Here is a 63,171-nt window from a genome sequence, read left to right on the forward strand (position 1 = left end):
TCCAAATGGCAGAGGTGTTCGATCTAAACGAAGAATCCAAAACCAATCCTGATTTCAGTGCTCTGATTTTATATTTTTTAAAGCTAAACAACCGACAAGCAAAACCTCCTTAACTATTTTAATTAATGTGATTAGTACTGTGGTGTAGAGTATTTGTTTTTAATAGTGTTTTTAATAGTGTTTTTTTTTTAATATATTTTATATAATTTGTCAAAGGGTAATTTCATAGTAACTTCCACAAAATACTACACCTCTTCTTCTTCTTCTTCTTCTTCTTTAAAAGCTAACTGTTTTGAGGGTTCGTATTCAATCCGAAAGGTCAAATTGAATAATTGAGTAAGGTCATATATATATATATGAAGTTGCCATTTATAAGGATAGAAGATACACACGTGTACATGTACATGTACACCAGCTGGAGCTTGAAAGTTGATCATTGACTAGAGAGGAGACGTGGAGAGTGCATATCTCGGGGAGGCACGTCTAAGACGGGTCAAAGCTGGGGAGAAGCATTTAGACTCGGTGGATTTTCCTATATATGGTGTGGAGTGTGCAGATAGAACGCCTCCTTGCCATTTGGAGAAGCACTTTTGGCCAGAGTGTTCTCCTAGTATTATTGAGGCTATTAAACGAATCCAAAACCAATCCTGATTTCAGTGCTCTGATTTTATATTTTTCAAAGCTAAACAAAATACTTCTTCATTCTTCTTCTAAATCCAAGTGTTTTGAGGGCTCATATTCGATCCAAAAGGTCAAATTGAATAATTGAGTATGTCCCTTCACCTTATAATTTATCTCAAGAAATTATACCCTTAAGCAATAAAAATAATTACTCTTGGCCTTTAAAAAGAACTTTATCATTGGTTCATATGACACCGCGGGTTTAATTAAAATTATTATTATTATTGAATAAAAACATATAAAGATATTATTTATGTGTTTTTTTAGTAAAAAATATTAAACCATACGAGAGTTAATTTAATATAACTTTGTTGATTTGACAGGTCTAAAAGCAACACAAACTACTGATAAACTCAAAAAAATAAAATTCAGACATCTTTTTTTATCTAAATTTCAAGACGATGTCTATTTTTTTAAAATATTGAGACGACAAATATTGGAACAATCCAGATAAATTTGGGTTAACTTGTCAAACCACAATCTTAATCATAAGACCATGATAATCTCATAGAAAACAAATTAAAATAAATTATGAAGCTCAATTCCTAATCAATCTAATATTGAAGGATGAGATTTAAAAAAAATCTATTAAAAAATGACTTGAATCTACTCGTGTTAACATATCGATTAAACTCACAACTCAGGTCATGAGATCGGGATAACCCTATTGAAAGCATATCAAAATAAGTTATGAAACTCAATTCTCAATTAACCTAATGTTGATGCATGAAATAAAAAAAATCAATTAAAAAAAATAAAAAATAACTTGAGTCAATCTAAGCTAACTTGTCAAACCTACGACTTGGGTCACGAGACAAGAATAACCCAATAGAAAAAAAAAATTAAATTAAGTTATGAAATTCAATTTCTAATCAACCCAATGTTAAAGGATGACAATGAAAAAAAACAAAAAAAAACTGAGTCAACATGAGTTAACCTACCAAACTCGTAACTCATGTTATGATACTGAGATGACCTCTCATAAAAAGCAAATCAAAATAAGTTATGCAGTTCAAATCTTAATGTAATCCAATGTTAAATGATGAAATTAAAAACAAAATAAATTTTAAAAAAGACCCAAAAAAATCTTAAGTTAACCCAGGTTGACCAGTTAAACTCATGAACTGGATCATGAGACTGAAATAATTCATGAAAGTAAATTAAAATAAATTATGAAATTTAATACTCATTAAATATAATATTGATAAAAAATAAAATAAATCATTGTTATAGTAAACAATGCAGAAGATGAATAGTGAACTTAATTTTTGTTAATTGATAAGGAGAGAGAGAGAGAGAGTACATAGCTATATACATTGTAGACGAACCATATTTGACAATATAATTGAATTTGGAAAAGCCATTAGGAAGGCTAAAGTTGGTTCTGGCATAGAAAAGGAAAATTTGAAAGGCTCTGGATTTTTTTTAAAATAAAAATAAAACAAGACGCTTTAAAATATTTTATTTTAGGAATTAAGATAGTTCCAAAGTTTATTAAAAATATATGATTAAATCTATCTTAATTTGAAAAATAAGATTTCAATATATGCATTTAAAAAAAAGTAAGAAGAAGAACTCCATGAATTTGCACACCTATTAGCCAAAAAGAAAAGAAAAAGTTTGGAATTACAGATAGATTGTGTTTCTGAAAAAATTAAAATTTTTTTTAGCTTTAAATTAATTTTATTTCTTTATTTTTAATTTTTTTATATATTAATATAAAAATAAATTTAAAAAAAATATTATTTTAAATAAAAAATATTTTAAAAAACAATTCTACTGTACAAACACTTGTACGGATAATACTTTTAGTGAGTGGAAGAGGCGATTTTTGTAACCACGCAATGTGTTCAACAACTTCTCAACTTATTATACAGATTTATATATAAGTGAAAGTATAGGAAGAGGATAGTAATGCGATTACAATTTACGTGGCAAGGTTCACGTTACATGAAAATTAAAGAAAATATAGATTATTTATAATATTATAAAAGAGTATTTCAAAACACATAACTAAAATTGAAATTCTCACAAATTTTGTGATTTATAAGTAATTACAAAATATAGTTTAACATAAATTTGAGTATATATTGAAAAGAAAGTTGAATACTTAAGGTTGTAAAAATATATTTAAAACCCTGCTGTGATTATCTCTAAAAATCTAATATCTCTAAAAATCTGATATGCGCATGAATAGAGTTTTAGTATTTTAAGATAATATAAAAATCAGATAATTCACTTCAATATTCCACTCTAGGAATTGAAAGAGCATAAGGTTGGTGGTTGGGAGACCCTCTAGTGATTAAGTCTATATTTTATATTAAGAGATTGTAATGAATAAAGGAATAAAAGGTTAACTCTTGCCTATAATATTAATGTTGATTAACATATAACCAGTTCTTAGAAGACTTTCATATATATAAAGATATAGAAAAATTACCACCCTAAGCTCTTAACATTAAGGGTTCTAAGGATAACCTCGCAACTCACCATAAAGCCAATGAAGACCATCGACTTCATGTTTGAATTTGGGATGATTATAAAACCTGATAATATCGGGAATAGTATCTCGTCAAACCTATAGATGTTTGGGCTTAATAAGTAGCCGAGTCCCAAAGAATTGGATCTAACATCATACCAAACCTACAAGCGCTTGAGCTCAGCACATAGCCGAATTAGAGGCAACTTGGTAAAAAAAAGTTTGAGAACAAAATTGAGAAAAAAATGATAAAGTTAACAAACCTAATTTTTTACCTAGCTCGAGTTTAATTAAATCTTCTGAGAGTTTTCTTGATGCGGCCATCAACTTGGTCAGATAAAAAACAATCTGATTGACTAGTAAAAAAAATATGATGATGAAATTGACAAAACAAAAAAACCTGATAACCAGATTCCTTATCTAGCTTAAGTTTAAAATTAAATTAAGTCAGGGTTAACTTAACATGATCGAGTCAACTTGGCCGGTTTAAAAACAATTCAAATAACTGTTAAAAAAATTAAAGATAAAATTAAAAAAAAAATTTAAAGAAAACAAAAGAGGATACACCTACTTTATTATTCGTATCGGGAATAGAAAAACAGGCGCATAACACCCCCAAATGTTTTAGTATTTTTAGGTAATTAACATCAAAAAAGTGTGCTCTAAAATTTTAATTGTCAGTATAAATAACACTTTTTAGTTGAGAGGTTAATGTCAATTTGATCAATACTTAAAGAGGAACTTTGCCAATTTAGCTCCATAAATTTTATTCAAAATAAAAATATATAATAATAATATGTACTATTAGTTTAAAACAATGGGCCCTGACAACGGCCCTGACAGAATCTATTTAGCACAATATCCTTAACGTGAGCCTTCGTATCCAAGGGCTTACTATTTTTTTTCCTTTCTTTTTTTGAACATGGGCTTAATCATGTCTACTGCATTTACAATTTATTTATTTATTTATTACAAATGACAGACGAGATCGGGAAATTATTCAAATAAAGAAAAAAAAAAGAAGGAAATGTGCAATAAAAGAAGAGCTGAAAATCATCAATCTAAATCAACTTTTTGTTTCTTTGTATAATTCAGATGCACTGAAATCTATCTATATATTTTTTAAAGTTTGTGAGGTCAAACTAAGATTTGGATAAAGTAATAAATTCTCTTTTCTTTTGGATTTTGTGATTGAGATGCTAAGTACTGAATGTCTCTCGCAGCGGTTAAATTGTTGTTTTGTTATTTTTTTTAAATTTTAAATTATATTTTTATTTATTTAAATTATTTTTACATATTAAATTTTTTAATATATTTTCAAGTAAAAAACATTTTAAAAACAAACTACATCAAAATAAATCATAAAGGTAGCAGTGAAGCAGCCTTAACGACTGAATGTGACATCTTGCTGGCACCATGCACCACACATTACTATATTAGATGAGACCCTAAAACTAATATTAAATTGTAAATCGATTTCACGAGAGAGGGATGATATTCACCACTTTATAAGGCTACAAGAGCATTTCGCCAGAGAAGAGGACACATGATGATCAATGATTCCTTGAGCCACTGAGAAGAGGCAAAAACTACTGATGAGAACCAAGCTTCCATGTTGTAGAAAAATACAATTTGAAGTTAGAAACCAAAGTCGGCAGGATTAGAACCTCTTATTTATGTTCTAGTTATTTTTTATTTACTTTAAATTAATATTTTTTTGATGTTTTCAGATTATTTTGATGCATTGATGTTAAAAATATTATTTTGATATATTTATAAGCGAAAAACACTTTGAAAAATAATCGCAATCATATTTCCAAACACCCCTAAGGGATTCCGAGTTTTGATTGAATGAAGTATCTTGGATTTTGTCTTTATATATAAATTAGGATTATTTTTATCAGTTATTTTATTTTTAATAGAATTCTAGTTAGGCTATATTGTGAGACCATAAATAGCTAAGATATGTTGAAATAAAATATCAAACACTCTCGGAGACTTATCTAAACCTATCTTTATCTCCTTGAATATACATCATGCTCCAGGGACAAAATTAAAAATAAATATTATATTTCATTCTCAGACCGATGAACAGTTAAAGATGACCATTCATATACTGAAAGATCTTTTTAAGCCTTGTGCTCTAAGTTATAGAGGAAGCTGGAAGAAACACGTGCTATCAGTAGAATTTGCCTACAATAACAGAGCTTTTAGGTCCTGTTTGAAGTATATATTTTATGAGAAAAAGTGTCAAACTCCCTTAAGTTGGGATGATCGATGTGGGCGAAAGGAAATCATTAGGGTTGGAACCAGTACAAATGATTATAGATAAGATCCAAATAATTAGGTCATGAATGAAAAGGGTTCAAGACATATAGAAAAGTTATATTGATAATTTTAAAAGAAGTTTGAATTTTGAGGTAAGAGATCAAGTGTTCTTGAAAGTTTTGCCCTCAAAGAACATAATTTGATTTGGAAAAAAGAAGAAGTTAACACTAAAATATATCAACCTCTTTGAAATTATAGAAATGCTTGGACATATAGCCTATCAATTACCATTGCTAGCTCATCTATTTTAGATTTTTTTTGTTGATTAACGTGGGTGTCCGGACCAGCTTGCGCGTACCTCGACTAATCCCACGGGCCCTGAAGTTAACGACCATGTATGCCTCCAGTGACCATCATATTAACAATCACATGGCTCGAATCTGAGATCACAGAGAGAGTAAACTCATATTTTAGATTTTGCAATTATACATTTGAAGAATACTAGAAATTAACAACTCAACATTTCTTCATTTGTTTACAAATCTAAAACATTCAAATATATATATATATATATATATATATATTTTGTAATTGATGCAAAATTAATTATAGGATTGGTTGTATGAATATTAATTTTGGTTGTGTCTTGCAAATATTAATTATAGGATAAAATTTTAAGTTTTAAGCTGGGTCCCATATAAGGAGACTACTAGAATTTCAATAAATTTTTATGAATCCTTTAAATTAAAAGGAAAAACTCTTTGTATGTTGATATGTAAGTGTAAAGTATATATATATAATGAAATTCTAATTTATGTGAGAAGTTTTTTTATATATATATAATTTTACCAGTAGTGTTGTTTATAAAAAAATAAAATAAAAAACTAATTTATTTTCGCCAGAGAAGATCGGACATGTATATGATGATAATAATATCTTGAGCCCCACTAAAACAGAGAGGCCAAAAACTAAAATTATAAAATACTTGATTTTTCTTACTTAGAAGACCTTCAAATAATCTTGCTTTATTCCTTGATTTATTCTAATTGCTGCACAGAACAAGAATTCTGTAGTTATATTCTCTTATAAGATCTTAAGAGCCTCAAATAAGATCTTATTAATTAAATCTTTGAGAGCTCATAATTACTTTAACTTTTATTTCCGTCAAGATATTATAATTAAAACTAGGAGTAATTAATTTAGTACATCTCCGGTGATTTGATAAAATTAAGATTCCAATAACAAAAGGGAAAAAAATTATGATATTTTTTATTCATAATAAAATTTCTGAGAGGGAAAAAAAAGAGGAAGCTCTGTAGCCGTTTGGTCCGGTAGCTAGGGCTTTACGTGTCGTAACTCTAACCATCCAACATGGTTGACAACTCTTATTGTCCAAAAAAAACATGGAAAATTTGGCATGCATTCATCCGACCAGGGTTCAAGCTTTGATATCAAACAAAAATAAAAAAGCATAGTTCATAACATTTATCTATCACACACTAGTTAATTTATTGATCGTAGAGATTTTGTAGCACAGCTTGATCTCCATATTTTCCTTGATCATTTATTTCGGATGATATATATATATATATATAACACTATTCATACCATTATATAATATTCATAACAATTAGCAACTAGGGTAGGGAACGCCACAATCGCTAGCCACCTTTCTAGCACCAGGAGAGGAAACAAACTGCTTGAGGCTCGGATCCTTGAGGTATCCACAGAGACAAGGCTTCTGCTCCTTCAATTTGCTGCAGCAAGTGGTGGAGGGTGGTGTAGAGGACATGATTGCTCCTAGGCATGGGCTCAACTGCCCTGGGTTACATGTCTGTGCTTGTGACACTTGTGCTTCAGCTAGTAACATCGTCGCGACCACCATCACAATCATGAAAAAAGACGCCATCTTCATCTTCAGTAATCTTGCTGCTGCTATTTTTTTTCCTTTTGGCACACAAGAAATGATGCATCAAGCCATGATCTTGCCCAACAATTTATAGAAAGGTGATGGTGAATCAAGTTCACGGGGGCCAATAAGTCAAGCATGTGTAGCCAAACTTTTGGGTCCTGCCATTTTAACGTGTAGTTTCTAAATTCTAAACCTCATTTCTTTCTTGTCAATGGCTGTAGACACTACATCTTCCCTCGGACATCTCTCAACGTTGATTATTAAAAATACTTGCAATAAAGATAATTAATGATTGATACTTTATTAATTTGTTTTAAATAAAATGTTGTATAACATGTAATATTTATCTGTTAATTATGTTTTAATTATGAATTTAATAAATTTTAATAAGATTGATGATGATTGTGGTAATAAAGTTATAGAGAAGCATAATAATGTTTTGATAGGCATTGACAAGATTAGCTCAATCTCATTGATACTTTATTCAAATTTTACTCATTTGAACAAAGTTCATTCATTGTACCAAAGTGAAGGTGTTCACAAGAATATATATATATATATATATATATATGCTTTTATATATATATATATATGTGTGTGTGTTGCATTAGTTTTTAATATGCTTTTATATTAAACTTGAACTATAATATTATGGAATCTTGAAATTTTTAGCGATGAGGATGTTGTGTGTGATGAAGTATATATCAAAATATAGGATTTAGAATTGTAATCATATAATTGTTTTGCCCTTTAAACTTGTAACTTGCTTAATTGCTTCTGTAAAATTGTGCTGAAGTGTTTGTTAATTAATTGCTTTTGTTAGCATGTTGTTCTTTTATTTATTTTTTTTATTTTGTTAATTTTTTTAGCAAAGTAGATTTTGGAAGAGATTTGCATTATTTATCCTTTTTGGACCTAGATACGAGGAGAAACTAGAGTGATTTGTACTAGATTTTTTAAAAAAAATTTCTTGAGTCAACTCAGGTTACTTATGACCTTATCCCTTATCTGGATTAATTCCCAAGCTAGATTTAATAACTATGATTGCAATTATTTATGTGTTTTTATTATTGAGAATAACATTTTTGTTTTATACCTTACAATTATCTCCTTAAGGGTCTCCTTCAACTTGGCTTAGTATCATCTACTTAAATATATTTTATAACATTTTGAGAATATGACTAATGGTAAAAAGAAAAATTAGATTTTTTTAAAAAAAGAAAAAAAAATTCCAATTGTTTGGGCATTAAGAGCCCAAGTGGCTGGAAGTGTTACATCCAAAACCACTGTGCCTCAACCTAATCAAATCTACCTGACACGCTCTTCTATGTGTTTTTTTCAGGTTCCCATGAGCCGCTCATACAAAATTTTCATACACATGATTTTTTATGCACAACATGTCTCTTTTTACATGTGGCAAACAATCATCAACATATTAAGATAACTTCATAAAAAAAATTATATATATTTTAAAAAAAAACTTTAGTGAAAAAATATTTATCCTATACTAATCTAAAAAAATTTGTTGATATATGATTTATTTTTAAAATAAATTCTTTAATTATAATTTTATTTAAAGAAAAGTTTTTTTTTGAAGGAAAACCCTCTAAAAAGGACTCCTTCTAATGGACCGATTCTGGACCTAGAGCAAGGGCAGGTCTGTGCGCCTGCCTAGTTAATTTTTTTTTTTGGCTAGGCGAACAACGCATTGTATACCCAACCAATTTTTATATATATAAACAACACGAACGACCCTTCATCTACTTCTTCAGTTTTGACGATTCGAGGGCTTTTGAAAAATCAAGGCTTGAGTTTTTCAACCCTTAAAATTTATTTTTAACCTTTTTTTTAACCCAAAAACACCTAGAAAACAATCTAGAGATCTATATAAATCTTCAATGCTTTAAGACAATCAAAAAATCGGTCTAAAAATGAAAAATTACTTCGAAATCTAAAAATCTCTCGATGTCAAATATACTTTTTCAAGCAACTTTAAGTCGAAAAATAACACCCAAACTAAACTCTCGTTATCTAATAGAACCATTGGACACCAAGATCAATATTTTTCGTGGTTTAAATTGGTGCCAACGAACTCTTTCTATTGTCAAAATTCAATCATCATTTCTCTCTTCTCTCTGTAACTAGGGATTAAAAATAAAAAATAAAACAAAATTTTAAACTAAAATTAATTTTTATAAATTTTAAGGAATTGAAAATGTATAGTTAGGAAAGTAGAAAGATAAAAATAAACTTTGAAACCACTATCTATTTTATCTGTTTTTTTTACTCTAATCCTAAGTCTTTTAATTATATCATTCCTTAACAATTTAACTTAAATTTATTCTTGAAATGATGACATAAAAAAACACTTATTGCACAGTGAATCCACAGATGACTTAAAGTATGCATCCACGGCACATCTGCTACAACGTAAATGCCATGTCATTTAGTGTTTGTTAATAATTAAGGTGTCACATCCCTCATTTGTCGGTACGAAAGACCCCTGTTTCTGGCTGCTTTTGCGGGTTCACACTTCATGCTCTCAAGTCTCATCCCTGATTGCTAAAGAAGAAGATTATCAACGTCATTTATCATTTCCTAAAGTCATTAGGTTTATAACATTTTCTCTGATTACCAAGCTTCGTTTAGTACCTTATCTTTAAATCTAAGGCCCTCGTGTCTTCATTTGCAGTTCTATTATTATTATTATTATTAACAAAAGTTCAAATTGATTAGATAAATACAACAATATAATAATATATTTGATCCTCTCACCAGAAAACTTATAACTTACAAGTAGTTATTGAGAGATTAAAGTTTTTTTTATGGGGTGAAATAGTTATTTTCAAATTGATCATGAGCAATTATGTATTTTTTCTCTTAAAAAACATAATAAAAGGACCAAAATGCTCTTAAAAGAAAAATTTTCAATACCGGCATCAAAGGGTAATCTGATACTTTCAAAATGGTTTTTTTTTTGTTATTATTATGTAAGATGAGAGATAATTTCATATCTGATCAAATATAAAAAATAAAATAAAAATTAAAAGTACAGTGAAACGATCAAAATATCATTGAAAGTTAAAAAATTAAAACTGATCTTAAGTGGCTTTTTTTGTCTTTTTCCGAAGGTTTTTTTTATATTGACATGCCATATCAGAGACAATTTGATATTTGATTAAATATAAAAAACAAAACAAAAAAGAATAGCCACGTGTACAACATCCAGATGTACACGTGGCTATTATGTATTTTTTCCTTTATAAAACACAATGAAAAGACCGAAATGCTTTTAAAAGAAAAATTTTCAATGCCAGCGGTAATTTGATACTTTCAAAATGGTTTGTTTTTGTTAAGTGGTAATTTGATACTTTCAAAATGGTTTGTTTTTGTTATTATCATGTAAGATAAGACATAATTTCATATTTGGTCAAATATAAAAAAATAAAATAAAAATAAAAAATACAGTGAAACGATCAAAATACCATTGAAAGTTAAAAAATTAAAACTGATCTTAAGTGGCTTTTTTGTTTTTTTTCAAAGGTTTTTTTTTTCTGATATTAACATGTCATATCAGAGACAATTTGATATTTGATTAAATATAAAAAACAAAACAAAAAAGAATAGGTGCATGTACAACATCCAGAGGCACCAGCACACCGTGTACGTCTAGGCTGCAAGTTTGACAGGATATCTCGAGTTGACTTAACCCTAATTATTATAGTTACAGGCTTGTCATGCTAACTTGAATTAACCGAAACTAATTTTTTTATGTTTCTTTTTTACCTCATTTTAACAAGAACATCATTTTTTATGAAAAAAAATTGTTTAGTTCAATGGTAAAGCACTAACACTAAGGCTAGTATTAACTATTCATCTTTATCAAATCAATACTTCATTTGTAATTTCAATCATTTTTTTTTTAAATTTTATACACATTAATTAATTAATATTTAATAATATAGCCAATAACTTTAAGTTTTTTATTAAAATTAATGAACCTCAATTATTTTGTTTTAAATATATTAAATCTCAGCTTGTATGGATGTTAATTAAATTATTTAATAATTCTATTTACTAAGAAAAACCATACGATATTTTGTTAATTGTTTCTTCTTTACTAGTGTTTTTTTTTTATGATATTTATGTGTTTTTTTTGTAAATTAAAAGATTTATTTTTTAATCAATTCATTTAGTTAAAAAAATATTTATTTGTTTTTTTTTTAATCTAGCAAGTTTTCTTAGTGATAATTTTAATTCAAATAATTTAAGAGTACAATACACATCATAACACAACAAAATGGCTCCAGCATAAAGTTTTTTTTCTTAAAAAATAGGAGAATCATTATACATGGATGATAATCAATTCATTTAGTCATTGATATGTTGCACAATCATTTTCCCCCTTTTTATTTTGACAGCTAAAATCAGACATTTCCTCCTCTTTTTTAGACAACCAATCAGATAATTTCTTAAATCTTAAATTTCAGAGACCAAGCTTTGTCTAGGTGCACTTGTTTTTTATGTCTACAAATTGAGAAAGAGAACAAATAGTACACTTAAAGTCGGAACCAAAAAGAGGCTGGCTGGCTGGCTGGATGTTGGGCTTCAACCCAAGAGGTAATCGATGATGAAGAAGTAAAAATTGAAGTCACATTTACTTGTTCAAAAGAAAAAAAAAGAATGCATTTGACCTCAAAATTGATGCATATATCACTCTGTGGCAGCTTTCAGTAGGTCCTCAAATGTGGTTAATTTTTCTCTAGGCTTACTTCTCAAGTTCCCAAGCCTTCTCTCTTCAGAGTCGATCTTTTCCCAGGCGCTGAATGGAACAACTCTAACACCTCTATTATCAAGCAACTGAAGGAGTCCCTGTCGGCCAGGCTTTGGCAAGGTAGATGCGGATGCTATCTCTCCTTGATGAACATCTTCTGATATACTTGCCACCTATCGTGCAGCAGCTTAGTGATTCAAGCAAGGCTTCTAAATAATGAAAACGAACTGGGATGCAAGAGCAACTTACTGTTTCTTCAGCACAGTAGAGATTTGTAGCAATAATCCCAGTTGGCCCCCTCTTCAACCACCCACACACATACAGACCTTTCTCGAGCAACGTAGGATCTCCTGAAGTATCAGCAAGAACACGACCTTTAATATTTGGAACCACACCTGGAAAAGAAGTCATGAGAGGAGGATGGAAAATCAGTTTACACAATCACATATTTAGAAACTTCAGGAGGGAAAGTTATACAAGCAACCGAGTCCTAGAGATGGTTTTGCCAGATGCTAGTTTTGAACCAGTACACACACAACTATACATGTGAAAAAAATTCAAAATTTAAAATGACCAGTATAAGAACCGGACAAAACCTCCTGACCTTGTTCATTATAGTTCTCGTTGCTTAAATTTTAAAAAGTTTCTTCTAGGATTTTGCAGACATGTTGAGCTAAATAATTGATCAAAGCAACTTCGGATGAAAACCTCAAGCTGTTTCCAAGACCATTTCACTTAGCCAGCTTTATACAGCTTTTCATGGATAAAATAACACACCCAACAATAATGAGCAGAAAGGGTACACCATCCTTTTTATCTTTTCAAATACCTTTTTCATGATCAAATGGTAAACCATCGACTGGCACTGATTTGTAACCAATGCTCTTTAGCACCAACCTGCAAACAGAAATGGACATTGCAAAATTGTAAGCAATAGATCATACCAATGAATTGGTTCAACATAATCAAAATAACTTTTGTCCTCTACAAACTGTTGAATTCCTTTATCATACAACGGTACATGAATCATGTCACCTAAGACAAATTAATTTACAACTATTCACATTTCTGGTCAAGCAATGACCAAACCCATCTTCATTATAGCACCATGTGAAGTTAAAAGTAATTGTATTTATATCAGAAAACATGCTCATAAGAAGCACAGATTAACATGGCAAAATATATAACTAGCAAAGTTAACGAATAAAAGGAAAAAATTACCCGCAGTCAAGGTCCTCATATGATCCAGTACCCACAGCAATCTGCCTTCCAGGGCCAACAGCTGCAAAATAGAGTAAGCAAATTTAACACTGGTGTAATGAAACTAAATTGGCAGAGAACATGGAATTTAACACTGGAGTAATGAAACTAAATTGGATGAGAACATGGAACAGTGCAATCTTTGTTTAGACAGCTCTGACGTTTCTTTCCCATGGAACTTCAAACAATCTCATTCATAATTATAATTGAAGTGAAAAATAAAACGCTAATTTTCTCGACTGTAAGACAAGGTCTAATTGCCTGACAACATCATTCTGAGTATTATGATGATAAGCGCACAACAAATTTCTGTTCAAATGTTGTGCAAGACACATTAGGTAGGACAATGCTGTACTACAACATAACTACAAGTAAAACGTTTTCTAAACATGTAAACAAAGAGGCACACAAGAAGACTCATATACAACCACCATTTATACAGAGAAAAGCACCTTTAAGCATTGTCTTCTCAAAATGCACACCAGCAACACGGCCACTGCCTTCACCTGAATCTAGAAACCTATCAGGTTTCCGGAAGAAAACAAAGTGCAGTTCACGCTGACTTGAACTAGGATGAGAAGGTGCTGAAGCAGCTGCTTTTGAAAGCAACTCATAAACCCTCCTATGGATTCGATTATTTTTAAGCACTTCCTTTGCCAAAAGAAAGCATAAAGACAGAGCCATTAATAAAAGAGATTAGCCACTAAGAGTATAAAGACGAAACCCGAAAGACAGAAGAATTTAATCAAGTTGGTGCCTGAAAGTATCATTTCACCACTAAATAAGACCTAGGCTAGAGAGACAAAATCTTGGTTGAAAGTATTATTTCACCTTTCTTTCTTCATTGGATTCTGGGTCCTTTAAATTATCCAAGTCAGAAGCCCTTAGCATGCATAATTATAAAAACAAAATTTTTTTCTTTCAGCCATCCTAACAGTGGTACCATATTTTGTCAATCTCACAGCCATTCCAATTTAGTTGACCACGTCCAGTAGCAATACAGTATGTAAGTTTGGTTATCACTGCTACAATTTGGATGGAAGTTGAATAATGTTTCAAGTGTAATTTCTAACATATTAACCATGGGCATGAAGAGATTGCTCAATTACATTAGAATGAGTGCAATTTGGATCATTTTTTCAGTTTGAATTTGACTATTTTAGAACAGAAATGCATTAAAAGGCACCACAAGAATAAGAAAATAATAATAGTAACAGTGATAGTGGCAGTCATTATGATATATTCTGCTAGAAAGAAAAACAAATAAAGAACATGTCTATTAAACAAGCACACAGATGAATAACATTGATACCTACCTCATCTTCTGGACTTTTTCGTAAATCAACTTCACTGATGTGAATACACAAATCTTTAATACCTACAGCAATAACAAAGTATCAGCAATGGTGTTCAAAAGTAAGAAAGTAAACCAACAAAGACCTCTGACTAAGCATATTAACAAAGTCATTGCATATAGTCGGCAATAAATTTTATTTAACATCAACTACAACCATTCAAATCAAATGTTCAAGTCAATGCCTTGGATTTATGTGCCAAACAATCAAACAGAGAACACGCATATCACATACTCAGTAAAGCACATGTTCAAAATAAATTTGGTATAAATAATAATTTCTTAGTGCTGCACATAGACTTATCTTCATAATGAAAAATCACATTTGAAACAAAAAAGGATCAGTTCTCTTAGCTCAGAATCACATTTTGACAAGACATGGGTCAAAGAACAATCCTTGGTCCCATCATCATGTTTGATAAAAATCCTTCAGCAAGCCTTAAAAATTCAAATCAACCTATAACGGATACAAGTATAAATGACAGCAAGCTAAGAATTACCAAGAACTTCTCTTAGCTCTTTCGCAGTACAAGCTGCTTGGGCTGGTCCACGTCTTCCAACTAGATATACTTTTCTGCAATTATATTTAGAGCATTACCACCGACAACCTAAAAAGCTAGCAACAGATCTGTCTGATCCCTGACAAATAGTTTGATAAAAAAACCTTATAGAGCTCTGCTCTAGAGCTTCCAAAGCATGACTGGCAATATCAGTTGTTGCCAGCACTGATGTTGATTGTAGGAGGATACGGGCAACATCAAGCGCTACATTGCCCTGAGAAAATCATTAGAGAATTGTCATGGGAAAGTGTCATATGTATTTTGGTATCGCAGACTTCCTGGGAAGGGCAGGATGAAAGGTGTTTTAACCTAAAGGGAGCTGCTATTTATAATTTAGGGATTATTTAAACACACTGTTGAATATAATGAAAGTCTAGCGTACTTACAAATGAGAAAACACCTAACAAGCATGACATGAAAAAGATAAGAGCTTAAATCATCCTCAGCATTCTGAAATCTTAAACATGTTGAATGGATATTTCAAATTTGTCAAGGCTACTGTACAACTTATGATGGTAACATAAACTTAGCACCACCCCTCATGGAATGTGTTACTCGCAATAGCATAATTTCCATTTAAACAACCAATGAAATTCCAGCATCAGAATCTAAGCTAACTGACACACCATGCATGTGTAACCCCAACCTGGTTTCAACTTACAAGAGAAAAAGAAAGCATAAAGTACTAAACTTACTACAAACAGAATTTTATATTGCTAGGAAACTGTGCCTTTCGCATCTTCCAGCAGAAAAAACAAGGCAGGTTTAAACTCATTAAAGGCATCTACCACTGTAGTTTTTAAGTAATTATCTTATATATCTTGCTTACAAAATCATGTTTCCACTCATCTCTTTCAGCTATAGCATCATCATGTCCTAACTATTTCCATTGAACAAATCCATCATTTAAGATTAATTGCACAATGTAGAAAAGACCAAATCACCTTCTAAGAGGTCATATTGACCTCATCTTAACTAATTCCCTTATAGTTAATAGCATTTCCCCGTTTCCAAGATTATGCCTGATAGCAAATCAGCATTGTATGTCTAATTCAGAGTTTTGTGGTTTGGTCACCCGTAAATCATCTTTAAAATCCTCAATGCAACTTTGGTGAAAACAATAGCAATATTCTGACTACCTGGCCTAGAATAACAGCTGTATCGGTGCTCTTCAAATCAGGACTCAAGTTTTTGCCATCTGGGTGCCCATTATACCACCAAACAAATTCTCTAGCAGAGTGTATCCCTGACAAATACTACAACAAAGAAAAGAGTACAGAAGAGGGAAGATATAAACAACTGGAATTGCAACTCTATGCAGCCATAATAATTAAAAAAAAGAGGCATTAAAAGCAATTTTTTATATATATTAGTGTCTACTTTTATTGGACATACTTCTCCTGGAATACCTAGAGCTCTATCACTCTCAGCACCGTAAGCAAGCACTACCTGCACATAGCATTTACAAAGTTAGCAAAACTAATCAAGCATACGAGATAAAATGCAAACTAAAAACAAGTACTATTAACTCACCACATGATACAGCTCACGAAGTTCTGAGAGAGAGACAGAGGACCCAAGAGTGACATTTCCAAAAAAGGAGCACCGTTCATGTTGCGCAACCTTTGAGAACTGGTTCATCACAATCTGTAGCAAGTTTTCTGGTATACTAAGCTCAATTAAGACAATTATTTTGCACCAAAACTAATACTAGCAACAGAAATTTAATATCAAATTTAACTATTTCAAATAGAAAAAAAAATGAAAAAACGAATTTGCTAGACACAGGTAATGCTGAGCCATCACCATTTGACTAAAATATTTAAAAATAGCAAAATCAGAACTGTAAAACATAATCAAAATATTAAAAGTAAATGCATTTCTTCTCCACGAAAATTCTACGAATAGAACTAAAAATTGGAAAAGTTGTATAAAGAATGAAACATAAAAAAAAAATGACCTTAGTATCGGGGTGGTCAGGTGCCACGCCAGAGCGGACTAAACCGAAAGGTGTGGGCAAACGATCTATGATATCAACTTCAGCTCCTTGATGCGCCTTCAGCATCTAATTACATTTAATAATGATTGTAATTTAGGCTCGAAAAATTAAGAAACAGTGCATTTAATTTGTAATTACCTTTTCAGCAGTGTAGAAGCCAGCAGGGCCAGTTCCAACAACACAGACTCGTAGAGGATTGGATGAAAGTGTTGAGAAGCTTAAGCTGCTTCTTTTTCTTGATAATGATAATGAAAGCCGTCTGATTGCTTGATCAAATATTGCCATTTCTGGGAATTTCTAAGCAGAAAATTCTCAGATTATTTTAGCATGTAAAAACCCTAATTAATTCCATATCCATTAACTTTAATCTAAACAAATTAAATAAAGAAAGAAACAAAAAAATTCTTTCTAACCTGGTTTGAGGTGAGGTAGTGGTCGGAAGCTGAACTGTAAGAGAGCAGTGAACGTTTTCTTTCCTTATGTTTTTGGTTTTGAATCACCGCCGTATTACCGAGAGGGTGTTTACGGTAGCGACAGAATTGTTTTTTTTGAAGTGATGTTTTTTTTAAAAATTAAATATATTAAAAAAATATTTTTTAAAAAAAAATTATTTTTAACATTTAATATATAAAAATCTAATTTTTTTTTTAAAAAAAATCTAATAACCAAACAGTCCTTTAAAAAATCTAATAACCAAACAGTCCGGAGCTAAATGGGCATCATGGGCTGCAGCTGCAAGGTGGCATTTTATGGATTTTAATGGGTATAGGCCTTGCTATGTTCTACCTAAGCTAAACGGTACCTTTAAAAATTAATAAATAAAAAGCAGGTTAAAATATGTTCATTGATATTTTTTTTTAATTTTCCTTTTTCTACTAAGTAATATAAATATAATCATTTGTTGAGAAATAAAAATGAATTATTTATAACAAAACATCAAAATTGCAATGATTTTTTCATTAAAAAAATCAAAACCTTTATTATATGCATCTTATTATTTTGGATTTATGATAATCTAGTTATAAAAATATTAGTTTAATTTAATTAAAATTAAATATTATCATGAAAAATATATATATTTTTTTAAAAAATTATATTATATTTATGATAAAATCTGACATTGATTAAATATGTAAAAGAATAGTACTTCTTTTCATATATAAAACTAATTTGAATTTTTACGTTGTTAAACAAAATATTGGTATTTAAAATAAAAATTATACTATTCATGTCTTTTATTTATTTAAAAAGCAATGAAAAACTTGTAAAGGAAAATTGTAAATAACTTCTAAAATGTGTTTTTCGTACTCAATGCAAATTTGAAAAACTAAAAAAATTAGTTTTTCAGTTTTCTAGATGGACAAATATTATATTTAAACATAAAGTTTGAGTTTTTACTTTTTTTACTCTAATTTTTTTTTTAAAAAATAATTAAAGTATCACCTTGTTTCTAAATATCCCTTTAACATCTCGTATTTCAAACTAAAATTAGGTTTAAAACTTATATCCAGTTGTAACCATCAATCTGTTGTTATTAGCAAGAAAAGTTGTCATTACATTTTATAAAATCTAGTTTAATTTATTATCCTGATCAAGATTTAGATTACGGGTTGAGCAGGACAGCCTGCGGGTGCTGCTGCAACAATAAGTTCAATTCAAGGACTGTGTAATGATTTGTGCACTTTGATTAGAAGAACAGTCCACAAATGCTGCTGCAGTCCCTTACAATTAATGGTTTCTGTCTGATGCTAAACCAAATACAGCATTATCATAAACAAAGCAAAATAGAGAGACTCTACACTGCATTAAAATTCTTACATGATATATACATACTTCTTCACAGCATGTCATAGCAGAATGTCTGCACTTTTCTTTTTCTTTTTTGAATTCATTTTACTTTCTGTTTTCTGTGATTCACGACTTGACTGGTTTGCTATAGCGATTCAATTTGAGTGAGAGGAGGACGGATTTCTTTTCTTGTTTTGGGGGAGGGATTTCTTTTGGTGTTTTTCAGCATATATCGCAAATCCATGGCATCAAGTTGATATATAGTTGACTGTCATGTATTATGTTGTTAAGCATTTTGAAAGTCATTGTAAGGTAAAACTGGAAACCTATAAAATGAAAGTTTTTGTAACATGAATCTGTTTCAACATAATTTATCAGATGCTTTTATGACAATTAAACTCATCTAATCTTGAGGGTGTAGTTCAACTAATTAGGTTCTAGGTTTGTTTCCTGAAAATCACCAGCTCGAGTCCCTTAAACTTCAAGGCCACTGAAAACTTACATAGTCGTTAATTTCAGGGTCCGTGGAATTAGTCGAAATACATGCAAGCTGACCCAAACACCTGCGTTAAAAAAAAAAAAAACAATTAAAACCATGTAGCTACAATATTCACGACGACTAACAATCTCATTTCCTTTATCAATTTCAAGTTCATTTTTCTATGATCAAACCAAGAATTTGTTGGTTTATACACTGCCAGCCACTACGAGCAAACACTAATGATCCCATATTTTGATCTTGACACTACCATTCTGCCATTCTCGCAACCATGGACAAATCAGATGTCTCTTACCTCTTTTCTCAAGGGTCGGAGAATTTGACATTATGTCACCGGTGATATCACTAAATCCACACCGATCAAAGATGAAGGTGAAGTTGATGTCAAATTTATTGAGCACCTAGATGACTGGGCTAGAAAAAAATCATCAAATTTTCATCGATCAATCTTCATTTTGATAGATTTGATACTACCAAAACTTCGTGGGATCACCTTGCTAATTGTTACACCACCACTAATTAATCCCTTTTACTGTTATCAACTCATTCAAAATTTGAACCAACTACATCAACAACTTGAACAATACGTCATTGATTTTCAATCTCAAATGCAATTTTTCAAAGATCAACTGACTTTCACAGAACTAACTTGGAAGAATGTTGATGATGCTTTGGTATTTATTATATATAGAGATCACCATCATCGCACACATCAGTAAGGCACGAAGCACACAGGAGAGAGGAGAAAAAACATGTGAAGCTCATTCTTATTAACTTATATTTTCTTGTGAGCAAGAAAGTCACTGTCGACCTATTATACCAGTAGTGAAATCCAGTTACTTCATCAACTCTCGTAGTAGTGGAAAGCCCAATGCAATAGGAATTAATCACTGTATATTGAAAACGAATGCATTGGACGAATTAAAAGGATTCCCAGTGCCATTTCATGATACCTTCAAGAGATACATTCCTTTTACAAGAAAGAGTATTCTCCAGTTCAAATTTCAATTTCTGCTTCTAGCATTACATGAACAGGATAAAATAATATTTCGTATTTACCCCCTTTTTCTGTTCCGATAGGTGTCTCTCTATTTTTTTTTATTTTTATTTTATCAAATTATTATTTTTATTTGACAGTATAGATTTATCTTTGGACTAGGAATAAATTTTCTAAGGTCACAAGATTTAAACTAAAAAAAATCAACAAAAAAAGGAAGACGAAGATTATATTTTAATACTTTATATGTTTACATCAAATCGGCAAATTAAACTTTATACAAGTAAAGCGACGGATTTGATCCAATTGCTCAAATGTTTTCTTTTTCCTTTTTTTTTTCTTTTTTCTTTTCGTTTTTTTTTTTTTTTTTTTTTTTTTTGCCTGTGACCACAAAAGCTCTAATTTATCCGGACCTCCTTGGAAATTCACCAATTCTGGGGGTCCACGATATTTTCCAAAACATTATATTATACAATTAAAAGGGAATAATCGTCAGGTGGCAGCGATTCCTCCAATACCAGCCAACCATCCGGACTCGCTCTCTTTCTCTCCATTGCCGTTTTATCTGTTGCTACTTATTCTTCCATTTTCTTAGGCACCAAAAACATTTCCTACTCACCCCCCACCCCCCACCCTCCCTCTCTCACTGTCAAGCAAGCGCTCTGCACTTCAATCTTCAGCTAACAAAACATGGTCTACACATCTATCTAGCTAGACAGATATATATAGCACACTTTGAGGTAAGTCTTCTTGATGATGATATGATTTGTTGTCTATCAGGACTTCTTGCATTTTCTTCTTATGTTGTAACTATAATGTGTAGCATGATTGTGTTTTTTTGTTATAAGGAAGCAGGCCCAGATTCTGTTTTGTTGAACATCTGTAGCAATTTGAGTACTATTTTACTAGACTTTGCCTGAGAAAATGTTTATTTTTCTTCTTTGATAGAGTAGTGACAACATGGATAGGAGAGTGTTTGATGATAGAAGAAGAATTGGGACAGTGAAGGCAGCTGTTAATATGTATGGAGAAAGAATTCTTGAAAGTAGTAGTTCTTCACTGAAGACACCAGCCCAGATGGATTTGCCTGAGGTATGATAAAACTGACAATAATTAAGAACAGCTAATTAACCCCATTTATTTGTTAATTTTAAGCACTATATGTAAGTTAGTTTGAAGTGTTATTAGTAAATATTGAGTTGATGAATTCATTTAGAAGTCTTCCTCAAGAGCTAAAGAGCTGCACATGGCAAAGAGAGACTTGGTTAGATATAAAGAGAATAGAAGGGCTGCGGAGTCGGCTAAAGTGAAAGCAGAATCAGAGCTCTCGGAGGCGAAAAGAACGGTGAAAGAGCTTGTTTTACAGATTGAGAAATCAAATTTGAAGGTAAAAGCTCAGGTGAGAGACATGGAAAGGCTAAACAAGCTGAGTAAGCGCCAAGATATGGCTTTAATTGTTGGGAGTGATGAGAGCCATCAGTATGCAGAAGTGATAAGGGAGTTGGAAGGTGTGAAGCAAGAACTGAGTAAACTTAAGCTTGAGATGGCTTCTGTTTTGGAAGCGAAAACTCGGGCAGAGAAGGAAATAGCAACCTCAATTTCTAAATTATCGTCTAATATGAGCCATGCGGAAGCACTCAGGAAGAAGATTGATGAGGCAAATGAGGAGCAAGTGCTAGTTGAGTTGGCACAGATTGAGGCCTTGAAAGAATTTGGAGAAATTCAAGCTCAAAGAGAGAAGGAAGCGAGAGAATTCTCGTCCGCAATGCAGGAAACTAAGAACAAAAGGAAGAATGTCAAAGAGGAAATCAGCAGCTCTACAGATCTTGAGTCTAAATTGGCTGTTACATTATATGACGTGAATTTGATACAGCATGAACTAAAGCTTGCTAAAGATAAGGACGCAAAGGTACAAAGAAATGACAGCATGAAGCATCTGGGAGGCAGTTTTCGGGAAGGCAAGCAATTGGAGGATTCCTCTTTACTGAAATCCATAACTGAAGAATTGCAGGCAGCTAAGAAGGAATTGGCTTCAACTAGGGAAGAGGGTTTTCAGTTCATGACCTCAATGGATATCGTAAGGAATGAGCTGAAGCATGTTACAGAAGAAACAGTTCAGTTGAAGAAAGTGAAAGAGAAAGCTGATATAACTGCTCAAAATCTTAATTCAAAGCTCCTGAGAGCAAAGTCTAAATTGGAAACTGCAACTGCAGTTGAGGAGAAGGCAAGATCAACTTTATCCAGTCTGTCTGTGACACTTGAACAGTTGAAGACCGAAGCGGAGGTGGCAAGGAAAGAGAAGAAGCTTATCTGCGAAGAAACTGCAAAAATCAAGGCAGAAATCCGCAATACTGATTCTCAAATAGACCTCACTGAAGAAAAATTGCAGTACGCAATTCAGGAGCTTGATGCAGTCAAAAAGTCAGAGTCTTCAGCTCTTCAGAATTTGAAAAATGTTATTGAGAACTCCATGAGATCTAGAGCTTCTGCTTCTCAACATAGTTCGTCGATTACTATCTCAAAGTTTGAGTACGAGTATTTAACTGGACATGCAGCCATGGCTGAAGAAATTGCAGACAAAAAGGTAGCAGCAGCTCATGCATGGATTGAAGCATTGAAAGCCAGTGAAAAGGAGATATTGATGAAAATTGAACTAGCTCATGGAGACATCAGAGAAACAAGGGTGGAGGAAGAGAAAGAGATATATAGAACTGAGAGTTCACTATCTGCTAAAAGAATGGTAGAGGGAGAGCTTCCAAAATGGAGACAAGTGAGCAAGAAAAATACAGAAGCCGAGAACCAGCAACAGCCATTGCCAAGGAAATCCATGAAAGCTAATGGCAATCTGACTCCATCAAGACGTTCAAAGCTTCGAAATGCTGGTTCTCCATCAGTTCGAATGACTCCTCGGATAACTCCTAGATCAACTTCTATTGCTATCAGGAAGAAAAGAACAATTGTGCCAAATTTAGCCAAGTTATTCATCGGGAAAAAAAGTTGACAAGGATCCATAAAATGTTTCAAATTTGTTACGGCTATGTGCTGTTATCTTTTTTCTCCTTGACATTTTGATTCAGTTCAAGAAAAAAAAAATAGCTGCATACAGTGAGCATTTGGAACAAAAGTTCCTAACAAGTGCTAGTCTTCCAAGTTTCATTTGCCTTCACCCTCATGCATTGGGAACTAGCAACTGTGGGCTGTGTGTGAACCAATCATGCAGAATAGCTGCAGATTGTGCGCAGGGAATTCACCAGTTAACCGACTGTCTTAAACAAGGCAGACATGCTATGAAAGTTCTTGTGCAAAAATATAAATCATAGTTCAGTGAAGAAATCTAAATCATAGATTTCTGATGTGGTCTGTTTTGAATTTGGATATACCATTTTCTTGATTTCTATTAGCATGCTTGGGTTGTTTTCAAGACATTTCTTGTTCTGGTATGCACCAACCCACTTTTAAAATTGCTCTTATACTGCAGTTCAGCAGATGATTTACCGCTGAAGTTCTCTGAACATAAATGATCAACTGCAATTTCCTCTTGGCACAAGCTAAAAAGCACTTCACCCCTACATTGTTTGCTCCCATGTCCACTGTTTTTAGATACTCCCTCAATTTCTGTTGACCAAAAGGAGAACTGAGGAGCACATCAGGGTCACAGGGTTAGATTTTTCGCCCCAAAATTCAGCTCTATATGACGGTCTAGTCCCGACTAGATTAAGCCTTGCCTCATCCTTTTCACTCGTATTTGCCTACAACTATGTGTTTCGTTTAGCCAAAGAGGTTTCCACAATTGCCTTGTCATAAGCAATTAACAAACACAAGTAAATAAACTCAAAGCACACCGAATATATAGGAAAATCTCCCAACTTTTATTAATCTCATAAACAAAGGATTACATAATATAAGTGTGTGCTATGCATCAAAATTGCCTCCTACTTAACCAAGGCTTTCCAGTTTATTTATAGACAAAGATACGTGAGTTACAAGACACAACCATCATCTTTTTTTTTCAGGATATAGTTGGGCACTTTCTCCCCCATGTCCTCGATGAATTTAGTGGCCTATTTTTCAGCAAGTATTGGACAGTTTCTCCCCCATGTTCCCATGATCTTAGCAGCTTGTACAACAACCCCAATTATGCCCCACGTTCAGCCATCAATCTCCCACGATCTGGATGTCCATAACTGCCACCACTAACCCACGACCTACATGTCCAACTAACAGTCTTAACTGTCAGTTTCTGCTATGTTTGCTGCCAACTTAGAACGTCCATTATCCAAGCCCCACGTCTATGCCAAGTCAAGAGCTCAATGACTCGTATGAACCGTTGCACGCTACTTGCTGAATTCATCACTGCCTATGCAAGGTTGCTGCTGTCCATCGTTGCCAAATTCTAGGCAACGTGCATTCGTCGTCATCGCGCCTAGAGCTCTAACATGAAATCAGATTTTGGAAGTGTCTTATAGTCATGCTGCCAACAGAACATATTCTGCAAATGAAATTTACACGACTAAACATTAATGACTGGACAACAGGCTCCTTACCAATCCAGAACGATCGACATGAGAAAACATGGACACATCCAGGCCAGTGAGGTAAATGAGGCCATCAAAATTATTCATGATATTCTCTATTTTGTTTTGGTGTTGGACCATTTCAGACAAGATGTTTCTATCAAGGAATTTCAGACAAGATGTTAACAAGGTTTTTCTCTTACTGTACAAAATCAAAATTGCAAAGAAGAGTGATCAAAACACCACGTAGGTCGTTTATGAGATCCTAAGGGATATTGGAATATGTGTTGAATGGTAATGTTTTGTCTTCTTGTTTATTGTTGTAAGAATAATTTGGAGACTGACACCCTCAAAACCATGTCATTGAAGGTTTTGAACAGAAGAAAAATAGATGTTAGTAAATGGAAATTACTATCCAACGGAATCACATGCAAAGAATACAAACAAAATATGATACCGAAGTATTCATGTGCCTTTGAGATATCTAGCTATGTTTCTAACACAGGTATGTCAAGATAAATTGAAGAGTCCAGGCATATGAATTATTCCCTGCTGCATGCTCTATCTATTGAAATTGAAATACAGGACAAAGGGGAGATTGCTGAGACGAAACAGTAGGAGACTGGACACGGATATATCATAAACAATCAAGCACTCGCTATTTAAGTCGGCCATGATTGTTTTTATCACAGGCCTCTTTATTTTAACTACCCCTTTCCAATGTAATGATAAGTTACTAAGAAGCAAAACCCAGTCCAAAGTTTGATCTGACCTCGAACTGAACACCAAACTTTCTCAGTAATGCCTAAATGGGGACAGACCTTCCCTTTTGGTTCTCAAGCAGACAGCCCAGCCGACAAGGGACACGAACCCCAGTTGGAGAAGTCATAAAACGAGTGAAGATTTCGTTCCTCCACCGGTCATATCAAGACAAGAGAAGCCAAGCCTGTAGAGCTTGAAATTCAAAACGTCTTTCCTAACTATAGTAGGTTTGCTCATTTAGTGGCATTTTTGTGCACCTAATAACGCCATCACTCACGCTAAAAACTGAATCCAAAGACCAATATTCTATTACGTGTCAACCTCACTGAAGCTTATGAAATTCAAATCACAGCAAGACTAGACAACACTATCTTGACTGATCTTAGTTTTTGACAGGTAATGATTAACTATGATGAATTGTCTGCATTTATAATTCTGGCATTGAAAGCACGCTACAATAACCCCCATTCAATTACTGCTGTCTAGCAATAATTCAACCTTAAGTTTGCTTTTAGTGAAAGCAAGTGTGTAGGGCACATGTTTTTGGCTTTTAACTTCAATGCTAGTAAGCAGTAGGGCTGCATTGACCTGTTTCTCCCAGTCTACACTCTAACTAACAGTGGCCACTTCCTTACAAGGTCATATAAGGTCCAGCAGAAAACACAAAGAAGTAAAGTACCTCTCTAGTATTTCCCATTCTAACCTGCTTTATCACACAGGATGATCCCACAACCAATGACATTTCTCCTTTGAACTCCATTCAGCAGTTGCCTTATGGTAGAGATGGTTCTGCAATTTGCCTCTCTACTTTTCTTTATAGTCCACTATAGTGCTTTTGTCGGTTCTGTTAATGATGAAGGTCTTGCTCTTCTATCCTTCAAGCAATCGATAGAATACTCCACAGCTCATTATATAGACAACTGGAACTCATCGGATGCAAACCCATGTTCATGGCATGGAGTTATGTGCAGAGAAGAAAAGGTCTTTTCTCTGAGGCTTCCAAATAAAGGGCTGGCTGGGAATCTGCAACTTGATGCTGGTAAGCTTGTTGCATTAAGTCATGTTGATCTCAGGAATAACCACTTCTCTGGAAGTTTCCCAGTCGAACTCTTTAATGCGACAGAATTAATATCTTTGATCCTCTCGGGAAACTCATTTTCCGGGCCAGTTCCTGAAGAGATAGTGAACCTCAAGTACCTACAGACTCTTGATCTTTCCCAAAATTCTTTCAATGCGTCATTACCCTCATCTCTAATTCAATGCAAGAGACTGAAGAATCTTGTAGTCAGCGGAAATAGTTTCACTGGCTCTCTACCAGATGCACTAGGAACCAATTTGATTAGGCTTCGGACACTGAATCTTTCACATAACAGCTTTAGCGGTTTGATCCCTGGCAGCCTAGGCAACTTGCCAAGCTTGCAAGGAGCGCTTGATCTATCTCACAATCTATTCAATGGCCCAATTCCAGCAAGCCTAGGAAAACTTCCTAAGTTGGTTTATATCAATCTCACTTGCAACAATCTTAGCGGTGCAATACCACAAAATGGTGCTCTAAAGAATGTAGGTCCAGCTGCTTTTATTGGCAACCCTCTCCTTTGTGGGCCTCCTCTGAAAACTCGATGCCCCTTGGCCGCTTCCCATCCAAATATCGACCCTGAACCCTTAGCAGTAGGAGACAGCTCAGGCAAGAGGAGGGGAGGAAAATGGTGCTGGATTGTGATTGCAACTGTTGCGGGTACAGTGGTAGGAATTTGCTTAGTCAGTGTATCTTTCTGTTACTGGTACAAGAAGTCTTATGGTTGTAAGGAAAGCAAACGTACACAGGGCTGTAGTTTTGAAGAAAAATCAATGGTTAGAAAGGAAATGTTCTGCTTCAGAACAGATGACTTGGAATCTCTATCGGAAACTATGGAACAGTGCACTTTTGTTCCATTAGACTCGAAGGTCAGTTTTGATCTTGAACAACTTCTCAAAGCGTCTGCTTTTCTGGTTGGAAAGAGCAGTATAGGGATCGTATATAAAGTTGTTCTTGAAAAGGGGCTAACTGTTGCCGTAAGGAGACTGGAAGATGGAGGTTCTCAGAGGTTCAGGGAGTTTAAACCTGCAGTGGAAGCAATTGGCAAAATTAGACATCCAAACATAGTCAGCCTTCTAGCTTATTGTTGGGGCATCAACGAGAAGTTGCTCATCTATGATTATGTGCCCAATGGTGACCTTGCCACCGTGATTCATGGTAAGTATCCCCCCTACTCACCATGTAAGAAACTAAAAGAATTAGTTAGCTTCCATGTCCATACTGTTGTTTTCCATGAAAATCACAAGCATTCATCACATTAATTGCTCTGAATCTTTTTCTTCGAAATCTGACCAGGGAGAACAGGAATGACAAACTTCAAACCTCTTTCATGGTCTGTTCGACTTAAAATCATGAAAGGATTAGCAAAGGGCTTAGCTTTTCTACATGAATGCAGTCCCAAAAGGTATGTCCATGGAAATTTAAAGACTCGCAACATACTGCTCGGAGAGAACATGGAGCCCCGCATCTCAGATTTTGGACTCAACTGCTTTGCTTATACAAGTAAAGAATCCTTACCGGGGGAACAAATGACAAGCGGAACACCACAAGAAGGTTCTCCTTACGCGTTGACACCAACACATTCAAGCACGCCTGGGTCTTGTTATGAAGCTCCTGAGTCTTCAAAACTCATAAAACCATCACAGAAATGGGATGTTTACTCATTTGGGGTGATTCTATTGGAGATGATTTCTGGGAAGTCACCTATGATGCAGGTAAGTCTATCAGGAATGGATCTAGTCCAATGGATTCAGCTTAGCTTTGAAGTTAAACCACCATCTGAAGTCCTAGATCCCTTCTTAACTCGTGAGTCAGACAAGAAACATGAAATGGTTGCAGTGCTTAAGATTGCTCTAGCCTGTGTTCAAGCAAGCCCTGACAAGAGACCCTCCATGAAGAATGCGAGTGATAATCTGGGAAGATTGGTCCCTTTGACTTAAATCAGTTTTTCACGAAGGAAAATGAGTACACACCTTCCTCGAAAAAATCAAACCAATGAGCGTGTTGTTCCTAAGGGTTGAATAACTAATCTGCTATCAATATTTCTCTCCTGTTTGGAAGGCCTATGTTGCCTTGCATTGAACTCCTATTCACCACCATGTACATCTGAATCTTGCAGTATCTATTGTGCTTAAAAAACTAATTCATACAGCATATTCATTGTTACTTCGCATAATTTTGTCAAGTTCTACTTAGTTATCCTAATAAATGGAATTTCTTCCTCCTATTACTTTATCTGGATCTCAATAAAAACATGCCATCTATTTCTACTCCGAAAGATAAACTGTGCAATCAGCATATAAAAAGTAAATAAATAGTGAAATGAGACCGAAGCAAAAATTCCGAAAGATAAACATGTTTAAATGTTGTTATTTTAAAGTGCGAAAAGGTAAAGTGTGTTATTTTACCAAATTTTTTTCAAATGGTATTACTTTGCCTAAACTTTTAATTTACTTTGCTAATTTAAAAAAAAATCCTTAAAAAAAAACATTTCATAGTGAGAAGTGGTTAAACTATCTGGAGCAAGCACCCTGAACTGTGTTTAAACATCCTCAACTCTAATACAGAGATGCACATAATTTCTGCAAACAAGGAAAGAAACTTTTGCTGACCTTTTTTTAGCAAAGAAATGATGAAAAACATGGCAAGTACCATGGGAGCATAATCTAAAATATCCCTGTATAGCAAAACGACAATGATGTTCAAAATGGGACCAAAAGATAGAGAAACTCGAGCACTTAGATGCTTCGCAGTCATCACAAGGATTTGCATTAGATAAAGATGATGCTGCAGTTGTTTGTATTAAAAACGTTCTAACAAATTGGACAGAACATGCTGTCTTTTAGGAAGTGAATAAATGAAACTACTATCAATGGTGAATGGACAAAAAGCATAATCAATGGAAACTGAAATATAATGCCTGCCAAGCACGATAATAAGATCTAGTTCCACATAACCTTCAAGAGCACCCCCCAGAAGGAGATAATTTTGATTTAACACTGCTCAAAGCTGGCATTGTTGCAGGAATATGTTCCCAGACTTTGAATGCACTTGCCCCACCTACTAACGTAAGCTGATCATGTCCAGGAATAATGCTCGCCTATCTTATTCAACTAAATCCAGAAACAACGGATTGCGGTGCTTGCCACCAAACAACAAATGAATAAAAATAAAAATAAAGATAAAAAAAGTCAAGCTTGTAGCTAATAATTTTGAGTTGTTTGAGAAAATTAGGAATAACCTCTTACAGGAGCACAAACACAAGCCCCTGAGACATGATTTCATGACTGGATATTAAACATCAATAAATAAACAAAATGACAATAAAACCAAGGTGAATTCAGCATATGGATGTCCTGCACTCCACTCGGACACTCCAGGAGTTTAAAGCAATTAGAAAATACAAAAAAAAGTATGATTAAAGTATACAAACGAGTACTCTGATTGTTGGAGCACAAATACAATTGTATTGAGTTTAGTTGTATAATCTTAAACACCTACTTTAAAGTAATATCCACCATAACGTGATACACAAAAAGAAAGACAAAACAGAAGGTACAAAGACTGGAATATCACTTCTATTACAAATAAAACACTATAATTCCAAAACTTAATATCCAGAAAGGAAAGTCCAAGTTACCACAAACAGTTATCCCCAAATTGTTTCACAGTAGCTCATGTTCATTGTGGCTGTGAGGTTCTAGGCTGTTTCTGCTTAATATTATCTGTATTTAACTGTGCCATAGCCTCTGATAACAAGATTGTTGTGGCTGGGGTCATGGTTTGGTACTGGGAAGGCAAAGTTGGAGGTGGAGGCTGAGACTTGTATATTTGGGCATGTACAGGATCGTCATCAATTTGTTTACCAGTCTCCATAGAAGCAGCACATATGGGCTGACCTTGGTGATTCATTTGAGGAGGCCCTCCACCTTGTTTCTGATTTTTAACATGTGGTACAGTAACGGGTGAACTTGTTCTATAAACTTGTGAGGTTAACTCAGCTACGGGTAAACTAGCAGCGGCATTGTACACCATTTGAGCAGGGTACATAGACGAATCAGGATGTATGGGAGGGCGACTAGAAGCAACAGTTGCAGTGTTCATCAAACTATTTTGCATAGGCAAATTGTAAGGCTGTGCAACAGGCACTAGGTATATCGGCTGAGGTTGGTTGCTCTGATAATAAACCTGCTGCTGAGGCACCGGAGAACTCATCACATAGTAAGAAGACAATGGCACTACACCAGTTGTGTTCTGGGGTACATACTGTGGGGCAGCTGTTTGAACAAATTGCAGCTGTTGTAACTGATCATATTGTAATGACAATGGATACCCAGAAACGGGAACTGTATTATGCATCTCAACCCCAATGAGAGGAGGAGGATTAGAGATTTTCCTCTCTGAATCAAATGGATTTATTAGAGAAACTTTATTCTCCACTGAAGTAACAGCCCCGACTGGATCTTGATATGTCACAAACTGTGGATCTTGACAAACTGCAGTTCCCACACCATGATCACTGCAACAACCAGAGTTACAGCAGCCAGTTACACTCATTTACAGCCAAAATAACATGACTTTAACATCTGAAACATCCAAATTTCTCTCATTAAACCTTTCATAAAACAAACCTCGAAGATTCACACGCAAATGAAACATCAAAAACGAAAAACTACTAACAATTAACAACCAATTTTATTCATCAACATCAAAATAACTTTACCACAAAAAGGCATCATATTCATTCTCCTCAAAATTCCCGAAACATAAAAATCAAACATCTACTACATAATACCTAGCAATGATTATATAACAATTAAAGATGTGATCATTTGAGTTAAATACGTTTCTACTAAAAAGAACAGAACTTTAACATCCTAAGAATCTAAATATGCATACTTCTCAAGATTATCGAACAAGAAATGCCAAACTAGCCTTAAAAAACTCAAAACAGAATATAAAAAACAGAGTTTTAACAACAATACCTTGAAATTCCTTCTGGGGTTGACAATTGAACCTTATTATCCAGCAAACCAGTCCCATTATCCTCAACAAAACCACCTTTAACACCCAAATTAGATAACGAAACCGAAGACGAAGTTGACCCAAAAGAAGAAGAAGTTTCCAGGACCATGGACTCAGCTCCACAGAACCCACCACCATTATTACCATTACCCTCAAGATTCACAATCTTTGTATTCTTCAATGCATCAACAAACCAAGTTTCAGTCTTTGGGTGATTTAATTGAGTTTTAGCCTTTAACTCGGGCTGACTCAAAATGGATTTGGTTGGAAACACGAATAATCTAAGACGTGAAGGTGTACGGTTGTTTTGGTGCTCATCAAGCATGATAAGGACATCTTCATCAGAGGCAAGTGAAATGAGAGAATCAAGATTGTGATGTGGAAGTTGGTATTTTAGAGTGATTGGTACGGTTATTTTCAGAGTTGTCGATAAGTGAGAGATTAAAGAAGAGAGCGTGAGACCGTTGGAGGTGGTGTTTGTGGCGGTGGCGGAGCTGGTACCAGTGGGGATGGTGATGAGGCGGGTGTCACCACCTGAATAAGAGAGGGATTTGGTGTGGGGGTTTGGGATTATGTGGCCATTGTAGCTGCACATTAGACGGAGTTTTGGAGTGGTAGCCGGTGGTTGAGGTTGTTGTGGTGGTTGAGGGTCCATGGTGGTGGAGGTGGAGAGATGGTGGAGGAGGTGGAGATCTAAGGAGTCGGAGATGGGATTGGGTCACGTGTTAGCGTTTTTTATACAATTTTATACGTGGTGGACGCCTAATGCGGCACTAAATTAGGATAAACAATATTGCTCCTTGTAGATACTCCAATATTACACTTTCATTCTATTACGTAAACTTTTCCGGTCAAATCTCTTATAATTATTTACCAGTTTCAATGTGAATTTGTGACTTTCTCTTATTTATTTTTGAGTTTTAAATATTTTCATATATATGGGATTTCGGTGTGAAAATATAGAAGAAAAGGATGCTGAAGCATAACCTTTCTTATAGCTATTTAACAATGAAAAGTGATAACAAGAGTTATTTGATTTTGGGACCAAGTTTAAGATGATAGAGAAAAAAAAATATAAAAATAATTAATCAATGACTGGTTGTTATAATTATAATAATAATAATAATAATAATAATAATAATAAACATTAAGGAATGATAGTGAAAACGTTCTGAAAATTATAGGCTAACATTGGAAAAGGTTGACCGATAAGTAATAGAAGGGTCAAATATTTTGCTTTTCCGAATGCCGACCTACAAATTGTTTTAATATATATGACTTGTACATGAATTCGGTGTCCCTCAACCTCTACGCCTCCAAAAACTCTGACACTGCTGCTCTCTGTTTTTCCCTGTAAGTTAACCTACAAGTTTGTTATACATCAATATTGACTTGGAAGTTTGGTCTCCTCCATCAATTTTATTGCTGGAACTTGAAGCTTGCTTCTGTTTTCTTTCTATCGATGCGACGTGTGCAGTTTTTAAAGTTTAGTCCTGCTTCGAAACAGTTTGACTTGGTTGTGTTAACTTATATTTTTTTCCCTTGCTTTTAAGGAATTTTTAACGGTATCCCATGATATTACAGGTTACTTAACTTAGTAATAATCTTCAATTTTTTTAATCTGCGTACCGTGATATAATTTAATGACTGCTCTTGTTTCTGATATGTGCCTCGCTATGTTGCTTGTTTCTTCATTAGATTATGTACTATGCTTGTTCTACACATGCTTTGTCACTTGTTCGTACTCTTTACTGTTTTTTTTTTTTTTTTTTACTTCCAGCTCCGTGATAAGTTGGCATTAGGGGTTTTGATAGTTCGATTGCTGATGGAGAGCCCATCAAAGCTTATGGTACTGAGCTCTTCTAAGGGAAACAACGTTGCTAATAGCCATGACAGACTCATTGGACTTCCAGAGCACATTATTCATCACATTATTTCATTCCTTGGGGCTAATGATATTGCTCGGCTAAGCTTTGCCTCGAAAGGATATCGACAGATATGTATTTCTAGTCCTTACTTGTATTTCGATGTTGATTTTGCTTCACATGAATGTGCCACCAAGTGTAGCCAGTTTAAAGAATTTCTCAGCAAGTTTCTGAGATCCCGCAATGGCCAGCGGATACAACTGCTTCGTTTTCGTTGGCTATGTGATTCATGTGAGTGTTCTCATGAAAGGCCCTATGATTCCTGGGTTTGTGATGCTTTAAGGTGTGATGTTAAAGAGCTTGATATTGGATATCGACTTGATGAACAGAATTGTTTCGCTTTGCCGATGTCGGCAACTGGTTATGCTTCCTTGAGGGTGCTAAAACTGAATTTGCAGGATTGCTGCTTAGATGACCTCTTGCCAGCTACATTGGTTTCTCTCGAGGTCTTATCGCTGAAATCTTTACGAGTTTATGGGGCCTTATTGGAGGCTTGGATATCTACCAACTGCCCATCACTTAAAAGGTTAAATCTTGAAGCTATTAAGATTATGGATGGTTTCCCCATCTCCTATACTTCATCTCTTCAAGAGTTGACAATTCATAATTGCTATGTTAATCACATCTTGGGCTTCTGCAAGAATAGCATCAAGGGCTCGTCCCTTAAAAATGTAACCATATCTGATTGCATATTCAGAGAAGCTGAATTGTCCAAGATAAAAATTGCTTGTTCATCACTTGAAAATTTAACGCTCCGAGGGTGTGTCTTTGGATCCGGGTGCTTTGTTTCCATCGCTTGTCCGCTCCTTGAAAATTTAACAATCCATAAATGTTTTGTAGATGAATCTAATGGCATTGACATCAGACACTGTCCGTCTCTGATAAATCTGATGATAAGTCAGTGCACGTTGCAGTTACTGCATCTCAACATCCCCACTTCCTCCCTTAGAAAATTGTCGATTTTTGAATGCAGCAGTCAGTTTCCTATTAGTATTGCTGTTTCAGCTGAGCAGCTTCAAACTTTGTCATTGAAGTTGTATGGTTCTTGGTGGAAGGGTTCAGTATTTGAAATTCAACCACAGAAATTAATATGTTTACAAGAGGCGATTGTCGAATTCGTTGATCTTCAGTTCTTCATTACTGATAAAGACATCTGCAATTCTGTGTTAAGAGCAGTACAATACGCCCGAGTTTTGCAGTTAAGCATTCAAATTATTGAGGTAAATAATCATCTCCTTGATATGTTATTTCTTTTGATTAATTACAGACTTTCCCATTCTTCTGTGAAAATTTGATCGACCTTGATAATAATAATAATGCAGGTTCTATCAGAAGAAGATCATGTTAAAATTTTATTTGAGAACTTGCTTGATTTGGTCATGGTATGTGACAAATTAGAGGCCTGCCAAATGATCGCCATGGCCTGCTTTCTCATGAGGGCTCCAAGCCTAAGGACACTGACCATAAGATATGAACAGAAGTCTAGTGGAATTTCTGAAACCGATGTAAAAGAGGATGTAAGAATCTCCCTTTTTCTCACTAGCAAGTTTAGTCTTAGTTTTTAGCCCTTTGACTTCTTTTACATAATCTAATTTCTTTGTTTTGCAGCTTGCCAAGCTCTTGTCTTTGGCTGTGAAGAGGTATCAGTCGAAGCATGGGAATTCAGAAACCCTTTTGCTTGGTGATCAATTGATGAAACTGAAGCTATCTCTTCACAAAAATTAGAGTAAAACACTTTGGTACGTGCATCAGCTTAAGCATGCAGAACGAATAGAGCTAAAAACAATTCTTCATCAGAAATTAGTAGTGATAGTTCAAGCAAATTAACATTTCCTACTGATGCCTTGTGTGTCTTGTTCCTTTTGAAGGTTTTTGAAATGGTTTCTCAGCATCTATGTATGAAATAACCACTTATAAGGACTTCACTTCGAGAGCTTGTGGTTTGTCATTGATTCAAAAAGCAGCCCATATTTTCAAAAAAAACCACATTGAAGATTATTTGAGTTTCATAGGATAACATTGCAAAGTTTAACTAATAGGTACCCAAGTGAAACGCTGCAGAATCTACAGGGGCTGAAATGTGCCTTACAGACTGAATTATTTTAATACTTCTTAGTATCTGCACTTGAATTCTCTATCTGACTTCCACGACTCATAAAAGGATTACCAACAAGTCTGTTAAAACCTAGTAGTGAGCTGAAAGTTTCGTCTATTTTATAGCTGGAACTTGAAGTTTTGCTTATGTTTAAACAATCAGCCTACACATTTTTTTTTATTATTGTTATATCAGAAGTTACTTCACGTATAGCTATACGTAAAATAGGCATTAGATTTGTTTTTGAATTTTATTGAATCTTTTTCGTGACTCAATGTCTTCAGCATGTTAGGTTGAGTAGTAATTTTATGATGTTAGGATAATTAATTAGTTATATTCTATTAGTTATTTATTTGGATTTATTTAATAAAAAAAAATAGGCAGAAGTAAAAGAGAGAATGTGTGGATTTGATTTTCTTTTTTCTAAACATGGATCCTGAAAATAACTAATAACACTTATATTATTAGAAGTAGTTATTCTTTGAATATCGTAAAAATTTTCAAGTTAAGAATACTTTCATGAATGAATATAAGACAAATATTTGAATGTTCACTGGATTGCAGAATAATATTTTCAGAATATAGCAAACAAAAATTAAGTTCCTTTTAATCTTGGTAAATTTTTTAAACATGTAATCCCTATATACACACTGGTGCATTCCTAAAACATTAGTTATAAGACCCCATCGAATCTGCCTATCAACAGTACCTCTCTTAAATTTCTGGGTTTGGCATCCTTTTCCGCGTTACTATTTCAGCTGAACAACTTCAAACTTTGTCAATTGTGGCGTGAAAGAAGATTTGAAGTTTAACCGCAGAATTTACTTTGAAAACCCTTTTTTTTTTCATCTTTACAACCAAACGCATTTCTGTCGCAGCTATTTTCATCTTGTATGTTCCGAAAAAAGTAAGCAAATGCTACCTACAAGGTGTAACTATTAAGTTTCTTCACTTTGATTCTTTCTCTAACAAGAATAGCTGCAATGGAATGCTGAGAAGAGTAAGATATGCTAAAGTATTACAGATGAGCGTAGAAATTATGGAGGTAATTAATCATTTTTCTTATGCCTTCATTAACCTTTCTGTTGCTAGATCACATACTTCCTCCTGTTAAAAAATATGGCTGACTTGACGCGGGTTCTGTCAAAGAAAGATTACCTACCAATTTTATTTGCTAACTTGCATGATTCTGTTGTGTTATGTGGCAATCTAGAGGCCTTCCAAATGATAACAATAGCCTGCTTTCTCATGGGAGTTCCAATCTGAGGACAGTAACAATAAGTTATAATCACAACCCTAGAAGAATTTTCTGAAGGTGATGTAAGAAACAAGGTATGTCTAAAATACTACTGCTTGGTGATCAATTTACGAGTAAATAAGCCTTTATTGTCTCAGGGAAGTAGCTATAGATGAATTTGATTTGCAAATGGTTTGTTGCCTCCGAAATGCAAGACATTTGGTTGCCTTCTCTGTTTCACGTAGCAAATCTGTCCCTCTCTTTGTGCAACTGTGTCTGCTTTGTTAGTCAACTTCACAAATGCATACATGCAATTCACTCGTAGATTACAATGTTTCGTAGTAATGAACTTGATGCCTGCATATTGGAGCGCAAATTCGGCCAAAATCTGCTTTAACAAAGCTGGATGGATTCTGGTCCCTAGTGGACAAAGCTACGATGTTTTCGGGAAGTTTATAGACATCCAAAAAACATGGCATAACATCTCTTGGACTAGAAAGGGGAAATGCATTTGTCGCCCATGATCGCTTTGTTCACAGCAATGAACACCTTTTCGTTATGATCGCCTTGTCCAGTGCCAATTCCAACATAAAGGTTCGGAACCAATCATCATTATGATTAGGCACATAACCTCTTAACACACCTTCACCATGTTATCATGTACATGCAGTCCCTATATACGGGAGCATTAATCATCAAACTGAAATGTCCTGTAGTGTTACGCTCTTTGCATTGCACTCACAGTTGAACCTTACAAACCCCTCCAGCAGGAGTTCTATCAAAAGAGTGCGGTTATCAAGGATCTTGACACACGATCATTCTTGAAGGACAACCAAAGATCATTCATAGCCATTTTTTTCACAAACAAGATCAAATACAGAGAAGACTTTATTAAGTTAATCTCGAAATGTAGATTTAGCTTCACAACACTCCACTGTTAGTGATTCCGAAGTTTGGTCAAGGCCAATTAATATATCCTCAAGAAACAGAATCCAAATTTGTTCAAGATGTTGTCATTGGATTCTAAGGTATTAAGCAGTGATCAACGATTGAGATTAAACGATGTAAGCAAATTCAAAATGCTATAAAAAGAGAAGAGAACTGAGTTGCAGCTGGGGAGGAAAATTCTATGATGATCAGTTTCTTTCTCATGACAGTCAGAAATTACTCTTCATTTTGAAAATAAAGAATTTCTCATGTTTCTTCACTTCATTGTGCATCCTCAAATGGTGGAACGTAACTGGCTAGAGATCATTTCTCTCTCTTCAGAATGTCACAGTTACTTTCTTTCATCCATATATCCAGAGACAAACGACCACAGAAATACAAAGCTACCTTTTTAAAGCTTTTGTTTCAGACAAGCTCCAAAAGGCTATGAAAAGAGTGGATTACCAAAATATCCAATTAAAGAACTACACATTAACAGCAGACATATCCACTTTCCTGGGAGGATGCACCACATTTTTGTTTCCAGGAAAGGCATTACGTGAGATGTCTACCAGGGCCTTGAAACTATATGGTTCATGCATGGATATCTCTGATAAGACTTTTCTGTTCAGCTGAATGTTCTCCTTCATCAGCCCATGCATGAAGTTACCATAATTAACCTGATAGTGATAAATAAAAATATAGCAGAAGAAGAAACCGAAGATCAGTATCTCATCATGAAGAAGTTTCATTATAACAAGGAAAATATTTAAGTTGCGCTGCCCAAACATACATCAACATGATCCAAAATGATAAAGAAGAAGTCAATTGCACTCCATTTTTTCCCGGTTTGTGTTATATAATAAAAAAGAAAAGAAAATAAAGTAGAAATCTAGAATAAGTAGATTAAAAGAAACCTGGATTCTAGAGATCATGGACACTTGTAATCATAAACCAGTTCCAAGTGATGTTCTAACATCAAGGCACAACTGGACAAGTCCCATGCAAAGTACTGCATTCTATAAAACTCAAAATCCCCACAAAAACTGTTACTCAGAAAAGTCCTGTGGTTTCTTTAACAATTAGGTCAGTTCATCTCACTTCCTAGTTCATATATCAGTGAATAGTAACGTATTTCACAATTCCATCCCTGGAGAACAGAATCATCCAACATGAGCTGCAATTCACACCATAGCAAACCACTATCTCCAATGCTGAAATTCAAGTCTGATAAAGGTATTTCTTTCATGTAGAAGTTTGCTTGTTCAAGTAAAGATTCAATAACCTCTAGGGCAAGGCAATGCAACAATCCACATGAGAAAACATAGCAACAAGTTCAGAAAACATAGAGCATGTCTAACACAAGGTACATTCCATATGGTAATAAATGGCCACATAAACATTGATTTCAGAAGCACTGGAATCTAATAACCTGTTCATCACATGACTCAAGAGTCAAGTCTCAACACAAGTCAATAAAAATGGCAGGCAAAACACGATGAGCCACATCATTTCTCATTATGACAACTCTTGCACAAAAATGAAAACAAATATGCAGCTCAACATGCATGTTTGGATCATTTCATCCAAAGCAAATGAAAGCCATCCTACTCCCCATTATTCTAATGTAGCTACCACATCAACCACTACAAAGCAGAGCCTTCAACTTTCTCCAAAACCACTTCTCTTTTATATGCTTCACTGCACTTTCAACTGCCCCTACGCATACATCAGACAAAGAAAAACTGCTCTTGACCAAAAAATTATTAGAAGGTTCTATACATGACCAAATCTTTGCTTGCACAACCGATTAAACTCTTTTCCCTCGTCAATAGAAAGGATCTCTGCTAATGCAAACCACTGATCATCATAAAAACAATTCTCACACTATCAAGACTTTGATTTCTTCCAATTTAACACTTATTAGCAAAGATTATGTCTTTGAAACACCAAACCTTGAGCTTTACATGCACACCCCAAAAGAAATCATCAAGATAAAGACTTCTATTTTTATTTCAAAATTATTTCAGAAGACAAATAAAAGGAGAGACTAGAATTCATCTGAGTTCACACCTAAAAGCCTCAAAACATCAACCTTTATATAAATGGCAATTCAAAATCTACATTTTCTAGCAATTACATCTCATTATTTTCAATTCAGACTGCCAATCAGTAATTCATTCAAGAAAATCGAAACCAAACAAAAGAAAAATCAAGACTTCACCAAAAAAAAGCACAACAACCCCAGAAAAGAAAAGCCATTCATTCAATGACAAAAGAAAAACCCGCCAACAAGATGGGTAAAAAAATAAAAAGAAAGAAAGAAAATAGACTTACACCATGTTGGCGGGTGCCAGCATTGATGCGTTGGATCCAAAGAGAGCGCATGTCCCTCTTCTTGTTGCGGCGATCTCTGTAAGAGTACTGCAAGGCCTTCTCAACCCTTTCTCTTGCTATCCTTATACAGTTCTTTGCTCTTCCTCTAAACCCTTTTGCTAGTTTGAATATTTCCTTCTTGTTCATCTTTTCTTTTCGTCTTGTCAGTGATGTTGCTGGCTAGTATGATGTTGGAAATGGGTTTTTCTCACTCTTGTTTGTAGGGTTTTAGTTTATGGGTTGTTTTTAGGTCTTTTTATGATGGAGGGCTTAGCCTTTGGATTTATTGTAAATTTGGCATATGTTTTTAGAGTATTTACATCAATAGCCCATGTAAATTCCTTTAAATGCACATTTCATGACACGATGATATATTAAAAAATTAATAAATAAATTCGCCGGAGTGCTAATTCTAAGATTTAAATCTATAATATTGAGAAAAAGAAAAACATTGGCCAATTTAGAACTATCATAGAGCTTCACTTCATATAAACAATATAGCTCCTCTCTTCTTCTTTTTCTCTTTTTTTTGTTATTTAGCCTCCCATTTTTTTCCCCATTCTTTCGCCCTTTATTTTAATTTTTTTAATTTTATTTTAATTTTTTTTAATAATTATCTTGTTATTTTTAAATTAATCAAGTCAACTGAAATATATCAAAACAACTCTCACACGATTTAATTTTAAACTCAGACTAAACTGAGAGTCGGATTGAGATTTTTTTATGTCAATTTTATTCTTCCCCCCCCCCCTTAAATTCATCCTTGGACTTTTTTACTGGTCGGTCAAGTTATCTCTAGACTAATCAATAGTTAATCTAATTCTTTTTTTTTTTAAAATTCATCCTGAAACTTTTTAACTAGTCAGTCAAGTTGTCTCTGGACTAGCTAAAGTCAAAGAACTAGTCAAAGTCAAAAAAAATTTCTCAACCTAAAAACTTAAGTTGTTATTTAAAACCCCAATATATAATTTATATAATTATCTAACACACATCTTCAAGTGTTTGGGCTTGAAACTTACACAAGCTCACACTACCTCGTGCTTAATTTTTATTAAATAGAATGGGGGTGGTGAGATTTGAATCCTTGATTGCTTGGTCAACAAGGCTCTAATACCATATCAAAAAATCATCTCAGCCTAAAAGTTTAAGCTGTTAGATGAAGCTCCAAATTATGATTTATATAATTCTCTAATAGCCAAGTTATATGGTCACATCAAGACAACTCTCATACAATTTAATTTTAAACTCGTCTTAGATAATAAATTAGGTCATGAGATTTTTTATGTCAATTTCATCCTTTTTTTCTCAATTTCATTCTCTTATATTTTTATTAGTTAGGTTGGATGTTCTTGGATCGACCATGTCGACTGGGTCACATCAAGACAACTCCCACACAATTTAATTTTAAACATAGGTTAGGAAATGAGTTGGTTTAGGAAGTTTCAAGGTTGACCAGGTTTAATAAAAATATCAAATATAATTCTCTACAATCTAAATATTTTTTGTTATACTAAAAAAAAAATTAACTCAACCTACAACATAATGCGAGTTGTAAACTAGTAATTTGTAAATTAGGAATGGCAATCATTATCTTATCAATTTAGAATTAGAAAAAGTTAAATGGTGAATGGGAATCTAATAAATTATTAAAAAATGTAGATTTAACAATTTTTTTAATTTCTTATTAGACTTAAATAATAATCAATATAGTTTTTGAATTTGACTAAACTTAATATGTTATAATAAATATAATAGATAAGATAAAGTAAAGACTATACCAACCGGAGAGTTTGTACTAACTCTTATCAACACTGAACAACATTTACATCTTATATGATAATTTTCTTTGAATAAAATTTCTTATAAGATAAATGGAAAAAATTTATGATGTCTCGTATATGAGAAATGGTATACATATAAAAATCAATTTGATTTTAATGTATTTTTTTAAGGTGTTAAAAATAAACTTGTTTATCTGTAACATTTATATTATCTAACATGTCTCAACCCTTTAAAATCAGATAATATGGATATTACATATGATAGTGAATAAAAAAAACTTAAGAAATGGATATTATGTATTGGGTGGCAGGTCGAGATTTTCTAAACTCAGTCAACTCGTATACCCTATACAACACATTGACAGTGTAATCTTATATTTTAGAAAGTTTTTGGTATAAACATCATCTTTCTTTCTCTTTGTTTAATTTTTTTCTCACTTGCCGCTTAGCCTCCCATTCTCTTATCTCACTATCTTGTTGACGATGGTAACCTTCTTCGACTATCATTTTAACAAACTAAAATCATCAATCCATTCTTCTCATCCTTATAACCAAAAGCCTCAACTTGATTTTGACAAACCTCCACAATATCTCTGTCAATCAAACCTTAAAAAAATAACTGAAACTCTAACTATAAGGTCACAAATCTAAGTCAATCAGTTCTTTACAAGAGATGAGATCGATTAACAACAACCTTTAACTCGTCTTTGAGACATTTCTTACAAGATTGATATGATGGTATTTGTGTATTGTTTCATTTTTGATTTTTGTTGTTGTGGACAAAGAGCTAGTGATAAGTTCTATATGGATGGAAGATTATGAGTTTGTTTTAAAAGCAATTTGTCATGGGATCCACCATGCATGTCAAAGGAGAAAAAAAGGCTTTCACATGATATATGCTCTTCTATTACTTGAAATTATATTGTTCAATCACTTTTTTTTCCAGTTCATTACTAATGCCATTTTTCTTTCTCTTTTGGTAGCTTAATTTACATTAAAAACAACTTGTAATATGACTATCATGTTCAAATGTCATTCAAATAGTTGATTGCGTGTTTTTAATGTTTTAGAATGTCACTTGGATATCTCATAATGAATCTCATTGCATATAAACTTCTTAAAGAAACTACTTTAACTCTAAAAATCCAATTAATTAAGCTATACATTATGCATTGTGTATTGTTGGTCAATTTAATGGAGAAGAATAATGAGTTGAGTAAATATAAATTGAAAAAATATTTGGCAAATGAATTTGAAGATCCAAGTGATACTTCTTTTGATATTTTAATTGGATGGAAAGCTATTAGCTCCAAATATCTAATACTCCTTACGGTTGCAAGAGATGTCCTAGTTATTTCTATGTCTGTAGTTGCCTCCAAAATAACTTTTAGCATTAGGGGTTGTGTGCTATATGTTTTTAGAAGTTCTTTGAATCCAGCAAATATTAAAGCTCTCATATTATTATTTTTATCAAAATTGGATTCCCATTTCTCCATCATCAATAGATCTTTCACAAATGATAAATGATCTTGAAAAGTTAGAACAACTAAAATTACATGTGTTTTAGACTATATAGCTTTTATTTATATCATAAAGTTTTTAGATTAACTTGTTAAGTTATAATTAATTAAGATATTTTATTATCTTTCTTCTTTTTCAGAGTTTGCTAGTTTAGCCATGGATGTTGAAAGGTAATGAGTTATTTTGATAATTTGAGATGGTGAGTAAATGTTAAACAATTAGATTTTGAGTTTTTATTATTAAGTAATTGCTATAAACTTAAGTTTATACATATGTGACACCTTTTTGGTTGCTTGTATAGGTTGTTAGAGGTATTGTACTACTGTGTGTTGTTGTTGTTATTTTATTATTGTTTTTTGTTGCTTTCAAATAGCTGACATTGGTTGATGTTCTTGTAAAAAATATAGAGCCGCAACAATTCAATTCAAGTTCATGTTCAGAATTTATTATGTTTTGTTGTGACTGAGTTTTTTGTTGTTCGAAACTTAATTTGTTGTTATATATTCTATCAATTATTTTTTGGCAATTGATTCTTCTATTTTAGTCAACTGATTCAGTTGATGTATTAAGCCTAAATTGTTTGTTATAGCTTATAATTGATTTTGGGCTAATTTATTGAGTCCAAATCTTAGTTCTAATTAAGATAAACCCATAAAAAAAAACCATATATAAGCTTAACTCGTGAATATTTATAATATCTATAAAAAAATTAGCTCAACCTAATGTGTCCAACATGCACGAATCCATTTGTTTTTGAATAAATTGGGTTTATAATTTGTAAAACTTCAAAAATTGAATTTGATACAATTATTAGTGCAAATCCAACTCAACTATATACATGAAACCTACTTTATTATTATTATTATTATAATAAACTTGAATCTATTTTTGCTAGCCGAGACTATCTAAGGTTTTGTGAGGGAAAAAAGGGGTAAAATTTATTTAATTATGTCACCTAATTTTTTATTTCTAAACATACCGCAGGAAAAATTATTGCATTGTTTAATGTAAATAGTGATGTATCAACATATTTTAATATTCAATTTATATACTTGAAAGGCCCGTAGATAAAAGGGTCAAATCTATTATGCCTAAAAGCTCAATAGAAGTCAAACCCGTGAAATAAAGGTCTGGTTTGTTCCCAAACCCAACTTTTTTGGACTCAGCCATGCACTAGATCCAAGTGCATATGGGTCTAACAATGTGCCAGACCTAACTCTCTTGAGCTCAGCTATGCGTTAGGTCTAAACGTATATGAGTATGACAATGTGCTAAACTAAACTCCTTTAGGCCCGGCTACACGTTGAGCCCAGACGCCTTTAGGCCTAGAAAGACGCTAGACCCAACATCCTTAGGTCTAGGATCATTCCAGGACTAGACATATAATTGGCCTCCTGTTAGGTCATAAGGCTATCCCTACCAACCCTTAGTAGAGGATAACAAGGACTTATGATCATCATCTCTCTACACCCTAGCTGTGTAAAAGTTCTTTAAGAACTGAATATATTTCAATCAACATTAATGCTAATTATAAGGATTATTCTCATCAGCATTAATGTTGTGTACGAGATAGCTTATGAAAATTTTCTATAGACATGTGGTATTCTCATCAACATTAATTTCGTGTAAAAAGATATTTTCTTCAAATATTATTGTTGATATAAGAGACTCCCTCCCTACTAGTATATTTAAAAGGAAAAGACTTTTGACCCCTCTAGCATAAACAAGAAGGTTCAAGGTATAAGAGCTATAAATACCCTTTAAATCACCCAAGTAAAGGATTTTGAACCTCTATTCTCTATTGCATATTTATTTTAGGAGTCTCTCTTTAAAATATTATTGGATTTTCTCTCAAAAAGATACTTAAGCATCTAAGAGTTTCTAAATTCACTAAAAAAGACTTTTTACTAGTATCAGGTCCACCAACCTTCTTGACTAAAAAGAATGGATTAAATTGTCATAACTAAAAGATTAACTAATTATTTATAACATGAACCTTATCCCTTAGCAACTTGAATTTTTTGAAACACTGTTATAGATTCACTAACCAAATTTAAAATAGAAAAAATATTTAATTATCTCCACTTAATAATTTAAACCTCAATCATCATCGAGAAACAATAATTTACCATCATAATTCTCAATTTTTTTTGGAAAAACTCAATCCTCCTATCATGATCTGGAGACACCCTTTTAGTGTATGAAAAAATGACTATTAATCTTGAAGGGTTTAACTCAATTGATTAAGCACTGAATTTGTTTTTTAGTGGTTACCAGTTGGAGTGTTATAAACTTCAGGGTCAGACTTACATGATTATTAATTTTAGAGCTTCAGGGAATTAGTCGAGATGCGCATAAATTGACTCGGATATTGATGGTAAAAAAAAAAAAGATGGCTATTGAATTACTGCAAAAAAGAAAAGAAAAAAGAATGGCTTGTTTTCTCCGGAAATATAGCCAGGCCATGCTGGGTTTTTGCCACAGCCTGTAAGTTGTGACAACACCCTAAAATAAGGGGGGGAAAGAAGTCTAAAATATATAACCTTGTCAAGGTTACAAGGATTTGTAACTGAATTGCCTTCCTAAACCAGTTTGATTCGGCCATGAAGATGTCGTAGATTTTGGGAGAAACACTTTGGTATTAAAGCAATCAAAATAATCTTTAAACAAACGTGGTTGGCCCCATTTGTTTCTCTTTCAATTTCTCAGCAAGAACCCAACCTTTTCTTTTACCAGGTAATTTACCCTTTTGTTTTCTTTTGGTAAATTCTTGCATTCTTTGAATTGTCTTTATGTAGTCATATGTTTGGCTTCTTCTTTATAATCATTTCTCAAAGCTTTCATCTCTATTGTCTTTTGAAGTGGATAAGACATTGTTTGTGTGTTTCATATGAACCTTGTTGACTAATAGGAACCTTCCTATACCATGGTGACACTTTCTGGGACATTATTTATATCTTAGGACTATCATTGAAACTTAATAAATAAGTCTTTAATTTTCTGCGGTTTTGTTTGGTGGGTGAGTACAATGCCTTTGTGGGATTATGGATCTCTTTCTCGCTTTAAGAATTTTAGAGGCTTCTTTCAGGTTAGTGTTTCTTTTCTGAAAAGGTTGTTTCTTTCTCTTTTGTTCTTAGCCTTTGGCTTTTAAATTGGAATATCTTATGTGGGTTTGCTTTGTTGTTTTTGATGTTGTTGACATCTTACTTGTATAGCAGAATGTGACTCCTTTGATTTTCTCTACCAACATAACAATATATGTAAGAGACATTTATGTTGTAGTTCTTTGTGAAATCTGGTAGGTTTATTTGGACTTTTGTGGTGAGAGATCAGATCATTGTTGAAGAAGGATTTTAAAATTTGGGGTTTTAGAGTTTTGAGGGTAAAGAGGAAGTCTCTACTTATGTCTGCTATGTCTGTGTTGAAATTTGAAACCTGCAATAAAAAGCAAATTAAAATTTAATGTAATGAAACCACTGAAAAATGAAAGCATTGAACAACTAGAGCTAATTGCTATTCACTGCTATTAATCGGAGAGGATTCAGTATACTTGCTGGTAATTGTTTAAATAGGGATTCAGGGAATGCTGTAGTTGAATAGCGGTCCTTTACAGCTTCATACTTGGGCATTTATTTTATTCAGTGTGGGTTTTGGTTGTTAATTTGTTCGATAAAAAACAGCCATTAATGGAGGAGTATGAGATCTTGTAAGTCTCATTAGGTTTAATACATCATAAGTTGAATCTTCGTTTTGACCCATACATGCCTTACTTAGCATTCGGTTAATATTAATACATATAATTGAATTGTAGATTTGCTACATAGGCTTTAGTTGAGTAGTCAAAATAACAAGTGAGAAGTGACTCTTTAAATTGGAGCATTGGGTTAATCTGCCTTCTCCAATTATTCTATGAAATGTTATATTTTTCCAGTGGTTTCCAGAAATCGTATCTTAGATCGTTATTTTACAATGATGCAAAGTTGGAAGCCTTGAGAAAACAGGTGCACTGGATTTTCTATATCACATGGCTTCTTTTTTTTTTATTGCGGTTTAGCTCCAATCTCTAGTTTCTCATAGATGCTTCTGAATGAGTGTCTATGGTTAATCACTTTAGTTTTGGAGCTGGTTTCATGATGCTGGTGACGGGTGATTGTGCTAAGTTTAATAGTTCAATAAGAGGATAAGGGAGGATAAGTATAACAGTTTTGTGCATGCCATGTGCCACCTCTTATTGTGATAAACTATCATGCATTTCAGATTAGGGAGGATAAGTGTAAGGGCTGTGCTTTTCTCCAGTGCTAATTCTGGATGCAGTTGTAAGACTCCTTGATGAGGGTAAGTATAGTGAGTGCATAGCAGTTGTTAATGTAGGCATTGAGCTGCCACATAGAATGACCATTAAAAGGATCAGAAGTTTTATTTTATCCAGTTTGTTGTGAACAATATTTAGTTGTATGGCATCTAAACATTGAGGACTTGCTAATAATGAAGGCCTGAAGTACTGATCTTCAGATTCTGAACCTGGGTTGCAAGTCTTAGTCGATGGTGCAGTTTGAAACAATGGAAGAAGCTCTATCATCCTTCATGAGAAGTCCTGTTGGCTGGTCCTTCAAGGTGTTAAAGCAAAAAAGACTTTAAAATTCATTGGTTACTGTCAATAAGTTATGCCACAAAATAAATGGCTACCAATGTTTGGGATAATGCTTTCATGAAGAACATTATCTTGATGACATTTCTGCATAGCATTTTTTGGAGACAAGCAAGCATCACTGCATAGGGAACTAATTTTGCAGATTGGTGAGTGAATGGAATGCTGATGATCCAAGTATTGGATGGATAACGTCTTGTCATTTCTTATTTAGATGCTGTGATTAGTAGTTTAAACACTATATATAACATTTGATATAGGTGTGTTTTTTTTTTTTTTAATATGTACCAAGTCTACTGTTTGGGTTCTGATTAAAAGTTTGATAATTTTATATCTGAGGTTTTGGCCTGATATACACTGTATTAAACTTAATGAATTGTGTGACCACTGGGATCTTCATTTTTTTACCTAAATATTGGTTTGTTGGGGTTATCAAGGATACATCAATCAACAGGCTAGATATGACTGTGAATAATTGTCAGCCATTTTCGCTGATGACCTTCCAGTAATAGAGCACACGAATGAAGAGGTATAGTTGTTACTAATAGATCTTCATTGTGGTGTGAAGGCCTCTCTGCAATATGACAATGTGAAGTTTTGGGTTTGTGTTTACAAGGCTAGTGGCTCTATTTTTCTGGCTCTTTTTCTGAAAAAGTTGCTGAATTTAAGCTCTTTCATTTTTATAATCACTATAAATTTCATGGTTATGGAGAGCCTCTTTATCAATTCGTTTTTGCTGTACCTATTTAAGCTTTATAATAGATGCTATTATGTAGTGCTATTTTCTGTTCAATGGTGAAGATAGTCCCTAGTCATTTTCTGTCGGTGCTGAGGTTCCTGTTTTATTCATTTTTAGTCCATAGATAAAAATATTTCAGTATCAACTGTCAAAATTCGTGATCTAGAATAGATAATTCTGCTGTAAGTGTATTTATGATATGTATCTTTAAGTAGTGATACTGCTGCATGCATAATTTGGGTTTCCTTCTTTATTCTTTGCTCTTTAATGCTTGTATGATTGATGACTTATGGAGCTCGAGTTGCATATGCATTGAGAAAGGTGCTTATACCTTTCTTGCATTCATAAACAGTAAAAGTAAGGCATAACATCAATAACTTTCCTTATAATTTTTACTGTTAATACCTGTTATCATATTTCACCAAACAGACCTTATGTTACTTTCCTAATGTCCCTTTATTTGGAGCTCAAAGTCTGATATTAGATTACTCTAAATGGTGACATGCATAAATGCAGTACAAGATGAGAGAGGTCCAAATGAGGGAGTTCCAGCTTGGTTACAGTGTACATACTGTGAGGTCCCATGGAGCTTCACTTGCAAAGACACACATGCATGATTGGCTTATACTTCTGCTTCTTGTGGTGATAGAGTTCATCCTCTATCTCACGCCTCCATTTTATCGATATGTTGGGAAAGATATGATGACAAATCTTAAATACCCTTTGTTAGATAATACAGTGCCTGTTTGGACTGTCCCAGTAAGTATTGTGGCTTCATTTGCTAAATAATAACATATGTTCCAAGGAAACCATGTGAGTAACAATAACATTGATGGGACCCTTTCTGTTTTCTGATGATTAGATATATGCTGTTCTCTTGCCTGTGGTGATATTCCTCTTTGTCTACTTTCGTAGGAGAGACATCTATGATCTTCATCATGCCATACTAGGTGATAACATCCTGCCTTCTACTTACCTTTTTATCTGTAAAAGATTTCTGTTATCCAATCTGCTGAAAAAATTCTCATGATGCTTTATGTGTGTTCACTATTGCAGGCCTCTTATTCTCCATTCTAGTGACAGCTGTCATTACTGATGCAATAAAAAATGCAGTTGGTCGGCCTCGACCTGATTTCTTTTGGCGTTGCTTTCCTGATGGAAAGGATGTATGCTTTTATGGACCTGCAGTTATTTGTTACTTTCTACTGTGACGATTGATATAAGATCACCTCCTGTCCACATTTCATAACATTTGTGGTTACATAATTTAATACCTGAAACCTTATTGATCTACAGGTTTATGATCAGTTGGGAAATGTGATATGCAATGGTGAGGAAAGTGTCATAAAGGAAGGGCATAAGAGTTTTCCCAGTGGGCACACTTCATGTAAGTGTTCACCATTACAAATAATTTCTATACAAAACAATTAAAAAATTCTTGACCGCAAAGTTAATTTATGCCGAGTGATGATGAAATATTCTTATCTCTACATTGAAATATGGAAATTTTGGTTAGGGAAGCTGCAGAAATTGAACACCTAATACCAAAGCTATGCTGGTTCGATACTTGTTGGCAGTCATTTTAGCTTTGATTTGAGGAATAATGATTTTCAATTTCCAGGGTCCTTTGCTGGTCTGGGTTTCCTATCACTCTACTTGTCTGGAAAACTACAAGCGTTTGACCGTGAGGGCCATGTTGCAAAACTATGTATCATCTTCTTACCACTACTAGCTGCAAGTCTTGTTGCCATTTCCCGAGTGGATGACTACTGGCATCATTGGCAGGATGTCTTTGCAGGAGGTCTCTTAGGTGTGTTCCTTTTCATTGTTCATTTAGTCATCTAGATGAAACTTCCTCATTGTCTATTGGATGATTACCTTTGCTAACTATTGCAGAGGCATCTTTTGCAGGACTAGTAGTGGCAACATTTTGCTATTTGCAGTTCTTTCCTCCACCATATCACCCTCAAGGTATGTTTGTTGGCAAATTTTATATGGCTCCTTTAATTTTTGTTGAACATTAGAGTCCAGGAAGGATTTTGATTGGAACATTTCATATTCTTTGCTAGAGAATGATTAAGATTTAATTTTAAGCTTATTCGCCTTGTGCACGAATATTATTTTGATTAGACATCTAGGCTACAACTAAAGATATCCAATTAATGTACTTAGCTTCTTAGAGTGTTCTTGGTATCATAGATGCAAGCTGCACAGCTGCGGCTGGCTGCTGCTATTTTCTGGTTTTAGACCCATATACTCAAATCAGAGTAGTGGAAGGGGGGCTATGTTCTTTGTGTCTAAGATTGGTATGAAGCTTCTAATGCTGGAGCCAGATGCAGACTCTGATATCCAAAACATAGCTAATTCCCATGTTATTGTTGTTTTCTACGTGGAACTCAATTTGATCTAAGGGAGCATGCAAAATTTCAAGTTGCGTTCTGCTAAATGATTGTCTTGATTCTTTAAAAGTGTCAGTCATCAAATCTGACCACAACCTAAATGAATTGGCATTATGTTTTCTTCTCTGCGGTGACATGTTCATCTGACCTTCTGCATGCAGGTTGGGGACCTTATGCTTACTTTCGGGAACTCGAGGAGTCAGGTGCATATTCACAAGCAGCTGCTACTGTAAATCCACTCAATGCAGAGCCAATGGATTCACATGTTGAGAGCAAAGAAGATGATAATGATGGATTTTTGGGGCTGCATCTGGCACGTGACTCGACTATGCCTCTTGAAGATGTCGAATCTGGGAGGAGGTAATTACTGATAGATGCAAAATTATCAGCCAAAGTTTCTCCTTTACAAGAAAAACATCATGTCCTTGTGCATCGTTCATGTGGTGTTCTGTTAGCTTGCTGCTTCTTGGCTTGTAGCAGGATTGGCCCTTCTGCTTTGTTTTGCCCTAACGAAACACATTCATTCATTAAACATAAACATATCACATACTAAATGTAAATTGGTCAAAATTACAAGTGATGAATACCTTTTAACTCCCTCTGGATTATTCTTGAATCAACAGTTTGCAGTGGCAACAATTCATTTTAGCTTTTGGGATTTCGAATTCATTTTCTTTTTAAAATATTTTTTAGTTGGAAATATATTAAAACAATATATTTAAAAAAAAACTATTTAGATAATTCAAAGCAACAGCTAATTCAAAATGCAAGCGGCAATATTAGCATTTTCTTTAGTTTTCCTGTCAAGATATTCTAGGATTAAGTTTTATTAGAGAAATTTAATGGTGTTTAATATATAATTACTAGATATTTACATATAAGAAGACGAGAGTAACCCTGAGGTTTATCTTTTTTCATACTATAAATATCTAATAATCAAAGCTTGTCATAAATTTTTTTTATTTGATAAGTCTTTGTGTTATGATATGATGTATGTATTTAATAATTACAATTTAAACATTATAATTTTTATTTATTTAGGCGTCGAGATGGGATTGAATCTCTTTTATAATTGAGTTTTAGAAATTGCAAAAACATAGTTCGCTAAGAATTTCAAAATAAAAATAGAAGGAAACTTTAATTTTTTGGATAATTCATGCAATTTATTTTTATATAACCTTCGATATATTCTTACATTTGTAATTATATCTATTATGTCTTTGTATAATATCCAATTTTTTAATATATTTTTCTTTCAAGTTTTATTTTTTAAACTAACATAATTATATTTTTCATTTTAATAATACTCGAGTGAGATATATAAAAATATAAATTTAATTTTTCAAAAAACAATTAAGACAAATTTAGCTATTTATCCGTGTGTATGTATATAAAATATGGGAAATTTTTTTGATGTCTAATTATCCTCTAATGAGAAATACTTGACTTGCATATGCCCAACGTCATTATGTGAACCATTAACGATCCTAATGGAAACCCCCCCTGATTAGTTAAGAGAATAGTTGTTAAACTCTATATCATAAGTTAATTCCGGCCCGAACCGGTATTTAGAACTGGAATCGGGCTGGATTGAAGAAAAAACAGGAAAAGAAAAAACTCGGTGTAACTCGACAGGTTGATCTAGTAACTCGGTAAGACTCGGACAAAAATCTTGTTGCAATTCATTGATTTTTGTTTTTTTTTTACTAAAATAACATTGTTTTGATTAAAAAATTGACTCGAACGACTCAATAACCCAATCAAAACTCAAAATCCAGGTTTTGAATCAGACCGGCCACCAAACCAGGTCTAAAAACTATGCGCAACATACACAAGCCGAAAGTAAACCTCCCTCGTCTGCTAGAGTTTTACGACGGTGATTCATTCTGGCGGAGGATAAGAATATTATTCATCAATTGCCATTTTTTTTGGTTAAGAAAAGCAAACAGATTGATAGGAATATAGGTGGGTCCATTTGACACCAAGGCAAGATAAGAATGTGCAATGGGCTGGCAAGCCGACCTTATAATAATAATAAAATAATAATAAGATCCTGTTTGTCTTTGCTGCGCGGAGTTTTTTTTATAGGTTAATATCAAAAATTAATTTTAAAAAATTAAAAAATTAATATTTTAATATATTTTTAAATAAAAAATACTCTAAAAAACCATTAACATCACAGCACCGAATGCCATTTTATGATGCCTAATTATTCTTCGATAAGAAACACGTAACTTGCAGTTGAGCGCATGCTTATCCAATAAACCAATTATGAATAGGAAGTAGCATCTGAGCCATCCACGTCATCATGTGTAAAATTGACGGCCCTGATGGGAATTCTCTAATTGGTTAAGACTTGAGAGTCAGGGGCAAAAATTTTAATCAAGATAGGTTTTTAATTTCAATGGCAGAACCAAAAGCAGACCAAAAATATCCTTCACCATCAGGTACAGTATTATCAATTTAATTCTGTAGATTTTCTTGATGGGTTTTTGCGTGAAACAGAAAAAGATTATATATTTTTTTTGCTGTAATTTTTTTCATTTTTGATGCAGAAGAAAAGGATGTAAAAGCGCCAAATGTGATTGAAATATCCAAGGAAGAGATAGAGGCAATCGTTCATGGTGGAAAATCTCCACGCCATTATAAGGAAACACATGGAAGAAGTGATGATATTGATGAGGATACCCCCATAGATGAAGTTAAAGGACCAAGTGTGTTTGAACGAATCAAGGAAGAGATCGAAGCCCTTGTTGGGGCTATTCATCCTAAGAAGGACAAGAGTGACGTGTCTTCTTCTTAGAGGGGAGATGAAGTGGGTTTGGTTAATTTGTCTTTTGTTGTATGACTTACTGTTTTGAATACACAAGTTAATGTTTTAAGCAATCAAGTTGTGTTCTTCATGATGGCTGGCTCTTTGTTTCACTTGAAGAAGAAAAAATTGTTTCTGTTAGGTTTCTTTTGCTGGGGTTTTCTAGCAAAACATTATTTAGCTGCTGGCTGCTGGCTGCTGTGTGTATTATCCCTGGTTTTAGACCCAGGTAACCTCAAATTGTGGTAATTAATGGAAGTGGGCAATGTGGCCGATGTTTTTATTTACTCCCTTTTGTGTGGAGTGCTCTGTAAGATTTGCTGCTAAGAGCTTCAATGAAGCTTATGCAGGCTGGAGCAAGAAAAGCTTGGTGTTCGTTTTGGTATATAATTGGTTTTTGATTGTATCCACTGAAAACTGATTGTTGATTTTTTACGTCTTTTGAAATCAAAAGACAAAAACAAACAATTTTTCAGTTTATTTTTTTCAAGTTTGGTTTCAAATGATACCGAATGACCTCGTTTATAGTAAGCTATATGTCAATTTGGTTGGAGTTTGAGAACAGATTGTCATTTCTGCTGGATAGCCAATTCCCATTGACATTATGTTTTCTTCTGTCAGTCTTGTTTGTCAGATTTCCTGTTTGTAGGGTGCGGACCTTAATTACTTTGAGCAGTTTAATGCTCTGCTGTTGCTTCTGTAAATTGGTAAAATTTGAAGTAATGCAGACATTTCGATACCCACTTGGTTCCCGAATCTTGATGCTATAATGTTTCTGCATCTGCAAAGTAATTCTTATGGATGAAATCTGTTTTTGAAAGGTGTAGTTTGCAAGAAATGGTTATGTTCTTGCCAAAAACAGGGCCGCAACAGAAAGTCATTGATAGACCTCAGGAGCTGAGGAGTTGGAGTTCAAGTAAGGGATGGCAATGGCCTCCGCCTCCAATTATCCGAATGGATGAGGGTGGGTTTAGAGTCAAGAATGTATCCTCTTCTTGCATGGAGTTCCATATCCAATTATGTAAATTAAAAATATGAGATTTTCACCTCACACGGCTCGTTTAATTCTTTCGAAGTCATTGGAGTCCTTTCATTGGTTGTAATCAATTTTCCATTATACTATCATATATAAATATTTTATATCCTACTTCTTAAATCTAATTTTATTTCAAAGAACACTTTGTCCAGCTCAAATGTAAAGAATCTTAGGCCAATTTTAGTGTAATCAAATATGAGTGCCCTGTGGATGTAGAATTCGAACCTCCGATGAGGTCCATCCTTCGATGGAGGTGGAGATGGTGCCTTGCAATTTGACTCTGATGGGTATAGAGGCGGTGACAAAGGTGGAGGGTGCATTATCCGTTTTACTTAAACTCCATTACCATCCCTCGCTCAAGTCCTTGCTTTGAGAGAGCTTTTCAGAGTGTCGTAAGCTTGTGTTTGCGTGTTTATCCATTACCTTAATTAGGAGCACACTCATGCCAAGTCGAGCTTAATACCATATGTTTATGATTGGTTCTGGCTTTCTAAATCTAAACTTTTCTGTCGAAAGATTGAAAGAAAGTCTAGCAGGATCATCAAAAGGCCACACTCGACTTTGCCAAGCGTTTTTCACTTGTTTTTACTTCAACTCCATGACCTCGTAAGTTTACTTGTTTCCTTTGACAGTTTCCTATCACGCAATCAGGTTACATTGACATCCCAACGGATTCCAGCGGATGATGAGAGGCCAGTTAATCTTCTGTTTCCAACTACTCTCGCTTTGTAGCTCAACTCAATGAACTTGAAAGCTTTTCGTGGAAAAAGGGTGCAGGTCTTACATAAATGCCTGCCATTGCAACTCTTTTTTCCCATCAAAATGCCTTTTGTGACAAGATTTAAACCAGAGAATGGAAGTGCGTCTGCTGCCCTAGTCAATCTTTTCATGAGTGTGCACATTCAAACGAAAATCGCAATTTCTTTTTTGATTCAAACTCAAAATAATAATGCAGAATACAAACTCATTTATCACGAAAATCAAAAAACAAAACACAAAAATGACTTCTTGACAGCTTAATTAAAATCAAATCTCAATCACATGCCCTTTCTTGTTAGAATCCAGCCTTCTCGAAGTAAGACTCCAAAGAATCTAAACTAAAACCATGTCCGAGCCCATTTCCATATCCGAACCCGAACCCAACCCCACAACCCATACCAACCCCAAAAACTAGCTTGGTGTTGTTCCATGGCCAGCTACCATACCCGAGTCCACCCACCAATCCGAAGCCTGCTCCAATTCCACATCCGATTCCAACACCGCCCCCAGGACCCAGAATGGTTTCCTCTACTTTCTTGTAACCATCTTGAAGGAATTCGGGTACTGGGAATTGATTTCCATTCTTTCTCTTGCTGTCATTTGTATTCCATTTCCAAAGAGAGTTGGAGTTTTTAGTCTTTGTCTGGATTTTGGATTTTGGCTTCATTCTACGAGGTGAGCAAAGGATAAGATTTTTGGAGAATCAGGCTATATGGCGGGGTGGTTTTTATGCTTATGTTGTATATATACTATATAAGTATAGCAATACAGACCCAGTACAGGGGAAATACTAAGATTCATAAGCTGGGGGAGGGGGACTCAACATAGAAAAAGAAAACAAATACAAGGATGGATGGTAAATAAACAAGAGTGCGAGGGCCACTCTTAAATTGAAGTACCCTTGATTAGTCCTTAGATAAAGAGGGTAAAATTTAGAAGAAAAACAAAAGGTGAGGGTTGATCTGACGGTGGTGGTTATTATTTGAGCCACACCAATTTAGAGAAATTTCATGTAGTTTATTGGACCAATACATTTTTAAGTGGTTGACGTGGCGGATTCTACTTAAAAAAAAAATAATTTTTTATGATTTTTTTTAATTTTGATTATGGATAGTTTGCTTTTAACTATATTAGAAATAATAAATTTAGATTTGATGCATGAAATCTAAATCTAAATACTTGATTAGGAAAAACATAAGAATCCTTAAAAACTGGACATGGAATGCTTTGAATAAAGGCCAATATTAATAAAATACACCACTAATAAAATTTTAATAGAAAAATAAATATAAACTTTGAACACGAGGTAGTGTGACATTAAGGATGGCTAATTTGCCTCGGTATCATTACACCACTGATAAAATAACTTCAAAAAAATTCACCGTGCTTCATAATGAAGTAACTTGTTTATTTTTTTCAAACTTTTTTTTTCTTTTTTTTTAAACTACCCCTTTTAAATTCTTTTCTTCCAACTTCTTCGATTCAACCTTTTATTAATTTTAAATTAATTATCATAATTTATTTTAATTTATTTTTTATAAAATTATCATAATCATAAACAAACATCTCGATATTTAATTAATGTTAAATTTTTATAAACATCTATTTTTTTATCATATCATTAAATAAAAAATAGTATAAAAAAACAAAGTTTTTAAATCTAGTAAAGCTCATGATTCAAGTCGTGAAGTCCGAGTTAATATAATATGTTGTTATCATAGCCAATCACTTGAAGATTTTTGTTTTTTTTAAGTTAGAACGATGAAATCTTTTTAAAAATTAAAAAATCAAACTAATTTTTTTTTTAGATTAATGTGGATGTCCAGGTCAGCTTGTGCGCACCTCGACTAATCTCATGGGTCCTGAAGTTAAAAAATCATATAAGCTTCCAGTGGCCATCATAGGAGCAACCACAAGGTTCGAACCTGAGACCACAGAGGGAGCAAACTCCTTAGTTTCAAGTTCTTACCACTGGGTCACCACCTAGATAGTTACATAGGTCATGGATGATGTTGTTTGTTTCTAAATTTAAAATATATTTGATTTGGAAAAATAATAAATTAATAGTGTTTTTCAATGTTTTATAAATACAAATATAAAAAATAAAAAATTTTGAAAACATTTATATTAATAGATTTTCAAGCTAACAATACTTTCAAAAAAATATCTTATACCGTAATATTAAATATTATCTAACTTATTAAATCAACTAAATATAACCAAGTCAATTATTATCTAGTTGAATATAAAACCCGATCTAAACTAATTCCACGTTACGAGAGTATCAAGTTAACTTGTTGGTGCTGGCAGGTTTTAATAATTGCTCTTACCTCGACAAAGGGGTAAGGAATTTATATATATATATATAAAGCCTTCACCAACTTACCAAAGTAACTCTAGTCGTGATCATGTCACTTAAAAGTTATTTAACCATTTAACATTTTGAATTTAGTCCACGCGTTAATTATTTCCGTTGTTTTTATTTTAAAAGTAGAACGCAAACAAATTAAAATTAAAATAATCGATTGGCTCCCGTGATATATTTTATATTACTAGGATGTAATTAGCTTAACTTTAATGTTTCAAAGTGAAATTCACCTAGTTTTAGAAAGGTTTTAAGCTGGGTTTGTGTTCATGACAAGTCTAATACATGAAACTTAAACTTGTTTAAATTAATTAGACTCGAGCAGGTCTACAATGAGCTGCGTCAAAGTGAGCTTACATGTGTTTTCTATCATTATAATTAATATATTTAATTATATTATAATTATTTGTGACGTATTATGAACATGTTCCAATTAAAATACTAAATAAATAGCAATACAATAACATATATTATGCAAGCACTTCAATTAATGCCTTATCAGATCTCAACTCCTTGCTTCTTCTTCAACTCCTATAGAAACTTCTACTTATTTTTCTAGTTCTAAAATCCCATAAAAAAATATCAAAAAAAAAAATTTATAATACACAGTGTATCTCGGAGCTTATAACTCACACATGCATATAATTGCTAAATCTGTTATTAAATTTGATTTTATAAAATTAATATATTTAATTATTATGATATTTCAAAATCCAATAAACTTAAGAATGAAGTTCTTGAGTGTTTGAACAGTGGATACGTTAATATTGTCTTTTCTAAATCTCACAAAGTAGATGGTTGATGGTTGAAGGCCTAACACTTGCAAAACAATCTTTTTTGGTGGGATTAAGAGACCCTCATATTATAAAGTCAATGATTTTTAGTAAGAGGTTGCAATGAATGAAAAAATGAACTTTAAATTCCAAGAACAAAAGTGTTTGTTCTTATTTTTTTTATGATAAATGCTTTGATAATAGAAGTATGAATATTTAGATAATAGAAATTGTGAATCATTTATATAAGTGGTTCGGGGATATATATAGCCCCTAAACATTATCATATTGCTTGAATAAAGATGTTAAAATATCATTTTCTACTGATAGCATTAACAAAAGATAAATATTCCTTATACAATATTAATGTTGATAGAAATATGGTAGGCTGTTAGAAAACTTTTATGCACCTAGAAGTTGAGAGAAATAATTATTTTTTACATTAACATTTTATATTAAAAGTCATAAGAATAATTAAATAAACATAGTCTTGCGGCCCAACTTGGGATCTATAACGATCGTCATGCCCATACCTATATATATTTGGGCTCAATACATGGTTGAACTCAAGGATGTTGAGTTTGGTAGCTCGTCAGACTCATGTATGTTTGGACTCAGCGCATAGTTGAACTCAAGAACATTAAGTCTGTCAACTTGCCAAAATCATATGTATTTAGGCTTAGCGCGTAACTGAATCCAAGGATGTTGAGTCTGACAGCTCGTCATGCCCAGGTCAACTTGGGCTCGGCGCGTAACTGAATATAAGGATGTTAGGTTTGATAGCTCAATAGACCTGTGTTTATTTGGGTTCAACACGTAGCTAAACATAGGGATGTTAGGTTTAACAGTTTAACAGACCTATGTTTATTTGGACTTAACATATAACTAAACTCAACGATGTTGGTTATGACAACTCACTCAATTTATTTATACTTAGGCACACAGCGCGCAACTAAACTTAAGGATATTGGGTCTGGAAGCAAGCTAGATCCATATTAATTGGGTCTAATATTCTGCCAATATTGGGTTATTACCCTACCTTTGGCCCTTTTAAATATAAACTTAGACTAAAAAATAAATTTTAAAAATACATTGATCCATCAAATTATATGTTAGATTATTTTAGTTAATGAAATCTTATATAATCTTTTTTTCTTTTATATAATTACAAGCTCACAGAAGAGCTAACTCACAAACTTACAAATACAAGCTTAGTAATTAACCTAATTGAGGATACCAATATTGTTAAAATTATGAGTTGATTTATAAAAATTATATGATTTTATAAGTTAATAAATAATGCAAAATCCCTTTAGACATACAAAAGTTGATAAAATCATATTGAAATGGAATAAAATCGTGTAAACTTGCGATTTTACAACCGTTTTTTCGTTTTCATGTAAAATATAAATCTATTTCAATTTGTTAAAATCGTGTAAGATTTGCTGCTAAGAGCTTCAATGAAGCTTATGCAGGCTGGAGCAAGAAAAGCTTGGTGTTCGTTTTGGTATATAATTGGTTTTTGATTGTATCCACTGAAAACTGATTGTTGATTTTTTACGTCTTTTGAAATCAAAAGACAAAAACAAACAATTTTTCAGTTTATTTTTTTCAAGTTTGGTTTCAAATGATACCGAATGACCTCGTTTATAGTAAGCTATATGTCAATTTGGTTGGAGTTTGAGAACAGATTGTCATTTCTGCTGGATAGCCAATTCCCATTGACATTATGTTTTCTTCTGTCAGTCTTGTTTGTCAGATTTCCTGTTTGTAGGGTGCGGACCTTAATTACTTTGAGCAGTTTAATGCTCTGCTGTTGCTTCTGTAAATTGGTAAAATTTGAAGTAATGCAGACATTTCGATACCCACTTGGTTCCCGAATCTTGATGCTATAATGTTTCTGCATCTGCAAAGTAATTCTTATGGATGAAATCTGTTTTTGAAAGGTGTAGTTTGCAAGAAATGGTTATGTTCTTGCCAAAAACAGGGCCGCAACAGAAAGTCATTGATAGACCTCAGGAGCTGAGGAGCTGGAGTTCAAGTAAGGGATGGCAATGGCCTCCGCCTCCAATTATCCGAATGGATGAGGGTGGGTTTAGAGTCAAGAATGTATCCTCTTCTTGCATGGAGTTCCATATCCAATTATGTAAATTAAAAATATGAGATTTTCACCTCACACGGCTCGTTTAATTCTTTCGAAGTCATTGGAGTCCTTTCATTGGTTGTAATCAATTTTCCATTATACTATCATAAATAAATATTTTATATCCTACTTCTTAAATCTAATTTTATTTCAAAGAACACTTTGTCCAGCTCAAATGTAAAGAATCTTAGGCCAATGTTAGTGTAATCAAATATGAGTGCCCTGTGGATGTAGAATTCGAACCTCCGATGAGGTCCATCCTTCGATGGAGGTGGAGATGGTGCCTTGTAATTTGACTCTGATGGGTATAGAGGCGGTGACAAAGGTGGAGGGTGCATTATCCGTTTTACTTAAACTCCATTACCATCCCTCGCTCAAGTCCTTGCTTTGAGAGAGCTTTTCAGAGTGTCGTAAGCTTGTGTTTGCGTGTTTATCCATTACCTTAATTAGGAGCACACTCATGCCAAGTCGAGCTTAATACCATATGTTTATGATTGGTTCTGGCTTTCTAAATCTAAACTTTTCTGTCGAAAGATTGAAAGAAAGTCTAGCAGGATCATCGAAAAGCCACACTCGACTTTGCCAAGCGTTTTTCACTTGTTTTTACTTCAACTCCATGACCTCATAAGTTTACTTTTTTCCTTTGACAGTTTCCTATTACGCAATCAGGTTACATTGACATCCCAACGGATTCCAGCGGATGATGAGAGGCCAGTTAATCTTCTGTTTCCAACTACTCTCGCTTTGTAGCTCAACTCAATGAACTTGAAAGCTTTTCGTGGAAAAAGGGTGCAGGTCTTACATAAATGCCTGCCATTGCAACTCTTTTTTCCCATCAAAATGCCTTTTGTGACAAGATTTAAACCAGAGAATGGAAGTGCGTCTGCTGCCCTAGTCAATCTTTTCATGAGTGTGCACATTCAAACGAAAATCGCAATTTCTTTTTTGATTCAAACTCAAAATAATAATGCAGAATACAAACTCATTTATCACGAAAATCAAAAAACAAAACACAAAAATGACTTCTTGACAGCTTCTTAATTAAAATCAAATCTCAATCACATGCCCTTTCTTGTTAGAATCCAGCCTTCTCGAAGTAAGACTCCAAAGAATCTAAACTAAAACCATGCCCGAGCCCATTTCCATATCCAAACCCGAACCCAACCCCACAACCCATACCAACCCCAAAAACTAGCTTGGTGTTGTTCCATGGCCAGTTACCATACCCGAGTCCACCCACCAACCCGAAGCCTGCTCCAATACCACATCCGATTCCAACACCGCCCCCAGGACCCAGAATGGTTTCCTCTACTTTCTTGTAACTGTCTTGAAGGAATTCGGGTACTGGGAATTGATTTCCATTCTTTCTCTTGCTGTCATTTGTATTCCATTTCCAAAGGGAGTTAGAGTTTTTAGTCTTTGTGTGGGTTTTGGATTTTGGCTTCATTCTACGAGGTGAGCAAAGGATAAGATTTTTGGAGAATCAGGCTACATGGCGGGGTGGTATTTATGCTTATGTTGTATACTATATAAGTATAGCAATACAGACCCAGTACAGGGGAAATACTAAGATTTCATAAGCTGGGGGAGGGGGACTCAACATAGAAAAAGAAAACAAATACAAGGATGGATGGTAAATAAACAAGAGTACGAGGGCCACTCTTAAATATAAGTACCCTTGATTAGTC

At 33.7% G+C, this 63,171-nt stretch overlaps 11 protein-coding genes across 16 annotated transcripts; 5 read left to right on the forward strand and 6 right to left on the reverse strand.

Moving 5' to 3' along the window:
* Window positions 1-6,903: 6,903 nt before the first annotated feature.
* On the reverse strand, window positions 6,904-7,415 carry LOC18099453 (non-specific lipid-transfer protein 2-like). The gene has a single exon (XM_006383347.3). The coding sequence runs from the start codon at window positions 7,341-7,343 to the stop codon at window positions 7,059-7,061; it is 285 nt and encodes a 94-aa protein (XP_006383409.1). The 5' UTR covers window positions 7,344-7,415; the 3' UTR covers window positions 6,904-7,058.
* A 4,385-nt stretch (window positions 7,416-11,800) lies between these two features.
* Window positions 11,801-17,831, reverse strand: LOC18099452 (NADPH:adrenodoxin oxidoreductase, mitochondrial). Of its 3 annotated transcripts, none has more exons than XM_024588627.2 (14): window positions 17,701-17,831; window positions 17,426-17,584; window positions 17,249-17,353; window positions 16,822-16,935; window positions 16,684-16,737; window positions 16,428-16,544; window positions 15,393-15,502; window positions 15,229-15,302; window positions 14,691-14,752; window positions 13,827-14,025; window positions 13,336-13,396; window positions 12,944-13,011; window positions 12,364-12,509; window positions 11,801-12,287 (listed from the first exon to the last, which is right to left on the reverse strand). In XM_024588627.2, exons 2-14 carry the CDS (start codon window positions 17,570-17,572, stop codon window positions 12,054-12,056), a joined length of 1,491 nt encoding a protein of 496 aa, XP_024444395.2. In that variant the 5' UTR covers window positions 17,573-17,584; window positions 17,701-17,831; the 3' UTR covers window positions 11,801-12,053. The 3 variants fall into 3 exon arrangements, with proteins under 3 accessions (XP_024444395.2, XP_006383408.3, XP_024444396.2); XM_006383346.3 differs by having other exon boundaries at window positions 17,426-17,574; window positions 17,701-17,826; XM_024588628.2 differs by lacking the exon at window positions 17,701-17,831 and having other exon boundaries at window positions 16,822-16,949; window positions 17,426-17,469.
* A 3,280-nt stretch (window positions 17,832-21,111) lies between these two features.
* LOC18099451 (protein PLASTID MOVEMENT IMPAIRED 2) lies at window positions 21,112-23,946 on the forward strand. 3 transcript variants are annotated; one of them, XM_006383345.3, is made up of 3 exons: window positions 21,112-21,311; window positions 21,525-21,663; window positions 21,788-23,946. In XM_006383345.3, the coding sequence occupies exons 2-3, from the start codon at window positions 21,532-21,534 to the stop codon at window positions 23,570-23,572; spliced, it is 1,917 nt and encodes a 638-aa protein (XP_006383407.2). In that variant the 5' UTR covers window positions 21,112-21,311; window positions 21,525-21,531; the 3' UTR covers window positions 23,573-23,946. The 3 variants fall into 3 exon arrangements, with proteins under 3 accessions (XP_006383407.2, XP_024444378.2, XP_024444377.2); XM_024588610.2 differs by having other exon boundaries at window positions 21,113-21,311; window positions 21,520-21,663; window positions 21,791-23,946; XM_024588609.2 differs by having other exon boundaries at window positions 21,114-21,311; window positions 21,520-21,663.
* A 2,275-nt stretch (window positions 23,947-26,221) lies between these two features.
* LOC18099450 (receptor protein kinase-like protein ZAR1) lies at window positions 26,222-29,149 on the forward strand. Its single transcript, XM_006383344.3, has 2 exons — window positions 26,222-28,080; window positions 28,219-29,149. Exons 1-2 carry the CDS (start codon window positions 26,622-26,624, stop codon window positions 28,860-28,862), a joined length of 2,103 nt encoding a protein of 700 aa, XP_006383406.3. The 5' UTR covers window positions 26,222-26,621; the 3' UTR covers window positions 28,863-29,149.
* A 1,191-nt stretch (window positions 29,150-30,340) lies between these two features.
* Window positions 30,341-32,683, reverse strand: LOC18099449 (uncharacterized). The gene is made up of 2 exons (XM_052448299.1): window positions 31,908-32,683; window positions 30,341-31,441 (listed from the first exon to the last, which is right to left on the reverse strand). Exons 1-2 carry the CDS (start codon window positions 32,600-32,602, stop codon window positions 30,604-30,606), a joined length of 1,533 nt encoding a protein of 510 aa, XP_052304259.1. The 5' UTR covers window positions 32,603-32,683; the 3' UTR covers window positions 30,341-30,603.
* Window positions 32,684-33,243: 560 nt separating this feature from the next.
* Window positions 33,244-36,058, forward strand: LOC18099448 (uncharacterized). The gene is made up of 4 exons (XM_024588962.2): window positions 33,244-33,300; window positions 33,728-35,092; window positions 35,195-35,389; window positions 35,481-36,058. The coding sequence occupies exons 2-4, from the start codon at window positions 33,773-33,775 to the stop codon at window positions 35,595-35,597; spliced, it is 1,632 nt and encodes a 543-aa protein (XP_024444730.1). The 5' UTR covers window positions 33,244-33,300; window positions 33,728-33,772; the 3' UTR covers window positions 35,598-36,058.
* Window positions 36,059-38,360: 2,302 nt separating this feature from the next.
* LOC18099447 (uncharacterized) lies at window positions 38,361-40,746 on the reverse strand. The gene is made up of 2 exons (XM_006383341.3): window positions 40,469-40,746; window positions 38,361-38,811 (listed from the first exon to the last, which is right to left on the reverse strand). The coding sequence occupies exons 1-2, from the start codon at window positions 40,652-40,654 to the stop codon at window positions 38,617-38,619; spliced, it is 381 nt and encodes a 126-aa protein (XP_006383403.1). The 5' UTR covers window positions 40,655-40,746; the 3' UTR covers window positions 38,361-38,616.
* A 5,535-nt stretch (window positions 40,747-46,281) lies between these two features.
* On the forward strand, window positions 46,282-52,243 carry LOC18099446 (putative lipid phosphate phosphatase 3, chloroplastic). 2 transcript variants are annotated; one of them, XM_024588408.2, is made up of 8 exons: window positions 46,282-46,545; window positions 49,713-49,955; window positions 50,059-50,146; window positions 50,253-50,362; window positions 50,493-50,583; window positions 50,818-51,006; window positions 51,108-51,167; window positions 51,757-52,243. In XM_024588408.2, the coding sequence occupies exons 2-8, from the start codon at window positions 49,719-49,721 to the stop codon at window positions 51,957-51,959; spliced, it is 978 nt and encodes a 325-aa protein (XP_024444176.2). In that variant the 5' UTR covers window positions 46,282-46,545; window positions 49,713-49,718; the 3' UTR covers window positions 51,960-52,243. The 2 variants fall into 2 exon arrangements, with proteins under 2 accessions (XP_024444176.2, XP_006383402.3); XM_006383340.3 differs by lacking the exon at window positions 46,282-46,545 and adding an exon at window positions 46,583-46,897.
* A 1,634-nt stretch (window positions 52,244-53,877) lies between these two features.
* On the forward strand, window positions 53,878-54,694 carry LOC18099445 (uncharacterized). The gene is made up of 2 exons (XM_006383339.3): window positions 53,878-54,042; window positions 54,151-54,694. The coding sequence occupies exons 1-2, from the start codon at window positions 54,000-54,002 to the stop codon at window positions 54,396-54,398; spliced, it is 291 nt and encodes a 96-aa protein (XP_006383401.1). The 5' UTR covers window positions 53,878-53,999; the 3' UTR covers window positions 54,399-54,694.
* A 1,803-nt stretch (window positions 54,695-56,497) lies between these two features.
* Window positions 56,498-56,869, reverse strand: LOC18109387 (glycine-rich cell wall structural protein). Its single transcript, XM_006387601.1, has one exon. The coding sequence runs from the start codon at window positions 56,867-56,869 to the stop codon at window positions 56,498-56,500; it is 372 nt and encodes a 123-aa protein (XP_006387663.1).
* Window positions 56,870-62,558: 5,689 nt separating this feature from the next.
* Window positions 62,559-62,930, reverse strand: LOC127904477 (glycine-rich cell wall structural protein-like). The gene has a single exon (XM_052448339.1). It carries the CDS (start codon window positions 62,928-62,930, stop codon window positions 62,559-62,561), a length of 372 nt encoding a protein of 123 aa, XP_052304299.1.
* Window positions 62,931-63,171: the final 241 nt, after the last annotated feature.

Source organism: Populus trichocarpa, chromosome 17, assembly GCF_000002775.5.
Source record: "Populus trichocarpa isolate Nisqually-1 chromosome 17, P.trichocarpa_v4.1, whole genome shotgun sequence".
NCBI lineage: Eukaryota > Viridiplantae > Streptophyta > Magnoliopsida > Malpighiales > Salicaceae > Populus > Populus trichocarpa.

Excerpts from the sequence above, each read along its gene's own strand:
- LOC18099446 (XM_006383340.3), top strand. The coding sequence starts at position 46,838 with ATGCCTTTGTGGGATTATGGATCTCTTTCTCGCTTTAAGAATTTTAGA. Across the intron at positions 50,363-50,492 it reads GCTTTCCTGATGGAAAGGAT|GTTTATGATCAGTTGGGAAA; the intron begins GTATGCTTTTAT and ends ATTGATCTACAG. Across the intron at positions 50,584-50,817 it reads TCCCAGTGGGCACACTTCAT|GGTCCTTTGCTGGTCTGGGT; the intron begins GTAAGTGTTCAC and ends TTCAATTTCCAG.
- LOC18109387 (XM_006387601.1), bottom strand. The coding sequence starts at position 56,869 with ATGAAGCCAAAATCCAAAATCCAGACAAAGACTAAAAACTCCAACTCT.
- LOC18099451 (XM_006383345.3), top strand. The coding sequence starts at position 21,532 with ATGGATAGGAGAGTGTTTGATGATAGAAGAAGAATTGGGACAGTGAAG. Across the intron at positions 21,664-21,787 it reads CCCAGATGGATTTGCCTGAG|AAGTCTTCCTCAAGAGCTAA; the intron begins GTATGATAAAAC and ends GAATTCATTTAG.
- LOC18099450 (XM_006383344.3), top strand. The coding sequence starts at position 26,622 with ATGGTAGAGATGGTTCTGCAATTTGCCTCTCTACTTTTCTTTATAGTC. Across the intron at positions 28,081-28,218 it reads CCTTGCCACCGTGATTCATG|GGAGAACAGGAATGACAAAC; the intron begins GTAAGTATCCCC and ends AAATCTGACCAG.
- LOC18099445 (XM_006383339.3), top strand. The coding sequence starts at position 54,000 with ATGGCAGAACCAAAAGCAGACCAAAAATATCCTTCACCATCAG. Across the intron at positions 54,043-54,150 it reads AAAATATCCTTCACCATCAG|AAGAAAAGGATGTAAAAGCG; the intron begins GTACAGTATTAT and ends TTTTTGATGCAG.
- LOC127904477 (XM_052448339.1), bottom strand. The coding sequence starts at position 62,930 with ATGAAGCCAAAATCCAAAACCCACACAAAGACTAAAAACTCTAACTCC.
- LOC18099447 (XM_006383341.3), bottom strand. The coding sequence starts at position 40,654 with ATGAACAAGAAGGAAATATTCAAACTAGCAAAAGGGTTTAGAGGAAGA. Across the intron at positions 38,812-40,468 it reads CTGGCACCCGCCAACATGGT|GTTAATTATGGTAACTTCAT; the intron begins GTAAGTCTATTT and ends TATCACTATCAG.
- LOC18099448 (XM_024588962.2), top strand. The coding sequence starts at position 33,773 with ATGGAGAGCCCATCAAAGCTTATGGTACTGAGCTCTTCTAAGGGAAAC. Across the intron at positions 35,093-35,194 it reads TAAGCATTCAAATTATTGAG|GTTCTATCAGAAGAAGATCA; the intron begins GTAAATAATCAT and ends ATAATAATGCAG. Across the intron at positions 35,390-35,480 it reads AAACCGATGTAAAAGAGGAT|CTTGCCAAGCTCTTGTCTTT; the intron begins GTAAGAATCTCC and ends TTTGTTTTGCAG.
- LOC18099453 (XM_006383347.3), bottom strand. The coding sequence starts at position 7,343 with ATGAAGATGGCGTCTTTTTTCATGATTGTGATGGTGGTCGCGACGATG.
- LOC18099452 (XM_024588627.2), bottom strand. The coding sequence starts at position 17,572 with ATGGCAATATTTGATCAAGCAATCAGACGGCTTTCATTATCATTATCA. Across the intron at positions 16,545-16,683 it reads CTCTAGGTATTCCAGGAGAA|TATTTGTCAGGGATACACTC; the intron begins GTATGTCCAATA and ends TCTTTGTTGTAG. Across the intron at positions 14,753-15,228 it reads AGAGCTAAGAGAAGTTCTTG|GTATTAAAGATTTGTGTATT; the intron begins GTAATTCTTAGC and ends TTATTGCTGTAG.
- LOC18099449 (XM_052448299.1), bottom strand. The coding sequence starts at position 32,602 with ATGGACCCTCAACCACCACAACAACCTCAACCACCGGCTACCACTCCA. Across the intron at positions 31,442-31,907 it reads ACCCCAGAAGGAATTTCAAG|TGATCATGGTGTGGGAACTG; the intron begins GTATTGTTGTTA and ends TGGTTGTTGCAG.